The sequence below is a fragment of the Oncorhynchus gorbuscha genome, linkage group LG04, assembly GCF_021184085.1.
Source record: "Oncorhynchus gorbuscha isolate QuinsamMale2020 ecotype Even-year linkage group LG04, OgorEven_v1.0, whole genome shotgun sequence".
In the NCBI taxonomy this organism is placed as follows: domain Eukaryota; kingdom Metazoa; phylum Chordata; class Actinopteri; order Salmoniformes; family Salmonidae; genus Oncorhynchus; species Oncorhynchus gorbuscha.
In genome coordinates this window covers 5,465,240-5,537,328 of record NC_060176.1, presented here as the reverse complement: position 1 = coordinate 5,537,328, position 72,089 = coordinate 5,465,240, and the positions used below count along the sequence as shown (strand labels likewise).

At 44.2% G+C, this 72,089-nt stretch overlaps 1 protein-coding gene across 3 annotated transcripts; it reads left to right on the top strand.

The window, feature by feature from the left end:
- The first annotated feature begins 40,942 nt into the window (after window positions 1-40,942).
- Window positions 40,943-46,494, top strand: LOC124033084 (iroquois-class homeodomain protein IRX-6-like). 3 transcript variants are annotated; one of them, XM_046345019.1, is made up of 7 exons: window positions 40,943-41,601; window positions 42,517-42,730; window positions 43,033-43,142; window positions 43,428-43,723; window positions 44,002-44,736; window positions 44,939-45,041; window positions 45,519-46,494. In XM_046345019.1, exons 1-7 carry the CDS (start codon window positions 41,588-41,590, stop codon window positions 45,559-45,561), a joined length of 1,515 nt encoding a protein of 504 aa, XP_046200975.1. In that variant the 5' UTR covers window positions 40,943-41,587; the 3' UTR covers window positions 45,562-46,494. The 3 variants fall into 3 exon arrangements, with proteins under 3 accessions (XP_046200975.1, XP_046200972.1, XP_046200973.1); XM_046345016.1 differs by having other exon boundaries at window positions 42,467-42,730; XM_046345017.1 differs by having other exon boundaries at window positions 42,467-42,730; window positions 44,939-45,050.
- Window positions 46,495-72,089: the final 25,595 nt, after the last annotated feature.

Here is a 72,089-nt window from a genome sequence, read left to right as displayed (position 1 = left end):
GAAGGTAGTATTGGCGCAGTCAAGATTCTTAAAGATAGTGCTTTATTATAATTGATCAAAAAGCATCATCCCTTTGAACAGCCAGACCCTCTGGGATCCACTTCAAACAGTATCAATTATAAACATAGCCTCCGAGGACCAGAGAGTCAATTCTCTATCAATAAAGAATTCACCGTAGTATCACCCTGGAGATTAGTGGAGAGATGAGCAGAGCCGGAGTGCAAAACCCACTGGATTGTCTAAATCTACTACCTCGCTCCGCACCGGCAAACTACTGATGATCAAACACAAGGCATTCCAATCCAACGCTATGCATAGAGCTACTGTACTGGAACTCACACTGCTGGTAGTACAGTGTTCTGTGGTTAGGGAATTACTCACACTTCTGCTAATACGCTGTTCTGTCATTAGGGAATTAGCTAGATAAGCCTCCACTGACGCATTTGATGAAAACACAGCACTGAAAGTTCTGCCTTTATAGTCTTATAATAACATCTAAATGTATTGCTGTGGCACGGCTATGGTCCAATACCCCAAACAAGGATTTATCTTAGGGAGATGGCACACATAGCATAGGAGAGGGGAGACATGAGACTGTATGCATTGTGTTGTGAGCTGGCTCGACTGAGTGTGTGAGCTTACCAGATGAATAATGCACTTTCAGTGTACTTTCCCTCTCGATTTCTTTCTTTCTCTCTCTCGTTCTCTGTCTCTATTCTCCAGTCTTCTCTCTGTGGGTATTCTCTGATTACATACAACAGCAGGAGGAGGATACGAGGGTGTTGTAGACAGTTTCTTTCTTTCTCTCTCTCGTTCTCTGTCTCTATTCTCCAGTCTTCTCTCTGTGGGTATTCTCTGATTACATACAACAGCAGGAGGAGGATACGAGGGTGTTGTAGACAGTTTCTTTCTTTCTCTCTCTCGTTCTCTGTCTCTATTCTCCAGTCTTCTCTCTGTGGGTATTCTCTGATTACATACAACAGCAGGAGGAGGATACGAGGGTGTTGTAGTTTCTTTCTCTCTCTCTCGTATTCTCCAGTCTTCTCTCTGTGGGTATTCTCTGATTACATACAACAGCAGGAGGAGGATTTGTTGTAGACAGTTTCTTTCTCTCTCTCGTTCTCTGTCTCTATTCTCCAGTCTTCTCTCTGTGGGTATTCTCTGATTACATACAACAGCAGGAGGAGGATACGAGGGTGTTGTAGACAGTTTCTTTCTTTCTCTCTCTCGTTCTCTGTCTCTATTCTCCAGTCTTCTCTCTGTGGGTATTCTCTGATTACATACAACAGCAGGAGGAGGATACGAGGGTGTTGTAGACAGTTTCTTTCTCTTTACTCTCTCTGTTGTAGACAGTTCTCTGTCTCTATTCTCCAGTCTTCTCTCTCTGTGGGTATTCTCTGATTACATACAACAGCAGGAGGAGGATACGAGGGTGTTGTAGACAGTTTCTTTCTTTCTCTCTCTCCTCTGTCTCTAGTTCTCTGTCTCTATTCTCCAGTCTTCTCTCTGTGGGTATTCTCTGATTACATACAACAGCAGGAGGAGGATACGAGGGTGTTGTAGACAGTTTCTTTCTTTCTTTCTCTCTCTCCAGTTCTCTGTCTCTATTCTCCAGTCTTCTCTCTGTGGGTATTCTCTGATTACATACAACAGCAGGAGGAGGATACGAGGGTGTTGTAGACAGTTTCTTTCTTTCTCTCTCTCGTTCTCTGTCTCTATTCTCCAGTCTTCTCTCTGTGGGTATTCTCTGATTACATACAACAGCAGGAGGAGGATACGAGGGTGTTGTAGACAGTTTCTTTCTTTCTCTCTCTCGTTCTCTGTCTCTATTCTCCAGTCTTCTCTCTGTGGGTATTCTCTGATTACATACAACAGCAGGAGGAGGATACGAGGGTGTTGTAGACAGTTTCTTTCTCTCTCTCGTTCTCTGTCTCTATTCTCCAGTCTTCTCTCTGTGGGTATTCTCTGATTACATACAACAGCAGGAGGAGGATACGAGGGTGTTGTAGACAGTTTCTTTCTTTCTCTCTCTCGTTCTCTGTCTCTATTCTCCAGTCTTCTCTCTGTGGGTATTCTCTGATTACATACAACAGCAGGAGGAGGATACGAGGGTGTTGTAGACAGTTTCTTTCTCTCTCTCGTTCTCTGTCTCTATTCTCCAGTCTTCTCTCTGTGGGTATTCTCTGATTACATACAACAGCAGGAGGAGGATACGAGGGTGTTGTAGACAGTTTCTTTCTCTCTCTCGTTCTCTGTCTCTATTCTCCAGTCTTCTCTCTGTGGGTATTCTCTGATTACATACAACAGCAGGAGGAGGATACGAGGGTGTTGTAGACAGTTTCTTTCTTTCTCTCTCTCGTTCTCTGTCTCTATTCTCCAGTCTTCTCTCTGTGGGTATTCTCTGATTACATACAACAGCAGGAGGAGGATTTCTTTCTTTCTCTCTCTCGTTCTCTGTCTCTATTCTCCAGTCTTCTCTCTGTGGGTATTCTCTGATTACATACAACAGCAGGAGGAGGATACGAGGGTGTTGTAGACAGTTTCTTTCTCTCTCTCTCGTTCTCTGTCTCTATTCTCCAGTCTTCTCTCTGTGGGTATTCTCTGATTACATACAACAGCAGGAGTGTGTTGTAGACAGTTTCTTTCTTTCTCTCTCTCGTTCTCTGTCTCTACCGTTCTCTGTCTCTATTACATATTACAACAACAGCATTCTCCAGTCTTCTCTCTGTGGGTATTCTCTGATTACATACAACAGCAGGAGGAGGATACGAGGGTGTTGTAGTTTTTCTTTCTCTCTCTCGTTCTCTGTCTCTATTCAGTTTCTTTCTTTTACTCAACAGCAGGAGGAGGATACTGTTGTCGTTCTCTGTCTCTATTCTCCAGTCTTCTCTCTGTGGGTATTCTCTGATTACATACAACAGCAGGAGGAGGATACGAGGGTGTTGTAGACAGTTTCTTCCTACTGAAGTTTGATTATTCAGTCACTTCTCATTGAGTTTCCTTTTGAACAAGTTCCTTCATCTTGGAATGCTGAACAACAGAAGTGTAAAGTTAGGGAGGGGAAATGTACGGCAGTGTGAACGAGGAGTTAACCCTCTTCCAAATCCTACAGGACATTTCAGGGAAATGTTAATATTGTAACTATGTCATTGAAAATTATGTTTTATAGTTTATTAGTATATGTGTTTTATAGTTGTATAGTTTAATAGGACCCTATTTTCAAGACGGTTACAGTATGGCAAAAGCAGTCTTTTGGAGATATTACATTAAATACTGTGTGTGTTGACAGTTGTAAATGTTTTAAAAGAAATGCATATTCTGATATGAACACAATAGAGAATAGTGTTTTTCTTCAGGTTTGGCTTGCTCAACAACAGGGGAGAGATGTAGATAGATGAAATAGAAAGCATGTTAAACACACACACACACACACACACACACACACACACACACACACACACACACACACACACACACACACACACACACACACACACACACACACACACACACACACACACACACACACACACACACACACACACACACACACACACACACACACACACACACACACACACAAACACACACACACACGTACAGCAGCCTAAACAGTATGGTTGTTAAACTGAGCCAATCTGACAACACAGCCATGCCATATCAGTGACACGTTCAATCTTTACAGGGCCCTCTTCCCAGAAACCCTCTGTTGCGACACAATCATTACAAATTGATTGCAAAATAGCTAACAATCATGATTAAATCATTAAATTCTTGTCTACGCTTCAGAGAATGGAGAGAAAATTAACTTCCCACCAACCTCATTTTTTCCTGAACACGAAATAATGATTTTCTGCCAGTCTAATTACAAAGCCAACATCTGATCAAGCCAGCATCCAGAGGGGATTATCACATGGACCAGTATTAGACCTCATTACCAGCCTGAGTGCAGAATTATTACATCTTGTAATTGGATGGTGAGATTTATATACAGATCGGGCCGGTTTCTGTAAGATTGTAATTACAGGCTTGGTTGGTTAGCTACTTATCACTCAGCAGAAGAGAGAGAGCAGGAGGAAATAAGAGGGCATTTCATTAACCCTTCACCCTATCTGGGGAAAACACTGTTACCTTCCATGTCTGTGTTAGGAACAACATAACAGCTAAACTCGCAGATGAAACAATTTATTACCCCCTTCAGCTCCCCGCTAGCCCCCCCACCCTCCCCCCACCCTCCTGGGTCAAAGAGGGGCTTAGTTTTCTTTAACCCCTAATGAACACTTTGGGTGAATTTGTTTTAATAAACCATCCATTTTACTGTAGACTGGGTTCCATTTCCTAATTAACCTTAACCGTTAAGAATAAGTGTGTGGAATAAGCAGTCATCTGCTTAGAGAGAGCAGGTTTATGGAGTGCTACACTGCTCTCTGCTCACAGCTCTCAATGACTGAGGCTCTGGGCTGGGTGTGGGCTGGGTACACTCCCTCACTGACTGACTACACTGCAGAGCTGAAACACTGCAGCTGGGAATGGGGCTAGGTGTCTGTGTGGAATGGGTGCGGGGTGTGCATGTATGTGTATGTGTGCGTACGTGTGTTTGTGAATCTCCATCCTTCCATCCCTCTCTCTCTCTACATCCATCCAGACACACCACACTCACAGCATCCTTCTCTTCTCTCCACTCTCTCCCTGCATCCACTAAGACCAGAGATCATATCCACTCTCTCCCTCTATCCACTAAGACCATAGATCATCTCCACTCTCTCCCTCCATCTACTAAGACCAGAGATCATCTCCACTCTCTCCCTCCATCTACTAAGACCAGAGATCATCTCCACTCTCTCCCTCCATCTACTAAGACCAGAGATCATCTCCACTCTCTCCCTCCATCTACTAAGACCAGAGATCATATCCACTCTCTCCCTCCATCTACTAAGACCAGAGATCATCTCCACTCTCTCCCTCCATCTACTAAGACCAGAGATCATCTCCACTCTCTGGTCCAGGCTATTTCACCTGCCTTTATCTCATCTAAATTATTAACCACAGTTCTCCTCCTTCCATCTTGTTCCTGAGGAGACGCTAATGAATGAGGCAGGACGCCTGTTAAACACCTCTCTTTCCATGGCACAGATCTGCCAACAGTGATTAAAGTGAAGCCAGGCCAGCAGGCTACCATTCATCAGGAGAGAGAAGGAGAGAACCGGGCTACAGTACAGCCACCATCATCATCAACCATCATTTCTCATCATCTATCTAACCCACCCAGAGCAGAGCCGAGGCATGGTGGTGGCCTACTTTACAGGTAGGTACTGTAGTTCACTCACAGCACGGAGACAAACAGCATGCACACACACACACAATATCTGGACTGACAAATGTATCAGTGACAAATAAATTGGAAAATATCTGAGATACAACTCGGATTCAATTCCAGAATAAAGACTGTAAGGGAAAAAGGACCTGGGTTTGCTTGATTTTACTCTGAAGACATGCAATGTAACACAGGCCCACCCGATAGAAGATAACATCTAATTTGTTGTTCTTTCTGTGCAATTCAGCAAGAATGCCTTGATTCATATGTCACCCCGCATCACTGGAGGAAGAAAAGAAAAACATCAGCACCTCTCCAGAGTTAACACCGATACAACTTTCTCTCTTTCTGCATATAACCAAGCTCCCCTTACAATACAATCAATATGGGCTTACATTTTATGAGACAAGGAGTTAACTTGTTCAATTATGGCACAGACAGCTCTATTCTTTTGTAACAAGTAATCTGGCTGGTGAAATCGATACTGACAGGCTCACTGCACGCTGGCTAATTTCATATTACCTCTAGCCAATCAGAGAGCAGGCAGTAATGGAGCTGTAGTTCCACTTCATTATGGGCTGGGAGGAGGGATCAATACTGACACCAGCAAGAGGGAGGGAGGGAGGGAGAGCGAGAGTGGTTGGGCTACTCCTGTTACTGCAAGGGGGGTGGGGTAGTTAGGTGGGAGGGGGTCCGGGGGCATAACCCCCCTAAATAAATTACACTTACAATCACCACAAAACATATACCTTTCCTTTCGACCTGTCAAAGCAATCATGAGCGTAACATATCAGAGGTTCCCTTACCCCCCCCCTCTAATAACGTTTGACTTCGGACTGGAAGGTCATAATCTGACTCACAAGGTTCACAACAGGAAAACAGAGGGAGAAAAAATAAGAAAAGAAAGCAGGGATAACCTTCAAATGAAATCGTCTCGTCTAGCAGCCAGATCCACTCTTTGACCTCTTTGGCTAATTATGAATTACAGTCCATATCTGCCTTTGCATAAACCATCTCCCCTCTTTTTCCCATTATTGTTATCTTGGTGTAGGATTAGCAGGAAACTAAGGGGATGATGTTGTCAAAGCTGATGTCAACTGTACAATTATTCAACTCATCCCTCATCCCTTCTTCCAAGAAAAGAAGACATTGAAGATTAAGATAAGACATTCCTAAAGAATGAGGGAAAGAAATTCAAGCCTCTTGGAAGGAATAGACGTGACTCTAGCTCACAATGGAAAATATTGATGCTTTATTCATCTAATTCTAGTTAAAATCATGATGTTTCAGCCATCAATGGCCTTCAACAGAATGACAGTCTTGACATTAGATAATTACCCAAAATATCTAGTAGAGAACAGACAAGGACTAATCACACTAGGTAAACAAACTTAATACTCATTAGACTTCCTGCTATTTCGCCTTCATAACTTCCCCGTTGCATAATTTGGTTGCCTTAATATTGAGCTCATTAATAATCTTTACCAGGTTAAGTTACATTAAGTCCCTGACACAACATAATTTAGCTTGGCATAGAGAGGCACCAGGAGAATGGACACATCATGATAACTTCCACACACACACACACACACACACACACACACACACACACACACACACACACACACACACACACACACACACACACACACACACACACACACACACACACACACACACACACACACACACACACACACACACACACACACACACACACACACACACACACATGGATTGTACTGAGTGAGAACCCCATTAAATGCCTTTAATGGGAGTAATTCCAAATGTGGTTTATGGTTCTCTATTAATTTCCCTGCTAGCTTCTATTCCATATGGACTGACTCCCAGTTATCAGCTAAACTAGACAGACTGTATGGGCTCAATAGAGCAGTACAGGCCTCATCAGTCACTGGGTATTACTGTATTATCACAGCTATACAAGGCAGTGGTGGTAGTGCATTAGCAGTGGAACAAAGGTAGAGCTGATTACGGAAGACCTGTAACTAGCAACTAAATTTGGTGGGAACACATTTAAGCTACATCGGATTTGATGTGATATAAAAGGCAAATGTGATTTTACATAAAACTGCTGTATAGACATATTTACGTGTCACCTAGACCTTGTATATTTAGATCCTACTGAATGTGGACTAGTTTTTGTTTGGTGTTGTCCCGGGCCAGGGTTGCTAGGTTACTTTCTAAATGTAATCTGTTACAGTTGCTAGTTACTTGTCCAAAATGGTAATCATGACTCAGTAACATTATTTAATTACCTTCAGTTACTTTTGGATTCCTTTTCCTTTAAAAGAAGACAAAAAGGATCCATCAAACGCATTTGGTGTGTTATCACAGTGGTCTGTGACTTGCGGTTAGACTCTCACAAGTGGAACAGGTGGAAAAGGTGGACCTTAAACTTGCACCTTTTTTTCAATGCTGAATTGGAAAAACAGAAAGGTGTCAATGTATATTTTTTTTACAAACATTGTAATGTATCTGTAATGTGATTACAATATTTTTGCAAGTATCGTAACTGATTCAAGTTATAGATTTTTGTAATCAAATTACATTTAACTGATTACATGTAATCGGTTACTCCCCAACCCTGTCCCCTGCCCCCATTAGGATGCACTATATTGACAGTGATTGGGTGTTACTCAGCTTTGTGAAGGTGGTTGTTTGGTGTGAGCAGAAACTGTGGCTCCTCCTCTGTAGTCATACAATGGCCACCAGTGCCCACACATAGAAAAGTGACTGTGGGTGATCAAATAAATCACCCTGTAAAAGGGTGTGTGTACGTATGTGTGTGTTTATATGTGTGTGTGTATGTGTGCGCGCGCGTGTGTGTACTTGTAGTGTATGCACATGTGTGAGCACATTGCCTGCCTGCCTATGTGTGTGTGAGAGCAGGAGAGTCTTACAGAGACAGAGAGATGAGAGATTCCAGCTCACTCTTGCCCATTTTCACCTCCCATTATCTAATTAGCTTCTCATTTCCCCTCCATCAGTGCACTGACCTGGATTAGTGCTGTGTGTGGGCTGGCCAGGCAGGACAAGAGGGGCAGGGTCGGGCCCAGAGAGAGAAGGGCCAAACTGGGGAGGAAGAAAGGTAGGGAGGGAGGGGGAACCATAAATCAGCTAGAGCAGGAGGAGTGGAGAAAGAGGGGGATTTATAAAGATGTCACGCTCTGCTCGGGCCAGCCCACTTGTGGACAAAGTGATGTATTCACAAGTGCAATGCCAAGACACACATTCGCACGCGCGCGCACACACACACACACACACACACACACACACACACACACACACACACACACACACACACACACACACACACACACACACACACACACACACACACACACACACACACACACACACACACACACACACACACACAGGCTTCACTACCTCATTATGCCAGAGCCCAGTGGTCATTCATCTCCCAGGGCTGCCAGGCTGCATCCAGGGGGCTCTACTCGCCAGACCAGAGAATTTATTCAGGCCTGGAGGTACCCATTTCATTAGCTATTCAATCTGCTCTCTCTCTCTCTCTCTCTTTCTCCCTCTCTATACCTCTCTCTCTGTCTGTCTATCTCTCCCTCCCTATTTCTCTCTCATTTTATATGTACACCTCTCTCTCTCTCTCTCTCTCTCTTTACAGGAATGGATCACACACTCTTGCAAACACACATGCACAGGCTCTTGTATTTGCCCACACACACACTCACACACAGTCACACACACTCATGCAAACACACACACACAGTAGCCTTACAAGCCACATACCACCCTACCCTGACTTGTGTGTTTTCTCCATTACTCTGTGCTGTGGTGAAATGGACAATATCTCTATTGTGATCAGGGCTGAGGGCATGAAGAGACAGAGGATCTCCCAGAGGTAAACCTGACCAGGGGCCACCACCAGCCCCTCCAGTCCAGTAATGGTGTTATTAATGGGGCCAATAGCTCCTGGTCCTTCATCTTAGGGGGCTGCCACCCCAAGATGATTTATTCATGGTCAAGCTAACTCCCATTCCACACACACATAAAACAAATATGTTAGGACTGTTCCCACCGGTCTGTTACTGTGATACAGACAGGCACATGCAAGCACACACATTCGCAGACACACACACATCAGTATGAAGAGGGAATGTTTCTGTCCAATGTGTACTGATATCACAGGCAGCGGGTTACCATATCATCACAGCGATATGAAACCACTCTGAATCTCCATTCACGTCCCTCTCCCTACAGAATAATCCACGGAATATTTTCATCAGCTGTGCTTTATCCCAGTAGACTCCTCCGCTTTAAACACTTAACAACTAAATAAATAATGCTCCACTTTCTCTCTCTGTGTAACACACACACACAGGCAGCACCAGCCACTAGTCTTGGGTCCCACAGCAGCAGGAGTCCTTAATGCCAATAATGTGCTTCCTTCCGCTTGGGCCGCGCAGCAGCGCCTAGGCCGCTCACAGGCAGATTATGGGCCTTTAACTACCACCCAGGCCTGTAATGTGACTCTAAGGCTCAGGGGCTGTCAGCTAAGGTGGAGAGAGAATGACTCCAGAGAGAGAGGGAGGGAGGGAGGGATAGATAGAGAGGGATAGAGAGACGGAAAGGAGGACACATCATAGCCCTACAGTCCCACCCCTCCACTCCTCCACCTGTTGGACTGTTCATCCCCTCCTCCTCCAGCAGGTCTGACCCCCCACCTCTCTCTGTCACACTAGGCCTCTAAAATCACCTCATCTTCTCTCTCTCTTTGTCTCTCTCTCCCCATTCCTCTGTTCCCCTCGCCCCCCATCAGCAGGGTTTCTATACCTCTCTCTTCCTCATCCACTTCTTGATACTCCTAGAGAGAGCTGTGACAAACAACTATCTCTCTACTGATTGAATGGTAGATAAAGTATCTGAAGTGTGTGTGGGAAGCTCTCCCAGGTGTCGCCTTATTTCAGGAACATACAGTGATAACCCATTAAGATGGTAGTTTTTACAGGTGTCGCCTTGTGGCAGGAACTTACAGTGATAACACATTAAGATGGTTGTTTTTACAGGTGTTGCCTTGTATCGGGAATTTCCAGTGATAACACATTAAGACGGTTGTTTTTACAGGTGTTGACTTGTGTCTGGAATTTACAGTGATAACCCATTAAGATGGTAGTTTTTACCGGTGTCGCCTTGTGTCAGGAACTTACAGTGATAACCCATTAAGATGGTAGTTTTTACCGGTGTCGCCTTGTGTCAGGAACTTACAGTGATAACCCATTAAGATGGTAGTTTTTACAGGTGTCGCCTTGTGTCAGGAACTTACAGTGATAACCCATTAAGATGGTAGTTTTTACAGGTGTCGCCTTGTGTCAGGAACATACAGTGATAACCCATTAAGATGGTAGTTTTTACAGGTGTCGCCTTGTGTCAGGAACTTACAGTGATAACCCATTAAGATGGTAGTTTTTACAGGTGTCGCCTTGTGTCAGGAACATACAGTGATAACCCATTAAGATGGTAGTTTTTACAGGTGTCGCCTTGTGTCAGGAACTTACAGTGATAACCCATTAAGATGGTAGTTTTTACAGGTGTTGCCTTGTGTCAGGAACATACAGTGATAACCCATTAAGATGGTTGTTTTTACAGGTGTCGCCTTGTGTCAGGAACTTACAGTGATAACCCATTAAGATGGTAGTTTTTACAGGTGTTGCCTTGTGTCAGGAACATACAGTGATAACCCATTAAGATGGTTGTTTTTACAGGTGTTGCCTTGTGTCAGGAACTTACAGTGATAACCCATTAAGATGGTTGTTTTTACAGGTGTTGCCTTGTGTCAGGAACATACAGTGATAACCCATTAAGATGGTTGTTTTTACAGGTGTTGCCTTGTGTCTGGAATTTACAGTGATAACGCATTAAGATGGTTGTTTTTACAGGTGTTGCCTTGTGTCAGGAACTTACAGTGATAACCCATTAAGATGGTAGTTTTTACAGGTGTCGCCTTGTGTCAGGAACTTACAGTGATAACCCATTAAGATGGTTGTTTTTACAGGTGTTGCCTTGTATCGGGAATTTACAGTGATAACCCATTAAGACGGATGTTTTTACAGGTGTTGCCTTGTGTCAGGAACTTACAGTGATAACCCATTAAGATGGTTGTTTTTACAGGTGTTGCCTTGTATCGGGAATTTACAGTGATAACCCATTAAGACGGATGTTTTTACAGGTGTTGCCTTGTGTCAGGAACATACAGTGATAACCCATTAAGATGGTAGTTTTTACAGGTGTCGGTTGTGTCAGGAACATACAGTGATAACCCATTAAGATGGTAGTTTTTACAGGTGTCGCCTTGTGTCAGGAACTTACAGTGATAACCCATTAAGATGGTTTGTTTTTACAGGTATTGCCTTGTGTCAGGAACTTACAGTGATAACCCATTAAGATGGTAGTTTTTACAGGTGTTGCCTTGTGTCAGGAACTTACAGTGATAACCCATTAAGATGGTTTGTTTTTACAGGTATTGCCTTGTGTCAGGAACTTACAGTGATAACCCATTAAGATGGTCGTTTTTACAGGTGTCGCCTTGTGTCAGGAACATACAGTGATAACACATTAAGATGTTTTTTTACAGGTGTTGCCTTGTGTCAGGAACATACAGTGATAGCCCATTAAGGATTTTTTTTACAGGTGTCGCCTTGTGTCAGGAACTTACAGTGATAACTCATTAAGATGGTGGTTTTCACAGGTGTCGGCTTGTGTCAGGAACTTACAGTGATAACCCATTAAGAAGGTTGTTTTTAATTCAAATAACTTTTCTTTGACATGACAATCAATAGCATCTTCTCTCCAGCGCCACTGTTTCTCTAGTCACTCAGGTAAACAGTCTTTTTCAATCTAACCAGCGCAAAGCTTCACTAACCCTGGCTGAATACCCCGACACCATCAGTTGATCTATCACACCATCTCCTCAGAGCAGACAGAGGATGGAGGCTACGTCCCAAATGGCACCCTATTGTCTAAATAGTCCACTACTTTTGGCCAGAGCCCTAAAAACCTGGGCCAAAAGTAGTGCACTCTATAGAGAGTAGGGTGTCATTTGGGATCCAGCCAGGCATCAAATCCTCCAGAAATGACATGTGAACATCAATACCAGTCTCCTCCCCTCTCTCCTTAAGACGTGACAGTAAAAGCTCTATTGATTCTGGTCAGATTAAGGATACTGTTGGGAGCCATTTAAACATACAAGTTGAAGTGTCCTGGCTGATTGTGAGTGATGTGTATCAGGGTGTATAATCACCAGTGTTTGGGAAGAGAACATAGTCTGGAGGACCAGAGACATTTCCATGAAGAGGGAGTGGAGTGGGGGAGGAGGTCTGAGTGGAGGGATGTGTCAGTAAATTAGATATTAGACAGTTCAATAAGTGGGTACTGCTTTGCAGTATCAGAGAAATATCAAAAGCTACATGTCCATAAGGCATGCACGCATACCGTACACTACATGAACACATTGAGATATGCAAATGATTTCAAAAACATAAAGGGCAATGCACACAAACACTCACACTCTCCCGTCCAGTCCAGCAGCTATATATTTCCCCAAGCCATGTTCAGTGATGGCCCTGATGATGCTCCATATGGACCTCTGGGGTGTGAAGGTTAAAACAGAAGTCCTGTGGAGACATACTGCGGCTGGGCTGGCTGAGGGATGGCTGGGGTAATATATGGATCTGTTTAAAGGTGGGGGGCAGGGTCAGATAGGAGGACAGTTAAACCCACTCCATCCCCCTGACCTGACCACAGCCAGCCTGGGTCTGCATGAAGGAGGCACGCACAAACATACACGCATGTGTGCACACACACACAAACACCCCACACACAGACACACGCACACAGCTCTCACTGGAGAGGGATTGATGCATCTATCAGCAGGTTGAACCACATTCAGGGAGAGAGAGAGTGATGTTTCACCCTGCGCTCGCTGTAACTACCGAACATTATGCAAACTTAGAGAGGACCATAGGATGGAGCAGTCTGTGTGTGTGTCTGTTCTGGACAAGACTTAACATGTTAACAGATGTAATGAACACTTTTGTCTTGGCTCACTTCGTAAAGGGAGATTAAGATAAGCTGGGAAAATAATGCCATCTATATTATAGAAACACTGATCTAGAAAACAATATTTGATGTCGTCAAAAGCTATTCACCTGGGCATTTTCTTCTGATGGACAGGTAAGGTTTATGACTAAAGGTTTACAGTGTGAAATAAAGTAGAAATTAAAATATATGCAATGTGATAAAAATCTATTATGTGGCATAAATTGTAAAAATGACATGCCAATATTTTCTCCCGATAAGTTAAATGTCCATTTTCATTCAATAATTATTGCTTCATTACAGATTTAGTCACATACATACTACCCATATTTTCCATTATATATATTTTAAGGAAGGACCATTACAAATACTTCAACTTTATTTCAAATCAAAGGATGGTGACGCATTCCAAACATAAATTCAGAGTGGTCAATAAGCAGGGAATGTATGAATGAATATTTTACCAAGATGTCAATACTGTGTAATTAACATATCACTGCAATCATCCACAATATAGAATAATGTATTTTGCAAAAACTTGAATTACAACCAGTTAACAATTAAATCAATGAACTGTAGCTATGCTCTAAATACCAATTTCAAAATGTATATTACTATAAAATGTAAAGGTGTTAGTAAACAATAACAATAAATAATAACAAGCCCACATCTGATAATGGTAGCTTCTTTAATCAACCTATACAAGTTATACAATTATAACAACACACCTAATAATTGTAATAGTCAAAAGTTGTTGGTGCTGTCGAGGTTATCAGCACACAACCAAGCGTAAGTGTGTCAGTAGTAACACCAGGAGATGAGCTGACTGAGAGGGTTGGGTTGTTGTGAGTACGAACCACAATACTATATTACTACAGCCTCTCCTGTTGTTCACACCCAGCCTTCTCTACACGAGAACTACCCAGCCTCCCCTCTCTTCACTACAACTACCCAGACTCCTCTACACTATAACTATCCAGCCTCCTCTCTCTTCACTATAACTACCCAGCCTCCTCTACACTATAACTACCCAGCCTCCTCTACACGAGAACTACCCAGCCTCCCCTCTCTTCACTATAACTACCCAGCCTCCTCTACACTATAACTACCCAGCCTCCTCTACACTATAACTACCCAGCCTCCTCTACACGAGACCTACCCAGCCTCCCCTCTCTTCACTACAACTACCCAGCCTCCTCTACACTATAACTACCCAGCCTCCTCTACACTATAACTACCCAGCCTCCCCTCTCTTCACTACAACTACCCAGCCTTCTCTACACTATAACTACCCAGACTCCTCTATACTATAACTATCCAGCCACCTCTACACTATAACTACCCATCCTCCTCTACACTATAACTACCCATCCTCCTCTATACTATAACTACCCATCCTCCTCTACACTATAACTACCCATCCTCCTCTACACTATAACTACCCATCGTCCTCTACACTATAACTACCCATCCTCCTCTACACTATAACCTTCTGTAGCTCAGTTGGTAGAGCATGGCGCTTGTAACGCCAGGGTAGTGGGTTTGATTCCCGGGACCACCCATACGTAGAATCTATGCACACATGACTGTAAGTCGCTTTGGATAAAAGTGTCTGCTAAATGGCATATTATTATTATTATTATTATAACTACCCATCCTCCTCTACACAAGAACTACCCAGCCTCCTCTACGCTATAACTACCAAGCATCCACTACACTATAACTACCCAGCCTCCTCTACACTATAACTACCCATCCTCCTCTACACTATAACTACCCAGCCACCTCTACACTATAACCACCCATCCTCCTCTATACTATAACTACCCATCCTCCTCTACACTATAACTACCCATCCTCCTCTACACTATAACTACCCATCCTCCTCTACACTATAACTACCCATCCTCCTCTACACTACAACTACTCAGCCCCCTCTACACTATAACTACCCAGCCTCCTCTCTCTACACTACAACTACTCAGCCTCCTCTCTCTACACTATAACTACCCAGCCTCCTCTACACTATAACTACACAGCCTCCTCTCTCTACACGTCATTTCCGGTCACAACTTGTAGACTTGTTTACGTGCTGCTGTGCGTTTTGTTGCTAACCTTACTTTGCTACCTGACAAGTATACGGTTTTTACTTTTTAAATACATTTATATTTTTTGTTTTTCCCTCGCTCAACTTTTTTTCATTCAACTTTTTCACTCCGGACACTTTATCTGGACGTGGTTCATCAGGACCCCCACTAGCCGAAGCTAAGTAGTAACATTAACTTCACTAGGGTAGGGGGCACTATTTTCACTTCCGGATGAAAAGCGTGCCCAAAGTACACTGCCTGCTACTCAGGCCCAGAAGCTAGGTTATGCATATAATTGGTAGATTTGGATAGAAAACACTCTGAAGTTTTCAAAACGTTTAGAATAATGTCTGTATAACAGAACTGATTTGGCAGGCAAAAACCTGAAAGAAATTCCATCCAGGAAGTGGGATTTTTTTATGTTTGTAGTTTTCTATTGAATGCCATTAAAGTATCCATTGACTTAGGACTCAAATTGCACTTCCTATGGCTTCCACTAGATTTCAACAGTCTTTAGAAATTGTTTCAGTCTGAATGAGCAGTCTGTAAAAACTACCATCTTAATGGGTTATCACTGTAAGTTCCTGACACAAGGCAACACCTGTAAAAACTACCATCTTAATGGGTTATCACTGCAGTCTGAATGAGTGGACCCTACGGTGTCCCAGAGGTTTTTCATGCGCATGACCGAGAGCGCACCTTTCTTGTTTACCTTTTATATTGACTACGTTATTGTCCAGTTGAAATATGATCAATTATTTAGGCTAAAAGCAACCTGAGGGCCTTTCTTGTTTACCTTTTATATTGACTATTTTATTGTCCGGTTGAAATATTATCGATTACTTAGGCTAAAAACAACCTGAGGATTGTTTATAAACATCGTATGACATGTTTCTATGAACCTTACGGATACTATTTGGATTTTTCATCTGCCTGTTGTGACTGCGTTTGAGCCTGTGCATTACTGAACAAAACACGCAAACAAAACTGAGGTTTTTGGATATAAACACGGATATAAGATGGCTATAAGACTTTATCGAACAAAACAAACATTTATTGAGTAAATGGGAGTCTTGTGAGTGCAACCATATGAAGATCATCAAAGATAAGGGATTAATGTTATCGCTATTTCTGACTTGTGTAACTCTACTTGGCTGGTAACTGTTTGTAATGATTTGTCTGCTGGGCGCTGTTCTCAGATAATCACATGGTATGCTTTCGCCGTAAAGTCTTTTTGAAATCTGACACCGTGGTTCGATTAAAAATAAGTTAATCTTTAAACCGATGTATAACACTTGTATGTTATATGAATTTTTATAATGAGTATTTCTGTCTTTGAATTTGGCAATCTGCAATTTCGCTCTGCAATTTCACTGGATATTGGTCAGGTGGGACCCTAGTGAGGTTAACATGATGCCTTCTAATTGCAGTCGCTCTACTCGTAATATACAGAAGAACGATCGCCTTGCGGCGAGGATAGCTGTGCTGCAAACCCAGCTTCAGACGCAATCGTTAGGCAAGGGCAATTTCAGTGTAGGAAAGGATGAAACAGCGTCTGTGCCACCAGTAATTGCAGATAGTAGTATAAATGGCTTCTGGAGGGAAATGCTGTAGGAATGCTCAACCGGTGTCGCTCATTCAGCTGACAGAAACTTTCAACCGGTTCTCCCCATTAAGCCGCGAGTTGGAGTCAGAGGCCGAGCCTTCTCTGGTCTCTACACCTCCCGTTACGGGGTCTGAGATGCCGAAGCTTCCCACCATTAGCTCTGACAAATTGAAAACTCTAGTCATTGGTGACTCCATTACCCACAGTATTAGACTTAAAACGAATCATCCAGCAATCATACACTGTTTACCAGGGGGCAGGGCTACCGACGTTAAGGCTGATCTGAAGATGGTGCTGATTAAAGCTAAAACTGGCGCGTGTAGAGAGTGTAGGGATATTGTTATCCACATCGGCACCAACGATTCTAGGATGAAACAGTCAAATCAAATCAAATCAAATTGTATTTATATAGCCCTTCGTACATCAGCTGATATTTCAAAGTGCTGTACAGAAACCCAGCCTAAAACCCCAAACAGCAAGCAATGCAGGTGTAGAAGCACGGTGGCTAGGAAAAACTCCCTAGAAAGGCCAAAACCTAGGAAGAAACCTAGAGAGGAACCAGGCTATGTGGGGTGGCCAGTCCTCTTTTGGCTGTGCCGGGTGGAGATTATAACAGAACATGGCCAAGAGTCAGAGGTCACCAAGCGCAACATAGCTTCAGCGTGTAAATCAGCTAGAAAGATGTGTCGGCATCGGGTAATTGTCTCTGGTCCCCTCCCAGTTAGGGGGAGTGATGAGCTCTACAGCAGAGTCTCACAACTCAATCGCTGGTTGAAAACTATTTTCTGCCCCTCCCAAAAGATAGAATTTGTAGATAATTGGCCCTCTTTCTGGGACTCACCCACAAACAGGACCAAGCCTGGCCTGTTGAGGAGTGACAGACTCCATCCTAGCTGGAGGGGTGCTCTCATCTTATCTACAAACATAGACAGGGCAATAACTCCCGCAGCTCCACAGAGATAGGGTGCAGGCCAGACAGCCTGCCAGACAGCCTGCCAGCATAGTGCATTCAGTGTAGTCATCTCAGCTATCCCCACTGTGCCTTGACCTAGGTTGGGCAAAACTAAATATGGCAGTGTTCTCCTCAGCAATCTCACTGGAATAAATACTGTACCTCCTCCATTCTTGCTATTATTGAAAGAGATTATGATACCTCACATCTCAAAATAGGGCTAATTAATGTTAGATCCCTCACTTCCAAGGCAGTTATAGTCAATGAACTAATCACTGATCATAATCTTGATGTGATTGGCCTGACTGAAACATGGCTTAAGCCTGATGAATTTACTGTGCTAAATTAGGACTCACCTCCTGGCTACACTAGTGACCAAATCCCCGATGCGGAGGTGTTGCTAACATTTATGATAGCACATTTCAATTTGACGTTTTCGTCTTTTGAGCTTCTAGTCATGGAATCTATGCAGCCTACTTAATCACTTTTTATAGCTACTGTTTACAGGCCTCCTGGGCCATTATTCAGCGTTCCTCACTGAGTTCCCTGAATTCCTATCGAACATTGTAGTCATGGCAGATATTATTCACATTTTTGGTGACTTTAATATTCACATGGAAAAATCCACAGACCCAATCCAAAAGGCTTTCAGAGCCATCATCGACTCAGTGGGTTTTGTCCAACATGTCTCCGGACCTACTCACTGCCACAGTCATACTCTAGTTTTGTCCCATGGAATAAATGTTGTGGATCTTAATGTTTTTCCTCATAATCCTGGACTATCGGACCACCATTTTATTACGTTTGCAATCGCAACAAATAATCTGCTCAGACCCCATCCAAGGATAATCAAAAGTCATGCTATAAATTCTCGGACAACCCAAAGATTCCTCGATGCCCTTACAGACTACACATGGACGTCAGAGTACAAAAATCAGTTAACCACCTAACTGAGGAACTCAATTTAACCTTGCGCAATACCCTAGATGCAGTTGCACCCCTAAAAACTAAAAACATTTGTCATAAGCAACTAGCTCCCTGGTTGACAGAAAATACCCAAGCTCTGAAGCAAGCTTCCAGAAAATTGGAACGGCGCCACACCAAACGGGACGTCTTCTGACTGACTTGGAAAGACAGTACCGTGCAGTATCGAAGAGCCTTCACTGCTGCTCGATCACCCTATTTTTCCAACTTAATTGGGGAAAATAAGAACAATCCAAAATGTGTTTTTGGTACTGTCTCAAATCTAACTAAAAAGCAGCATTCCCCAAGAGAGGATGGCTTTCACTTCAGCAGTGATAAAGTCATGACCTTCTTTGAGGAAAAAATCATGATCATTAGAAAGCAAATTACGGACTCCTCTTTAAATCTGCGTACTCCTCCAAAGCTCAGTTGAGTCTGCACGACTCAAGTGTTTTGTACTATATCTCTTGACACAATGATGAAAATAATCATAGCCTCTAAATCATGGCCTCTAAACCAAGCTACATAATGGACCCTATTCCAACTAAACTACTGAAAGAGCTGCTCTCTGTTGTCATGACGTTGTATTAGTTATTATGATGACTGCTGCTTATCGAATGATTAAAGGTTTATAATTGCGTGATTAAATTAATCAGGCAATTATTAACTCATTAACTTCTTGGTGACAGGGGGCAGTAATTTTCATGTTCGCATGAAATGCATGCCCAAATTCAACTGCCTGCTACTCATCCCCAGAAGATAAGATATGCATAATATTAGCAGAACTGGATATGAAACACTCTGACGTTTTTAAAACTGTTTGAATCATGTCTGTGAATATAACAGAACTTATTTAGCAAGCAAAACGCCGGGGGACAAACCATTCAGATTTTTTGTTTTTGCAGTCACTCTCTTTTCAATGATTTTCATTGAGAATCCAGATTTCTAAGGGACCTTCTTGCAGTTCCTACCGCTTCCACTGGATGTCAACAGTCTTTAGAAATTGGTTGAGGTTTTTCCTTTGAGAAATTAAGAAGTAGCCCTGTTCAGAACGAGGGTAACTTGTAGTGTACTGTTTGTTAGAGGCGCGTGACCAGAAAGCTAGCTGCAGTCTGTATTGAACACAGATCACCCCGTCTTCAATTTTATCGATTATTTATGTTAAAAAATACCTAAAGTTGAATTACAAAAGTAGTTTGAAATGTTTTGGCATAGTTTACAGGTAACTTTGGAGATAATTTTTAGTCACATTGCGCAAGTTGGAACCGGTGTTTTTCTGGATTTTAATCACTGATGGACATTTTGGACATTTTGGATATATCGACGGAATTAATCAAACAAAGGGACCATTTGTGATGCTTATGGGACATATTGGAGTGCCAACAAAAGAAACTCGTCAAAGGTAAGGCATGAATTATATTTTTTATGTCTGTGTTTTGTGTCGTGCCTGCAGGGTTGAAATATACAGTGCCTTGCGAAAGTATTCGGCCCCCTTGAACTTTGCGACCTTTTGCCACATTTCAGGCTTCAAACATAAAAATATAAAACTGTATTTTTTGTGAAGAATCAGCAACAAGTCGGACACAATCATGAAGTGGAATGAATAAATTTGCACGCCCAATTTTTCAGTTTTTCGATTTGTTAAAAAAGTTTGAAATATCCAATAAATTCGATGGGGAGCAGAGGCCAGGTGGTCCAGCTTGAATTCACCCGCTTAGACGCAGCTACTCCTCCATAGCATGGATAGAAGGTTCCTTTGTCTTCAACCTTGTGTTGTGTTTTGGGTTCGTTGACTACTCAGACCTTTGTTGCAGCTCGGGTCACTTAGTCTGATATGTTAATTCTTACCACACAGATCTTATACCCTCAGGTCATAAGTGGGCATAACCGTCCAATTTTAGACAACTAACTTCACATTTCATCTTTACCAAAACATTCTTTTTGATTTGGACATTTTCCACACAACGTACAATGTATAAACATCAAGCATATACTAGGAAAACTCTTACAGTTACAATGTTTTCCTAATAACGTTGTCCTTTAACCTTTAATAACAAAACAAACATTACATTCATTTTCATATTCCAACTATCGTTATTACCACCATTGTGACTGATGGAAACCATTGTTCCAAAGTCCATTTATTGCATGTTTAATGTTCTGAGGCCGGTTCTCCATAGTGAGAGGAAGGAATTTTGTCTGTTGCCTAAGCTTTACAATGGCTGTGAGGGGTCATAAACCCCCCACATCTTCATACCCCTAGATCTCTCCTCTGTTGGAGTTGAGAGATAATCTGTAGGGTTGTGGTCTCCTGTAACCTGACCTGATCAGGACAGTCATGACACAGTGCTTGGCCCTCCTATGTTGAACATAATAAATGGCTCTCTATCCACCAGATGTGTACCAAACTCACTAAAAGTAGCAGTAATAAAGCCTCTCTTGAAAAAGCCAAACCTTGACCCAGAAAATATGAAAAATTATCGGCCTATATCGAATCTCCCATTCCCTTCAAAAATAATGAAAAGGCTGTTGCGCAGCAACTCACTTCCTTCCTGGAGACAAAACATTTATACGAAACGATTCAGTCTGGTTTTAGATCCCATCATAGCACTGAGACTGCACTTGTGAAGGTGGTAAATTACCTTTTAATGGCGTCAGACCGAGGCTCTGCATCTGTCCTCGTGTCCTTGTTACACGGACAAGTTCTGGCCTGGTTTAGATCTTATCTGTCAGAAAGATATTGTCTCTGTGGATGGTTAATCCTCTGACAGATCATCTGTACATTTTGGTGTTCCTCAAGGTTCCTTTTTAGGACCACTATTGTGTTCACTATAAGAGTAGAAGAGAAGGAAAGAGAGAGAGGCAGAGACAGAGACAGAGGCAAAAAAGTATTTTGACCAGGACCAAACAGCCTCACTATCAACCTGCAGCAGGTGAGTAACTACAGTAGATGATCAAGGAAGCGGCTAGACCCCAGCATGTTGTGCTCCACAGTGTCGTTGGTATGCTTGAACCTGAACCTGGCTAAATGTGTCTTCTCTAAACATGTAAGAGCTGGTGAAAAACAACCCATTAGAGGAAGTGCAGGTAAACTAAATAGGACTCCAGCGGGAACAAGCCTTGTTGAAGGGTTAGGCAGAAGGGGTTTACTTTGAAGTGGCTCGGCACGGCAGTATTCCCCATGGCACCACACAGATACTTTATTTGAATAATGTTGCAGATTCACCCCAGTAAACAGCGAGCACTGAGCTGTGTATTTTCACTTATACTGAGAGGAATTGAGAGAGAGGGGGAAAGGAGCCAAAGAGGGGTGTGAGAGAGAGAGAGAGAGAGAGAGAGAGAGAGAGAGAGAGAGAGAGAGAGAGAGAGAGAGAGAGAGAGAGAGAGAGAGAGAGAGAGAGAGAGGGGGGGGAGAGAGAGAGAGAGAGAGAGAGAGAGAGAGAGAGAGAGAGAGAGAGAGAGAGAGAGAGAGAGAGAGAGAGAGAGAGAGAGAGAGAGAGAGAGAGAGAGGGTGGGGGGGAGAGAGAGAGAGAGAGAGAGAGAGAGAGAGAGAGAGAGAGAGAGAGAGAGAGAGAGAGAGAGAGAGAGAGAGAGAGAGAGAGAGAGGGAGAGAGAGAGAGAGAGAGAGAGAGAGAGAGAGAGAGAGAGAGAGAGAGAGAGAGAGAGAGAGAGAGAGAGAGAGAGAGAGAGAGAGAGAGAGAGAGAGGAGAGAGAGAGGGAGCCAAAGAGGGGTGTGTGAGAGAGAGAGAGAGAAAGAGAGAGAGAGAGAGAGAGAGAGAGAGAGAGAGAGAGAGAGAGAGAGAGAGAGAGAGAGAGAGGGGGAGAGAGAGAGAGAGGGGGAAGGCCAAAGACGGGTGTGTGAGAGAGAGAGAGAGAGAGAGAGAGAGAGAGAGAGAGAGAGAGAGAGAGAGAGAGAGAGAGAGAAGAGAGAGAGAGAGAGAGAGAGAGAGAGAGAGAGAGAGAGAGAGAGAGAGAGAGAGAGAGAGAGAGAGAGAGAGAGAGAGAGAGAGAGAGAGAGAGAAAATGAGAAGAGAAATTGAGAAGCAAATTGTCTTTCCTTAAGAACATTTTGACACTTTAAACCCTGGACAGTTTCCACAGCAGTAAATAAAGAGACTAGGATCAATAGCAGTCAGCAATAAGAAGATAAAACAGATAAATATGAAATACAGCCGTACAAAATGGTATGGATTACCTATGAGGCCACGTGACACAAGCTGCTTTGAAATGCAAATAGCAACTTATGCACATTGTCCTTTTCAGGCGCAGGCACCTATTGATCGGCTAAAAACAAATTCTATTGATCATTGAATATTTAATGGGGATAATTAAATCCAGCGCCGAGGTACTTACACCCATTTCCAGGTTTCAGCGTGTCTCTCAGGAGACCTGGCGTTGACTTGCTAATACTTCAGGATCCTTCTCGGAGATATGGCACCATGGTTCATTACAGTAAAATTTGATATTGAGAGTTCATGTTCAGGATATTTCACAATGTCTTTCACCTCCATGACGTGAATGTTCTCTGTGCTCTGCGTGAACAAAGAAAAGGTTTATTTGTTTAATAATCAAACACAATTCATAACATGAAATTTTATGTGTATCTGTATATCCTTGTGGCCTATCAGTTAGGGCTGTTGCCTTCATAACACATGGCAACAACCAACAACACACAGGAAGCAGGAAGTCACTGTGGAACAGGAACAGGACGTTGTTTCAGACAGACATTTCTGTTCTGTGTGATACACCACACACAACCACAGCGTGCGTTGATCACTATCAGCTCTCAGGTCCATGTTCTCAACTATTTGAGGACCTCCATCTCCTCAAAATCCTCTCTGCATTCATTCAGGAAAATAAGAGGAAAGAGGAGGAAGAAAAATCTCCCTAATCGACTGGCATAATTTATGACATTAAGAAAGAAGGGAACAGGAAATTGTTGCTGTAGGAATAGCATTAGAGGGCAGGGCAAACCACACGGGCCAGTGTTAAACAAAGTGCCAATCAATAGTCCTTTTATTAGTGGTCACAATCAATACACTGGTGACGGAGCGGCCAATTAACACTATCGACCCACCGGCTGAGAGAGAAACGGAAGGAGGGAGGGGTTATGACAAAGAAGTGAGGAGGAGGAGGAGGAGGGGGGTAAAGGAGGATGAGGGGGAGGAAGAGGAGGAGGGGGAGGGGGAGGAAGGGGGGGAGGAAGAACACTCTTTCCCCTCAGACCTGGTTTTCATTCATCTCGACTGAGGAGAAAGCAGCAACGGGGGGAGAAAGAAAGCAGGAGGGTTGTGAGGAGAGAGAAAGAAAGCAGGAGGGTTGTGAGGAGAGAGAAAGAAAGCAGGAGGGTTGTGAGGAGAGAGAAAGAAAGCAGGAGGGTTGTGAGGAGAGAGAAAGAAAGCAGGAGGGTTGTGAGGAGAGAGAAAGAAAGCAGGAGGGTTGTGAGGAGAGAGAAAGAAAGAAAGTAAGAAAGAAAGAAAGAAGAAAGAAAGAAAGAAAGCAGGAGGGTTGTGAGGAGAGAGAAAGAAAGCAGGAGGGTTGTGAGGAGAGAGAAAGAAAGAAAGAAAGAAAGAAAGAAAGAAAGAAAGAAAGAAAGAAAGAAAGAAAGAAAGAAAGAAAGAAAGAAAGAAAGAAAGAAAGAAAGAAAGAAAAGAAAGAAAGAAAGAAAGAAAGAAAGAAAGAAAGAAAGAAAGAAAGAAAGAAAGAAAGAAAGGCAGGATTCCCACCGTGGCGGGCATCCCAGGGGTCTGGTGTGGAGGTCTGGAAGACACCCTGACAGTTACCAGATCTCCCTGGAGGAAGTGTGGGTCAGGGGAGGCCACTGGCCTCTGTCTCCCAACATCCACATCTCCTGACTGGCCTGACTGTGTGGAGAGCCTTTCCCGGTCCAGTGTGTGTGTGTGTTGAGGGTGACCTGTCTGTCCTGCATTGGGAAGGCGCTGTGCCTCCTCTTCTCACCATTGGGTCAGAATGACAATGAGATCACAGCACTAATGAGATCACAGCACTCCTGAGCCCTAGGACCGTGCCCCAGGACTACCTGACATGAGGACTCCTTGCTGTCCCCAGTCCACCTGACTGTGCTGCTGCTCCAGTTTCAACTGTTCTGCCTTATTATTATTTGACCATGCTGGTCATTTATGAACATTTGAACATCTTGGTCATGTTCTGTTATAATCTCTACCCGGCACAGCCAGAAGAGGACTGGCCACCCCACATAGCCCGGTTCCTCTCTAGGTTTCTTCCTAGGTTTTGGCCTTTCTAGGGAGTTTTTCCTAGCCACCGTGCTTTTACACCTGCATTGTTTGCTGTTTGGGGTTTTAGGCTGGGTTTCTGTACAGCACTTTGAGATATCAGCTGATGTACGAATGGCTATATAAATACATTTGATTTGATTTGATTTGATTTGATTTGATTTGATTAAGGTCCCCTCTATGTGGCCCTGTGCCCCAGGAGGCTGGCGTGTGAGGAGGGTTAGAAGTGGTGGCCATGCCTTCTCCAAAGACGTTCATTCTGATATTGTGGGTAATATGGCTGGGGGGAGAGGATGGGTAAATGTTTTCAAATACCTTGTTAGGGTTAAGAGTGTCAAATGTTTCAAAAACACCACTGTCATTGGCAAAGTCCCAAAAACAGACTAGCAGTTCAAAATGCCTGCCTCACTACATCTTCCAGTCATTTACCTCAGCTCATATACTGTATGAGCTGACATCCCATCACACCTTCCCAGGGACCGTCCAATGTTGACAGTTAGCCCCCCCCCCGCCCCGTCTTTCCTGTTCCCTTTCCCCGTTCCCAAGGAGATAGGGTCAGAATGACATCTGGTCCATGTCAGCTGGCGGGGCAGAACTCAGTAGAGGTTATCATACACGGCAGAGGTTATCACAGCCCTGCTATCTGACCACAGTTGGAACACAGACCCTGCATCCTGCGTGGAGGGAGCACCCCCAAACACACACACCAAACCAGCGTGCAGACAGCACAATGAGGAAGGAGCGTGACGGGGGGATGAGAAGGAGGGTGGGGGGGTTCAGGAAGCGACAGTCAGAGCTAGCAGCGTGTGAAGTGATAAGCCTGGGGCAAGGACCCCCACACCCTAAGGGGGACCAGGGGCTATGAGGCTACTGTCTCAGCCTCAGACCCAGCTCTGTCCCCAATGACTATCCACCAATGGTCTGAAACACATACGGAAGCACACGCAGGCATACATACATGCTTGCAAGGACATATGCACACGCACACACACACACACACGCGCACACACACACACGCACACACACACACGCGCACACACACACACACACACACACACACACACACACACACACACACACACACACACACACACACACACACACACACACACACACACACACACACACACACACACACACAGGACACAAAATGTGGCTATTTGGCACTTCAACATTAACCATCTCATCATTAGTCCTGTCTACTGTGCACCAAGTGCTTGGTTTCAGGTTACCTTCGATTCAGGTTCAAAGGAAGACACACTTCCTCAGTAACATCTCCTGCTATCTGACAGCTAAAAGAGAGGAAGAAACAGGGATCCACAGGCTTAGAGGCCTTTAATACACTATTTCCATAGACTTCTAAACACGACTGATAAACTCACTGAGACAAGTTGATATTTATTTATATTAACATGTCAGATTGAGTAAGTGATTGAGGCTCTTGCATGATTAGTGAAATGAGTGAGAGACATGTAGTTGGTTTCCACAATCCTCTGGGCTGTGAGTCTGATATACCTGTCAGTAAAACATCTGAGGAACGGCTGTCTATATCTCAGTTAACACAACGATAACTACAGGAACATGGACCGTAGGATATTAGGGATAACCCCAAAAATTACCACAAGAGTCATCGACCATCACTATCTACCATCCTGACCATTCGTGTTCGAGTGATGATGTTCAAAACATCATGAATTTCTGACCAGAACAGCTAATATGAGAGTTTTCAAAAATGTGCCTCTATTTGTCAGTCTGTCTGCCTGTCTGTCTGTCTGCCTTTCTAACCATCTATCTGTCTACACATCTCTCCTTATTCACCCTCCATCAAAGTTTAACCAGCCCTTTCATGTAAAGGCCTGCTTTGATGAATTAAAGACTGTTGGAGTACACAAGGTGGGTAGGTTTCTCTCGGTCCACTGGTGGAAAATATTCACAGGCTGGGATGGGATCTCTTTCCTAGTTATTCTGTAAGGCTTCATCTGTCCTCTCCTCTGCCCCGTCAGCCTAACAAAGAGCTGCTCTGTAATCTCAGACTGGAGTGCCAGTCCTCTAAAGAAAAATCTTTACATCTTAGAATTGCGCTGCCCTTTACTTATTGATCATGTGGAGGCCTTTTCTGCGATGAGGGAGGGTGGATGGGAGGAGGAAGTAATTCCCCAGCAGCAGAGAACAAACTAGACATGCAACACACTGCTGACCAGACCAGACAGAAATAATGGGATTTTCAGATTGATTCTCCCCATGTGATGAAACCACAGAGTAACACACTCGTCAGTACTCCTACACTGGGGTAAAACTCAGATTCAAGTCTGTTGCTCATTTCACAGATTGAAGTTCCAGCCATATTACAACCCATAAAATACAATCCAAAAATGTTATACTGTGGCTAGTGTTCATAAAACTATACATACATACAGTATGTGTGACTCAATCAAATGAACATGTGGATCTCTGTTAGACTCATGAACAAAATACAGAACCAAGAGTGGACTGATTCACAGTGAATAGAGGCCAGACCAGGCTAAAAACACACAGAGACAGTCTAGTCTTGCTGAACACACACAGAGGCCAGGCCAGGCTAAACACACACACAGACAGTCTAATCTGGCTGAACCCACACAGAGGCCAGGCTAAACACACACACAGAAAATCGAGTCTTGCTGAACGCACACGAAGGCCAGGCTAAACACACACAGAGACCTTCTAGCCTAGCTCCACCCTCACAGATGCCAGGCAAGGCTAAACTAAACATACACAGAAACAGTCTAGTCTGGCTGAACCCACACAGATGCCAGGCAAGGCTAAACTAAAAACACCCAGAGACAGTCTAGTCTGGCTGAACCCACACAGAGGCCAGGCAAGGCTAAACTAAACATACACAGAGACAGTCTAGTCTGGTTGAACCCACACAGAGGCCAGACAAGGCTAAACTAAACATACACAGAGACAGTCTAGTCTGGTTGAACCCACACAGAGGCCAGGCAAGGCTAAACTAAACATACACAGAGACAGTCTAGTCTGGTTGAACCCACACAGAGGCCAGACAAGGCTAAACTAAACATACACAGAGACAGTCTAGTCTGGTTGAACCCACACAGAGGCCAGACAAGGCTAAACTAAACATACACAGAGACAGTCTAGTCTGGCTGAACCCACACAGAGGCCAGGCCAGTATAAAGGCACACAGAGTACAGTCTCTAGGCTGAGTGGGGTCAGTGCCAGGAGTGTGTGATGAGGGAGCTTGAGATGTAGTGAAGCACAGCAAGCTCCAAAGCCCGGGCTAAGTGAACAGATTAGAGGACCGCACAGCATAGTGGTGCAGCTCTCCTCTCCTCTCCCTCTGCTTCTGCACTCACATTGACAGAGGTCAAACACAGTCACACATACACACATGTACCATGCACAGAGAGACACACACACACACACTGTACCACAGTCAGCATACCATGAACACTCCAGACATACTGAACAGCATCCCACCAAGGAGAGACATAGACAGACTGTAGTCAGCATAGAACATACATCTCAGTCAAGTAAAAAGTCCATGGTAAGATCCAACACAGACACAGGGGGACCATGTGCAGAACACAGCAGAACACAGGACATAGTGTTACCAGCTAGCTCCTGCCTCCACTTTCTGCTAGAACCCCAAATAGCACCCTATGCCCTATATAATGCACCACAGGGCCCACAGGGCTCTGGTCAAAAGGGATGTTCTATATAGGGGATCGTGAGCTATTTGCAACACAGCTCTGGTGATACACTCTTTTGTTGCTGAGGATTTTCCTGCACAGCAGGAAATGCACATTTGTAGCATATTTCAGTTTAAAAAGAGTCATTTCCATTTTGAAATTTCAGACCTGGTTTGCCCTAACAAACAATGTATCAACCCCTTCACAAATGTCCATTAATTATAATCAACATAATAATTGACATTTTCTGTTGCAGTACGATTCTTTTAGAAAATGTCCGTCTATCAGTGTGATGCGTGTTATGGTGAAACATGTCTACATCATGGGTGTGTGTTGTGTTCCCCCTACCAAGTAGCCCCAAGGTAACTCTATCTGTTTACTCTCAACACCTCTGGGTGACAGTGGTGTTTGACACTTGGAATTTAAGCAGGGTACCAAAGAGGTGTTCTACAACCTCACTAACTCAGACTGTGTCTGCTTGTTTTCCCATGAGCTAGGTAAACATGACACTTGTTGAAGGAACTTGATTCACCATATATTTCAGAGGAATGCTAGGTACTCTCCCTTGCACCTCTCTCCATTCATCTTTTCTTCTCTCTCCCTACCTCTATCTCTTCCTCATCTCTCCTTCGCTCTCTCTCTCCTCCCTCTCTGCTTCTCTCTCCTCTCTCTCCTCTCTCCCTCCTTCTCTCTCCCTCCCTAATTCTCTCTCTCCCTCCTTTTCTCTCTCTCTCCCTCCTTCTATTTCTCTCTCCTCCCTCCTTCTATTTCTCTCTCTCTCTCTCTCTCTCTCTCTCTCTCTCTCTCTCTCTCTCTCTCTCTCTCTCTCGCTCTCTCTCTCTCTCTCTCTCTCCTTCTCTATCTCTGTCCACCCAAGATTTGTCCACTAATATGCTCCTATCCTAGAGATAAATGGACAGAAATGTCTACAATCTAGATCTCTTAACTTCAGAAGAGGAAAATATCTTGAACAGAATAACATGTTAAAAGCAGTGGTATTGCATTTCAAGGAGACCCCTCTTATTTGGGTACAGCCATTGCAAATAGAGGCGGGGGACTTGAGATCTGATCCAACCCCTGCTCTCTCCAAAGTAAGCTTGACAATCTGCAAATCAGAAATTAGCACTAACAACCAAAAGCTGAAGCTGGTTTTGAAATCTGATGATGTTTTCGCTGTGAGGACAAGGTCAGGGTTCAGGCTAGAAACCGATGTTCAGAAACTACTTTACAATAACCAGCATCTCCGGCATCAAAGGTATATGATTTCACCTTTCTTACATTTAGACCTTTTGATGTTGCAGCTACATAACATCTGCTTCTAAGTTGGATGGATTTAAAGGAGCCCTCCATTTTTAGGCAGATCCAGATTTGACAAACAGTGGAGGGAGGGAAATAACTTTGGTCAGGCCTTGTTGTAGATAGCGCATGTGATTTGAATGGAAAAATGTAACTGAAATGAAATAACCATGTCCAAGTGGCAATCTGACTGAGCTGTAGCAGAGACTGGGGAAGGGAAATGCATAACATTGTTCTGAGACAAAGGAATGACAGTCCTGCTGGATTTCATTAGCATAGAATCATGCCAGTATTCTGTTCAGAATTGGCCTATTCTCTCTGCTAACCTCCAGCTAGACACATTGGGCATGTGGAGTGATATGCAAACTGGTGTCATTTTATGGCAAGAAGTTCTCACTTTTGTCTGAACATTTTAAAGCATGAGGTTTAGAGTGACTCATTTAGTAACAATAAAACTGTACTGGTAGATGTAAAATCCTCAGAAATTCAGGCTTTGTTTCCAAGTCATGCAAGTTGAGCAGAGCACATGTGATTAGCTCATCCCAGATGTCAGCCATGATATAAATCACAGACTACTATAGGCAGCAGATCAGGTTGTCTTGGAGAGGAATGGAGATCATGTCAGACACAAGTGGGTAAAGATCCTAAAGACCAGACCCATTAGCTTATGGGGGGGACAAGAGCAGGAAGTCAGAACTTTGTCAAAAAACATGGAAATAAAGTATCATTAAGTTCTGTGGGTGGACATGACGTGGGGGAGACAAGCAGGAGACGAAGAGGAACAAATGTGTGGAGGAAAAGAGGAGGAAATATTTTTAGCACCATCTGGATTGAGTTTGAAGTCAACCATGGAGGAACCTCCTGTGCCTGTGTGCAGCAAACCAGGACCAGAGGTCTGGCCGATTCAACTGTCATTGGTGGAAATGCTGTGGCTGGGGTATAGAGCTGGAGTATAGCACTGGGGTTGAGGACAGGGCTGGGGTATAGGGCTTGAGTATAGCACTGGGGCTGAGGACAGGGCTTGGGTATAGGCTGGGGCTGAGTGTGGGGCTGGGGCTAAGTATAGGGCTAGGACTGAGTATAGTGCTGGAGTTGGGGTATAGGTCTGGGGCTGAGTATAGGGCTGGAGGTGAGGACAGGGCTGTGGCTGAGTATAGTGCTGGGGCTGAGTATAGTGTTGGGGCTGAGTATAGGGCCGCAGCTGAGTATAGGGCCGGAACTGAGTGTAGGGCTGGAGGTGAGGACAGGAATGGGGCTGAGTATAGTGTTGGGGCTGGGGTATAGGTCTGGGGCAGATTATAGGGCTAGGGCTGAGTATATTGCTGGGGATGAGTATAGTGCTGGGCCTGAGTATAGGGCTGGGCTGAGTATAGTGCTGGGCCTGAATATAGGGCTGGGCTGAGTATAGTGCTGGGACTGAATATTGGGCTGGGGCTGAGTATAGGGCTGGGGCTGAGTATAGGGCCGGAGCTGAGTATAGGGCTGGAGGTGAGGACAGGGCTGGGGCTGGGGTATAGGTCTGGGGCTGAGTATAGGGCTGGGGCTGAGTATAGGGCTGGAGGTGAGGACAGGGCTGGGGCTGGGGTATAGATCTGGGGCTGAGTGTAGGGCTAGGGCTGAGTATAGTGCTGAGGCTTTGTATAGGTTTGGGCTGAGTATAGGGCTGGACTGAGTATAGTGCTGGGGCTGAGTATAGGGCTGGACTTTGTATAGGGCTGGAGGTGAGGACAGGGCTGGGGATGAGTATAGCACTGGAGGTGAGGACAGGGCTGGGGCTGGTGTTTAGGCACAGGTCTGTGGCTGAGTATAGGGCTAGGTCTGAGTATAGTGCTGGGTATAGGTCTGGGCTGAGTATAGGGCTTGGGCTGAGTATTGTGCTGGAGTATAGGTCTGGGGATGATTATAGGGCTAGGGCTGAGTAGAGTGCTGGGGCTGAGTATCGGGCTGGGCTGAGTATAGGCCTGAACTGTGTTTAGGGCTGGAGGTGAGGTCAGGGCTGGGACTGAGGACATGGCTGAGGTATAGTGCTGGGGTTGGTGTTTGGGCCTGGGCCTGGGGCTGAGAACAGTGCTTGGGTAGAGGGCTGGGTCTGGGGTTTAAGGCTGATGCTGGGGGTGGAGCTTGGCTGTCTACATGGGGCCTACACAGGACTCTGTTGGTCTGGTAGCAGTTAGCCCTGAGCCAGCACACTTACCTGCACATGAAAGCAGTCAGGTCAGTTTTCTCAGACCTGTAAAATAACCACAGCAAAGTGATGATGACTACCAATTGGGTGTCTTGTACTTCTTTCAAAACCACAACGAAAAATCTAAACAAAAATGTGTGTCGTGATAATGGAAGGTAAATCTCTGCCTACATGTTTCTCCTATGTAACTCAAGCCTAATTCACATCACTACATAACTATGCCTACATGCTTCTCCTGTGTAACATAAGCCTAATTCACATCACTACATAACTCTGTGTTTTCCTTCCTTTGGTGTGTCTTTAAACTCAAACTCAAAATCAAAGAGAAAAGAAGGGACCTGAACTCTCTTAGGAAAATATTATTTTTCTTTGATTGCCCTAACCTTTTTTATGGAAGTTTCTTGCATGTGTTAGAGTACCTTTACAGGATCGGTGTCCCCCCACGGGACTGTTGAGCTGACATAGGCAAATGGAATTAGCATGAGGTTGTAAGTAACAAAATAAAATCCCAGAACATAGACATATCTGATATGGCTAGAAAGCTTAAATTCTTGTTAATTTAACTGCACCGTCCAATTTGCAGTAGCTATTACAGTGAAAGAATACCATGCTATTGTTTGAGGAGAGTGCACAATTATAAACTTGAAAATGTATTGATAACCCAATTAGGGATATTTGGGCAGTCTTGATACAACATTTTGAACAGATGTGCAATGGTTCATTGGATCAGTCTAAAACTTAGTGTCTAGTGTCTAAAATCTAAATTGTGCCTGGGCTGGAATAATGCATTATGGCCTTTCTCTTGCATTTCAAAAATGATGGTAAAAATTATAAAAAATAAATATATTTTACCAGATCTAATGTGTTATATTATCCTACGTTAATTTCACATTTCCACAAACTTCAAAGTGTTTCCTTTCAAATGGTATCAAGAAATGATATCAGTCTCCCCTCAGGAGACTGAAAAGATTTGGCATGGGTCCCCAAATCCTCAAAAAGTTCAACAGCTGCACCATTGAGAGCATCCTGACCGGTTGCATCACCGCCTGGTATCAAATCAAATCAAATCAAATTTATTTATATAGCCCTTCGTACATCAGCTGATATCTCAAAGTGCTGTACAGAAACCCAGCCTAAAACCCCAAACAGCAAACAATGCAGGTGTAAAAGCACGGTGGCTAGGAAAAACTCCCTAGAAAGGCCAAAACCTAGGAAGAAACCTAGAGAGGAACCGGGCTATGTGGGGTGGCCAGTCCTCTTCTGGCTGTGCCGGGTAGAGATTATAACAGAACATGACCAAGATGTTCAAATGTTCATAAATGACCAGCATGGTCAAATAATAATAAGGCAGAACAGTTGAAACTGGAGCAGCAGCACAGTCAGGTGGACTGGGGACAGCAAGGAGCCATCATGTCAGGTAGTCCTGGGGCACGGTCCTAGGGCTCAGGTCCTCCGAGAGAGAGAAAGAAAGAGAGAATTAGAGAGAGCATATGTGGGGTGGCCAGTCCTCTTCTGGCTGTGCCGGGTGGAGATTATAACAGAACGTGGCCAAGATGTTCAAATGTTCATAAATGACCAGCATGGTTGAATAATAGTAAGGCAGAACAGTTGAAACTGGAGCAGGAGCATGGCCAGGTGGACTGGGGACAGCAAGGAGTCCTCATGTCAGGTAGTCCTGGGACATGGTCCTAGGGCCCAGGCCAGTTGAAACTGGAGCAGCAGCATGGCCAGGTGGACTGGGGACAGCAAGGAGTCATCATGTCAGGCAGTCCTGGGGCATGGTCCTAGGGCTCAGGTCCTCCGAGAGAGAGAAAGAAAGAGAGAAGGAGAGAATTAGAGAACGCACACTTAGATTCACACAGGACACCTGAATAGGACAGGAGAAGTACTCCAGATAAACAAACTGACCCTAGCCCCCCGACACATAAACTACTGCAGCATAAATACTGGAGGCTGAGACAGGAGGGGTCAGGAGACACTGTGGCCCCATCCGAGGACACCCCCGGACAGGGCCAAACAGGAAGGATATAACCCCACCCACTTTGCCAAAGCACAGCCCCCACACCACTAGAGGGAAATCTTCAACCACCAACTTACCATCCTGAGACAAGGCCGAGTATAGCCCACAAAGATCTCTGACACGGTACAACCCAAGGGGGGGGGGGGGGTTCCCAGACAGGCCGACCACAACAGTGAATCAACCCACCCAGGTGACGCACCCCCCCCCAGGGACGGCACGAGAGAGCCCCAGCAAGCCAGTGACTCAGCCCCCGTATCAGGGTTAGAGGCAAAGAATCCCAGTGAAAAGAGGGGAACCGGCCAGGCAGAGACAGCAAGGGCGGTTCGTTGCTCCAGAGCCTTTCCGTTCACCTTCCCACTCCTGGGCCAGACTACACTCAATCATATGACCCACTGAAGAGATGAGTCTTCAGTAAAGACTTAAAGGTTGAGACCGAGTTTGCGTCTCTGACATGGGTAGGCAGACCGTTCCATAAAAATGGAGCTCTATAGGAGAAAGCCCTGCCTCCAGCTGTTTGCTTAGAAATTCTAGGGACAATTAGGAGGCCTGCGTCTTGTGACCGTAGCGTACGTGTAGGTATGTACGGCAGGACCAAATCAGAGAGGTAGGTAGGAGCAAGCCCATGTAATGCTTTGTAGGTTAGCAGTAAAACCTTGAAATCAGCCCTTGCTTTGACAGGAAGCCAGTGTAGAGAGGCTAGCACTGGAGTAATATGATCAAATTTTTTGGTTCTAGTCAGGATTCTAGCAGCCGTATTTAGCACTAACTGAAGTTTATTTAGTGCTTTATCCGGGTAGCCGGAAAATAGAGCATTGCAGTAGTCTCGGCATCTGACCGCAAGGCGCTACAGAGGGTTCCTGCAATCCAGGACCTATGTAATAGGCGGTGTCAGAGGAAGGCCCATAACATTTGTACACTGCTGCTAATCTCTGTTTATTATCTATGCATAGTCACTTCACCCCTTATGTTTTACTTTAGTCTACTTGGTAAATACTTTCTTAACTCTTCTTGAACTGCACTATTGGTTAAGGGCTTGTAAGTAAGCATTTCACGGTAAGGTCTACTACACTTGTTGTACTTGGTGCATGTGACAAATAAAGTTTACTGATTTTTTATTTGAATATGCATATCCTTGCTTCAGGTCCTGGTCCTTTTAAAGTACATCAGTGATGTTATTGAAGCAAACACTGCCTCACTGCATAAGAAGAGAACGAGCCGATCAGTGTCTATTGTCACGTCCCACATTCTAAACACACACAGCCTCTTCTGAAGAGTTCACGGTCCATCTCTTCCTGGAACCAGACGAATGAAGAAACCAAAAACAATATTTCTGAAAAAAGAAGAGTCTCAAATCTAACTGTCAGCTCAAGCGAGAATTATTTCCCCTCAGGCGGCTCGCCACTTTTCTTTGGTAATCTGCCCCAAAACTCCTAGTGAAGCCTTTCAAAACTATTTATGCAAACAAACATCATGCACAGCTATTTATATTGGCACCACTTCTCACTTAACCACTCTCAACCAGGACCAGATGGGGCCCCACTCTCTCTCAGTGGAGCAGAGGCAGCTGCAGAGGAGTAGGGAGTTTAGTTCAGTAGGCACAGCAAACCAACGAGACCCAGGCCCGGCCAGACTCCACTGACCTACCTCCACTCATCCCAACTCATCATACTCCTGATGGAAGTACTGGACAGAGGACAGAGGTAAACAGCTCACCCCATGAGCTTCACCTTCAAAGAAGGATAGAATAGAATTCACGTCTTGGAGGAGGAAAATTACCATTTAATATGTCTGTTGTACCTAAATGTAGATACAGCAACTGATTCCATCAATATACTCCTTTAATTTATCACGTTCCGTGAATTCTCTGATATATTGACATTCAAAATGTTAAAGATAGCAACAACTTTAATATGTACCATGCCTCCTATAGTGTTATCAGCCGTGGCTGTAGTGTGAAGTGTAATTGGAGTGACAGCAATGAGAAGCGTCTCCCTGCCTTCCTCAGTGGGCCAGAGAGCTGGACCATGATGCACTTCTCCTTCCTGGCTGCTGCTGGCCCTCTGCCGCGGGGGAAAGTTCATTCCAGAGCCAGCGGCCATCTTAGGAGAGACCACACCAGAGGAGGCTGGTGGGAGGAGATATAGGAGGACAGGCTCATTCTAATGTCTAGAATGGAATAAATTGAACGTTATCAAACAGCTCAGTCATATGCAAACCACGTTTCATCTGTTCTATTGATTCCATTCCAGCCATCACAATGAGCCTGTCCTCCTATAGCGCCTTCCACCAGCCTCCTCTGGACCACACATACACAACCACATGAATAGCAACAGAGATGCAGCTACACTTGGCCAATAAGGACATGCACTGCACACGATGTGTGGACAAAAAATAGATTGAAAATATGCGGCATGCCCAAACATGAACGTTAGGAAATTTACGGAGCTACACACACACAACACCGCAGAAGCACTGGCACACCCAGTATAGACATGTACTGTATACACCCTCTGAAAACAAACACACAAAGACAGCCAGAGGCCCTAAGAAGTAAAGAAGCTATATGACGTATACCAACTTCCAGTCAACACACACACACAACAACAACCTTACGTAGACACAGCCAGATATCACAAGGACAAAGTAAACACACACTACACTGAGCAAGGCTCTCCATAAGCAGTTCTTTCCCATAGTCACAGGAAGCTCTCTCAGTGACAAGCTACAAATCCCTGACACCACCACTGATGATAGCTTTACAGCACAGCCTCCAGAGGCCTCTGCCAGGCCCAGGCAGCCTACACACATACACACACTCACACACACACTCTCACACACACACTCACACACACACACACACACACACACACACACACACACACACACACACACTCACACACACACACACACACACACTCACACACACACACACACACACACACACACACACACACACACACACACACACACACACACACACACACACACACACACACACACACACACACACACACACACACACACACACACACACACACACAGTCCCAGGAACACCAGAGTAGTGACTTGAGTCATTGGGATGTGCAGTTTATAGTACTGCTATACTAGTGACTGTAAAGACATGGATCCCCATCCAAAAGAATGTTCTTGCAGAGGTTATATGGTGTTTTGTAGAGGGACAGAGGGAGTGTCTGTAGCATCTGGGCAGCCCTAACTGGGCCTATTCCTACAATCACACAGACAACAACCGTGTGTGTCTCTTCTCTACCTTGGTATATCTTCTATGTTGCTTATTGAAATATTTATGCAAATATGTTCTTCTCCCCACCTCCCTGGGTTAATAAAGATTGAATGATCCCCACTGTGTGCAGGACAATCTGTTCACTCGGCCCTCTAGATGTTTGTTTTACATTTAACTGGGCACTGGTATGTATGGCCACATCCCTGATCATCTGACCACTTCTCATTAGAATATTTAGGACTTTTCTTTCCATTTTGGATAATTTAGCAGCAGTAATAACACACCCCGGATGAGGTGTGTGTAATAATTCAGGATAGGATCACTAGTGAGTGAGGTGTGGATTCATGGGGATATATCAATCCACCTTAATGAGATTGCTCACCTCTACGATTGTGCTCTCATCCCTTCCCCAGGTTCTCCCTCTCTCCATCTGTCTGGCCTTATTACCATTTCATATAAAACCTGAAATATCTTATGAAAACCCAGCAAAGCTTTGTGAGCTTCATTAAATCAGCATAAGAAATGTATTAAGTGGGAAGAGACATCTTGGAGGCATGGCGTATAGCCCCCTGTGTTGACTTAACCTTTATCTTAGTGTTCTGTCTGATCCTGATGGGAAGAGGACCTGGAACTCAAACAGTCTGCTTACCACAGGAACCAGGCTGAAATAACCAGAGCATCTTCTGAATAGCCTGCAGTACATCCTTGGATATCTACTTTGTCCCTTAAGGGCTACTGTAGACATGTACCATGGAAGAGGGAAATGAATGTAGTCTGTACACTAAATATTCTGAAGGTGTAAATGCAGGGACCATTCTACTGTACATCCCTAAGAGATTCAATCAACCAAAACAATCCTACTGAGAGGAAATGGAGTGGACGGGTTTGTGTTAACAGCTCATTTGAACTCTGATTAAATTTCAAGGTGCTTCTCCAGACTGGAGGCTGAAATCGGACAAGACATGGTAGACTGATGTCTATACAGCAAAGTAATGTTGCTGTGTCAGCACCTGAGTTAATGCTCTTGTCCTGTAAAATTGAACATGTCATCACAGGTAAAATAGTCAAAGATTGAAACATAACACACATTCACCTGACAAGCAATGTGAACAAAACAGTCAGATGTGGGATTCAAGTTGTTTACAATCCCCTGACAAAGATACAAAATTCCTATTGGAATTTGCAAAGGAAATAGGTTAATAGATACTCAGTTCAAAACATGTCTAAATGAACCTGAAGATGGGGCATTTTAAAGAGCAGTTGCAAACTGGCCAGTTAGGTTTGCCATTACAATTAGTGTTGATTTGGGACTGATGCAGTGAGATCCACAGTGACTGTTCCATACATTATGTATGAGGCTGTCCATATGCACTTGGGCCATCATGCATGCCCTTGTGAGAAGCACAGACCACAGCAAAGCAATCTACATGTTCTGACCCACTTATGTACACACATTCCTCTGTAACTGAGGAGGAATAATAACCTCCCATCTCCACAAGATTTTACTTCTTAAAGATAATAATTCAGCTATAGCACACTAAATTGAGTATGAAACACAAATGTGATTTTTATTCAAATTCTATTCGTAATTGTGTATTACTATTAACAACAGTAGGCCTAGTAAAGCCAATGGAGAAAGTAGGTCTACAGTTACAGTTCTATTTTAAAGGACTATTGGTCCTTCTCTTATCAAGGAAAGCATCTTTATCCACCTCATCTACATAATGTTGTCATGACCACTGCTTCTCCAGTCAACGCTCAATACTCATACAGCGTGTCAACGTGCAGCCAGATACAATGGACCATTCCCACTACCTGTGTAACATCTGTAAAGGTATCCAAGGGCAATTCGACCACTGTGTCCGCTGCCAACCTACTTTATCTCCTTGGAGAATCTCTGAAGGGATCAAAATCCATCTTTACTCGCGGCTCTCTGGCGCCACTCGAAGAGAAAGCCCGTAATCGCAGACGCATCTCCGGGGACTAAACACGCAATTACATTTGAGTGGAGAGGCATTGAAATATCACTCTCATATCAACCATGACAACAACGATTATATCCAAGATAGAAGGGAATAAAGCATTTGGTTGGTGACAGCGGGAATCGTCACTCTTGTTATTGTCAATAGGAAATAGTTTGAACTTAAATCAATAAATAATTATATATTTAGCTATTCGGTGTGTGTGTGTGTGTAAATGCTTGCGAAAATTACATTTAATTGCAAATTGCGCGTGTGAGGAGAGAGAAAGAGAGAGAAATTCATGAACTTCCTTATTCTAATAAACCTTACAATTATTTATCATTTTATTCTCAGCGAGGGAGCTATATTTCTTCCACAACTTTCAACTGACCATCATTCAATTAAAATGCAATCTCGTTGCCCCCTTTCCACTGGTATTTAATTAGAGTTGAGAGCGCAGGGGTTTCCACGTCGTTTTTTCCACACAGCTCTCGGGTTTTACCTCAAAGGCATAGTTTCCCTGTGTTTGCGTCTCACCCTGTTCTCTATATAGTGCACTACTTTTGACCAGAGTCCTATTGGCCCTGTTCAAAAGTAGTGCACTATATAGGGCATATGGTGCCATTTCAGACTCAGAAACTGTGTAACTTGCTGGTTTAACAAGGGCATGTATCCATTTGTTAATTGATGCAATTACGCATTACGCGTAATGGTCACGTAGGTCTCCAGGCACGCATCAATCACTCGTCTATTGACCTGCCAAAGCCTTTCCATCCGCTCCTACTGGGACCGATCCTCTCCTCCTGATTCACTCCCCCTCCTCTCTCCTCCTCTCTCTCTAATAGAGAAAGATGGGAACATCATCGTCATTAAGTCGGTCTTACACCTCTGACCGGACATATAGAGGCGCACAGAGGTCGTAAAAACGCGTTAAATCCACGACCATCCACTGGTGTTCACTTTTTTCACTTTCAAATATTCATCATCCGCAAATCCCAATGTAACAAAGACACAGTGAGTGAGTGAGGTATAGTGTCTTCAAATGAAGATTTTTTTTGTATGGATAAATATGTATTATTATTATTGTTCAAGTGAGCACATGAGACTAACTAACTAAAATTATTATTTTATGATGAAGATGCTGATAAGAAGTAGCAAATAATCAGATATCCCATGAAAGAAAACATAACTGAAAGCTTTCAGTTCAAATATTGTCCAAATAAATATGTATTATTCTATGCATAATAATAACAAAATATGCTCGGTGGTCATTTCAGTTGGTATTATTTTATAATTGGACATGATACGCATCAAGAGCCTTGATCTATCTGACAGTTCCACAACTGTACCAGAACAACCCCTTTCCTTTATACTCTTATCAGTGAAGCAAGTGAAGAAGACCACTGCACAAAGCCGAGGCGACACGGGGAGCACAGAACACCTTAAGAAAACGCGATGTTAGATGTGATTGGCAAAGACATTATTCTATCCTTGCTGTCCTGTCGTTCCGGGATTACAATGACGTCACACTGATACCCTTGCATGGGTGAATGCTAAAGAACTATAGAGGCACAAATAATAGCACAAGCAGAGTCCATATCTTGCAAGTCTTACGTTATCCTTTAAACCTTCTTCAGCTAATACAACAACCATTTTTGTACTTAATGACGCGTAATTTCATTTTCTTATCATTTCCTTCGGGGGATTATTCATATATAAAACTATCTGCAGCTGTTGGAACCAGCCTCAACTCTCCCTCCTAAGTGCAATCATCTATTATTGAGCGAGAGGCCGTGCGTGGAAATGTGTGTAAGAAGGTGGATTTGAAGTAGAATTGGTTACAATCGATCAAGGGTGAAGAATATTCCTGATGTTAACAAAAGAAGCAGCTATGTCTTTCTCTCAGTTTGGATATCCTTATAATGCAACTTCACAGGTAAGACAATATCGACATGCTTTTTTCTCTCTCAATTTCAAAGTGACAAATATGTAAACAAACTAGCATCATTTTAATTTGAACAGCTCACTCTATAATCTAGATGCAGCACTGAATGGTTGCTTTCAGAATATTGACAGCTATTTTCAGGTGACGCTTTTGTTTAATCAACATATCGACAGACATAAACACAGGTCCAATTTAATTGAATTATGAATGTACTCACGTGTTGTTTTGATATGACAAAAGACCTCTGTTTATTACTACGCTATAGCTCCGTTGTGTAGCCTAATTGCGCTCTGAAGTTAACAATGAACCTTCCCAACTTTCTCTTTCATTCAGAGATCTCTGAAATGTTGTATTGACAATAACTATTATTTAGAAAACGTGAAGTCGCCGTACGGATTTATGGTTTAAATATATTTGTTTGGAGACAACTGGACAAATGTATACAATAAAAGTTCTCAGAACTTTCATTCAACTAGAAATAAGTTATTTTCCTATAAGATTATTAAAAGTTTTAGATCCTTTGTTTTCATTAAATGTCAGTAGCCTACAATAGCTTAGTCGGGCAGTGTATGAATACTTTCCTTTTATATAAAATAAAAAAGCTAAATTAACTGAAACACATTATTTCCAAAATGGTACCTTATGATTTCACCTGGATATTATGTCAAATGCGATTCTAAAACTTTTAATCGAATTAGGCATACACACACAGCACGCGTTTAAATCTAGTCTCCATCTTACCTGAATTGTCCTGTATCTCAAAACCATATCAAAATATATTCTAGATATGAAGATAACAGAGCTCATACACGAAACACGATTGACATGTCTATAATCCACAATTCTCTTCATGCAGTTTTTCGTGTCGGCAAACCCCAGTACGACTTGCTGCGATTCGATTTCCAGGTCGGTCTCTGACGGGACGAGCGGTACCCAGACTCCTGCAACCTTCTGCTGCCCTTCCTACGAGAACCGGCTCCTGGCCAGCACACGGACGGAGCTCAACGCGGCACTAGGGATGTATAGCTCGCCCTACGCTGCCGCGGCCGCCGCCAGCCAGAACTATGCCAGCTACTTCCCCTACAGTGCCGAGCCCTCCGCTGCTATCTACTCATCTCTGGTACATCCCGTTTAATCTAATAGTGGATGGGGGTGGCTGGGATGCGATCGATCAAGATGGATGCTGATCAAAATTACTCTCCAAGTATTTCGTTATTGAAATGACTTTGAGTAGCCTGCCTGCCTGATGGCTCGAATAGACTTTGTCGTTTTAAAAACACTCATATTTAGGCTACCAGTAGGCTATTATGTTTCAATTTGGAAGGGAGTAAAGTAGCATAAAATGTACATCAACTTTGTTTCCAATATTTAGAAAGAAATAAAGTTCCCTAAGTGCTTCATAAAGTTGTTTTCTTATTTCAGAATCCACAGTATGAAATGAAGGATGGCACAGGCACTCTGCATTCTGGCATAACTCAACCTGCCACCTACTATCCTTATGACCACTCACTGGGCCAGTACCAATATGACAGGTACGGAACCCCACACATTGCTTATAGGTAGTGCATCAGCTCAGCTATTCCTTGTTAGTGTGATAAAGCCCTGTCATTCACGAGTAATAACTTACATTCACGGAATCTCACACCTCCAGAGCAAAAGGTCACAATCTATGCAGCCCTATACTGCTAGATAGAGCAGAGCTGTATAGTCTATACTTCAGACAACACTCCAGGAGTGCCATGGGTCTGGGTGAATAGTTTATGAGTTTATATGCTAATGTTGCTAATGGCTAATGTGTTGTCTGCTATTACTACCAGATATGGGACTATGGACTTTAATGGGTCAGCCAGGAGGAAGAATGCCACACGTGAGACCACCAGTACCCTGAAGACATGGCTGTACGAGCACAGGAAAAACCCCTACCCCACCAAGGGCGAGAAGATTATGCTGGCCATCATCACCAAAATGACCCTCACTCAAGTTTCCACCTGGTTCGCCAACGCCAGGAGGAGGCTAAAGAAGGAGAACAAGATGACCTGGTCACCAAAGAATAAGGCTGGGGACGACAGGAAGGACGACCAGGATAAAAGTGACCAAGACTGTGTCACCAAAGGTACACATCCTCTCTTCCCTCTTCCGTCTAGCAAAGCATTTTTAAAAAACATATTTTTTCACAACTATTTACAATAGCTTGCTTCCTCTTAAACTAATCCACATCACCTACAATAACAAAAAAATGTGAATTGATCAAAATGACAGCTTCTGCTCCTGAATATAACTACTATTCCACATATCATGTTGTGTGTATTTGACCATTCAGATTCCAGTGAAAATTATACTGCTTCTACTCCTAATATCACCAGTAATATTCCTGTATATTTCATCATTCAGATTCCAGTGAGTGTAAAGATGAGAAAGACCTTCATCTGAGTGACCTGGAGGACATGGAGGATGAGGACTGTGACAAGCTGGACATTGACTGTGAGAAGATGGCACCCAGGGGCCCTGAGGAACACCAGGACCTCCACAGGGCCATGTCCGGTGGTGGTGTTGGCTCTGGAGGCCTTCCAAAGAGAGACTGCAGCTCAGAGCTCTCCCTCTCCTTGCCCCACAGCTTCCACCACTCATTCCCATGTGGTATCAAGAGCCTACCCTCCCTGCCCTCTCTACCCACCATGCCCTCGGACTTCCTTGATCCACTGGTGACGTCCAAGCCCCCCTCCACCACCACCACCATCCCCACGGGCACTCACACTGTGTCCCTGTCACACTTTGAGGTGTCGGACCGGGACAAACCGAGGATCTGGTCTCTGGCACGTACAGCGGCCACGGGGGTCATCCTGGGCTCTGCTCCCCACGGGGCCCCAGAGCTCCGGACAGGGAGCATGCTGGGAGACTGCCATCTACAGGGGACCAGGCTACCAGTGACTGGTACCAGACAGTGTGGGCCCCTCAGGGGCCTCCAGGATTCTACTAACATATCCAATGCTGAGAACCCTTTCCAGGAGGGCCCCTTGTTGCAATCTAAGGTCTATAGTGCAGGCAGCTACAACCACAAGGCCCTCCAACTGCACTGTTCCTCCTATCCTGCGCTTTCAGACTCATGCCAGTACTCCACTATCGAAGGTATGTACGTGTTGTGACACTTGTGTTCAATTCTGAACGACTGTAATTGTGAAATTACCCGTGTCAAGTTATACAATATTGAAATGTGTTTCAGAAATGCACATTTGTTTCACTGCTATCAAAAATAATATTGACAAATAAACACTATACAATGACCTGGCTGCAGCGAGTTTCTTACAGTGTGGTTTCTGTTGTTGTCTAGGATTCTCCAGTGGGAAGGCAGAGACAGAGCCCTCGGAACTCAGTGACACATGTGTGACCCTGCAGGATGACAAGGTCACTGCCTTCAGACCTGTTATGAAGAGGTGAGGAAGGTGAGCCTTCACACACACACACACACACACACACACACACACACACACACACACACACACACACACACACACACACACACACACACACACACACACACACACACACACACACACACACACACACACACACACACACACACACACACACACACACACACACACACACACATTCAACATGTACATCATTCAACCTAACCATCATCTGCTAATCCAATCATTTTGATCACACCAGTTGTACTGTAACTTTTCTATACTAACACAGGTTGATGGTATTACATATGTGATCTTGTCTATAAAGTGAATATATTATTGGATTACCTGAAGACATATGTCTGTCTATAGTTAAGCACATACTTCTACATTTGACTAATGGTTTTATATTAGAAGGTATGTTCCTTTAGGAGGCTTGATATTCTAATGGATATCAATAAATAACGAGCTTTTCTTTTTCCTCTCTCTTCCCCTTAGGTTGATGGACACGCAGTCGTTACACAGTGGGACTTTTATTTAGCCGGTCTTAGGCTATGCACTATAAAGACTTGGGATGACGACGAGCACCGGACATCCTTCCTACCTTACACCTGGGAACTGCGGCGCTCCGCAGTCAAAGCTCGATGAGCCCTGTACAAACTGTGGAAGCTGCCATCATTTTGCACAACGTTGTTTTTATGGTGTTGACGATGACTTTATGCAAGACTTTGAAATGCAACGGTATGGGAACTGACGGTCAATTCATGATGTATGCAAAGGGCAATCGTAGTGTAGCAATGTTATTTATTTATTTGTGTATTTATTATTTGATTCTCATCTGTTCATGTATTTATTTCGTATGTGTCATTTAAATATTTTGTTACATGTATGTATTGTTTCAACTGTGGTTGTGTGCTATTTTTACCTGATTTAAGGGAGGGTCTTTCTGTTCGCTAAAAGAGTGGGATTTATCGAGTTGTAATCGGAATTGTCTATTGCGTGTGTCGACCTGGAGAAATTGTTGATTGTGTTGTGTTCCTCTCAAAGATAATTGTGAGCTTATTCTGTTCTTGCCATTCATGAAATATTTTATAAGAATTATTTTTTTCAGGAACACCTCGTTTTTGTGTAAATATTATTTCCAGAACATTAACATTGGTTTAATCGGCCAATTAAAACCTTTGAGACTGTTGCACTATATCAAAGTTTATCTTCTTAAGGTGGAGAATAATACTGGAACGTTGTTGGAAGGTCATAATTCAATAGAGAACGTGAATGAACGTTACAAGGCCAGGAAGAAAGGGGACATCATCTCTCCATTGTAATTATCTAATCAGTTCTGGCATCAAACACTTTGTTACTGTTCAGACAAGCAACGAGGCAGGAATACGGGATGAATGCTGCTTTGTCCGCTGTGTAGGGAGCCGCTGCAATAATTTACTTGTGTTAATTAAAAGGTCATTTGTAGTATCAAACCCATAAGGGAACATTCACATGGTTTGTGTGGGTTAGACTTTGGTTCTACTGTTTTTGCCTGAACTGTTTCATTTATAACTGGTTGATACAACACATGAGTATTAGCACAAGTGTTCGGCCTGTGAGTAAAACTAAGCGATTTGTCATCATGCGTAAAACTACTAACACGAAAGCATTGGTTTCTTATTCCTGTCAACTTGAACTTTGGAGTCAGTTATTTTCAGAAAATTATAAGTAAGTTAATAGATTATATTTTACATGATTATGGGCATGCATGACATGTAATATCGCATAGCATATTGCTCACTCCACAGTAGAAAACTCGAAAAACCTTTTAACAAAATGTTGTTGAAAACACTCAAATGCAATGCAGAAATGTGGGCCTAGCCTGAGATGGATATTGTGCAGACTTTATTATCAGAGGACCAAAAGAAATGCTACTTCATAAACCAAAATAACGGTGTGACCTGCTGCGAATGACCCACAGTTTAGAGGCATGCAAATTAAGCCACCAAAAGATCAACGTTATTGCAGGTCGGATTTGGAGGATTAGAGCTTGTAATAAGAGTATTAGGTATCGTATTAGGTCTATTGAAAGGAGCTGTGGTCAACGTTGTAGGCCCGGCCTATGGATGGGGATGGGGATGGGGGACCCCTCAGTAATGAATGCAATGGTGTGACTTCAATGTAACAGGGTTCGGCGTAATTCCCTAGGAAATATCGTGATGAGGAAGTATGATGACAATTATAACATAATATTTAGAGCTCTTTAATTCCTATCGTCTCATCTCAGTCTCTTATGAATTAAGATGGTATGGTCTTAACAGTGGACTTTGCATTTAGTAAGCAAATGATAAACATACAGGTATGCCTAGACCTATTGCGTTATCCACACACACACAATATACCTACATAGAGGCCTGCGTAATAACAATGTTGTTACGTTTCTTTATGTTTTATCGAATATGACTGAGAATTTGAAATAACATAAAACCTCCTCTGTAACTTATAGATAAGCAGAAGACACACATTTTGATCAACTCTTAAAAAACACTTTTAGAAAATCTAATATGTGTCATCAAATGGGCCTACTTTGCCACACTTTTCAGGACAATTAATATATTTCCATCTCTTCATATAGACAACCTTCCCTTCAAAAGAAATTAAAGGGAATATTTGCCCACGAGGCCATATAGAATGAAGGTGCGTGATGAACATCTGCTGACAGTTCAGATACGTGGTTTTCTTTTATTAAAGGTCAACCGACCGTGATTTCAGATTATCCATCCAGATCACCAACTCAATGCAATCTGTCCATACAGACAGGCGAGATATGTTCCGCAAATCTCTCTAAATATAATCTTGGGGAATCATATTTCGAATACTCTTTTGATTAAACAAATCTGAGCCTGGGCAAGATGAGCGAATAACATGGACACAAATTTAAAGATCCCGGTATTAATGTTTAATGAAAAAAAAATGAGTTTTGCAAATTCATTGTGCTGCCAAGATAATATTGCGTCATGTTTTGTGAGCGTCATGGATGACAGCTCTCTGCTAGGACTATTGGGCTATTATGTGTGATTTTTCTCCGTTATAGATTCATACAGACCTCAAGTCGTTAAACAAAAACAAGATGCGTCCATTAGGCTATATGATCGAGGACATTGAAACAATATTATCTCCCTAGCCTCGTTTAATAATACGTCTATTATTTACCACATAGACACTTGTCTCACCGATGGATCCCTATGCATTAAGATGTGGGCTATAGCTGTGTAGTAAATATTTTGCGGAAAGTTAATTAAAACGGGGTTGTAAAGAAAAGCTGCCAAACGTTATTGAAGGTAATGATGCATGGGCAATGGGATTACCACTATACCGGTATACTTGGGGGAAAGCAAAGCATGGGCACTGGGATTACCACTATACCGGTATACCTGGGGGAAAGCAAAGCATGGGCACTGAGATTACCACTATACCTGTATACCTGGGGGAAAGCAAAGCATGGGCACTGGGATTACCACTATACCGGTATACCTGGGGGAAAGCAAAGCATGGGCACTGGGATTACCGCTATACCGGTATACCTGGGGGAAAGCAAAGCATGGGCACTGGGATTACCACTATACCTGTATACCTGGGCGAAAGTATTGCATGGGCACTGGGATTACCACTATACCGGTATACCTGGGGGAAAGCAAAGCATGGACACTGGGATTACCACTATACTGGTATACCTGGGGGAAAGCAAAGCATGGGCACTGGGATTACCACTATACCGGTATACCTGGGGGAAAGCAAAGCATGGGCACTGGGATTACCACTATACCGGTATACCTGGGGGAAAGCAAAGCATGGGCACTGGGATTACCACTATACCGGTATACCTGGGGGAAAGCAAAGCATGGGCACTGGGATTACCACTATACCGGTATACCTGGGGGAAAGCAAAGCATGGGCACTGGGATTACCACTATACCTGTATACCTGGGGGAAAGCAAAGCATGGGCACTGGGATTACCACTATACCGGTATACCTGGGGGAAAGCAAAGCATGGGCACTGGGATTACCGCTATACCGGTATACCTGGGGGAAAGCAAAGCATGGGCACTGTGATTACCACTATACCTGTATACCTGGGGGCAAATTACCACTATACCGTATTGCAAAGGGCACTGGGATTACCACTATACCGGTATACCTGGGGGAAAGCAAAGCATGGACACTGGGATTACCACTATACCGGTATACCTGGGGGAAAGCAAAGCATGGGCACTGGGATTACCACTATACCGGTATACCTGGGGGAAAGCAAAGCATGGGCACTGGGATTACCACTATACCGGTATACCTGGGGGAAACCACTATACCGGTATACTGGGGGAAAGCAAAGCATGGGCACTGGGATTACCACTATACCGGTATACCTGGGGGAAAGCAAAGCATGGGCACTGGGATTACCACTATACCGGTATACCTGGGGAAAGCAAAGCATGGGCACTGGGATTACCACTATACCGGTATACCTGGGGAAAGCAAAGCATGGGCACTGGGATTACCACTATACCGGTATACCTGGGGGAAAGCAAAGCATGGGCACTGGGATTACCACTATACCGGTATACCTGGGGGAAAGCAAAGCATGGGCACTGGGATTACCACTATACCGGTATACCTGGGGGAAAGCAAAGCATGGGCACTGGGATTACCACTATACCGGTATACCTGGGGGAAAGCAAAGCATGGGCACTGGGATTACCACTATACCGGTATACCTGGGGGAAAGCAAAGCATGGGCACTGGGATTACCACTATACCGGTATACCTGGGGGAAAGCAAAGCATGGGCACTGGGATTACCACTATACCGGTATACCTGGGGGAAAGCAAAGCATGGATAATGGCGTGGACTCAACTCATCCAGCGTCTGTCTTCTCTTCGGCAACTAATAGATCAATAAATCAGTTTTACACACTGTTTACACGCTGCTAACCCAGAACGACTAGAGGAGGCCTCACTGTTGCCTAAATGAGGCTGGTTGAGGTTTCAGGTTGGATTCTGACATAATAAAAGAACACAAAGTGCATGTTTTTCACAAATACATACAGATCTATATTGAGGGGGAGCAATGTGTGTGAAGCTATAGGCCAATGTAAAACAATTTCCCCAAATAGCTCAAGCAAAATATTATTTGATTTCGGATGTGAGTATTAGGTGAATATGAGAGGGATGTTTGTACAACATCTTTAATCTTTGAGTAGACATATTTATTCAAATGAAATATATGTCCTCGTAAACAATGTTGTATGTAAAAACAATAAGTTCCTTAGGTAGCCTATATGCACTTCTAAATCGCCTTAATACATCTCATAATACACTTGTTCCTCCCACCCTCCGGATTACTTTTTCATTTGGGGAGGGGTTAGTTGTAGCCGAGGCCTCTTCCATAATCCAAAACAGATTTTGGGTCGCCTGATCTCTAATGATAAAGGGAAAAAAATGAAAAACAAGATTCAGAGTAAACAAGAATACTTAAATAGGTTTGACAAAATGGGCGTCTTATCTCCGGCTCTGAGATATGAGAAATCATTACTTAATGCCGCAAGCATCTCTTATTAGAACAGCGTTTCCCAAACTCGGTCCTGGGGACCACAAAGGGTGCAGCTTTTGTTTTTTTCCCTGGCACTACACTGCTGGTTCAAGTCATCAAAGCTGGATGAGGAGTTGATTATTTGAATCATCTGTGTAGTGCTGGGAAAATAACAAAGTGTGCACACCTTGGGGTCACCAGGACCCACCAGGTTTGGGAAACGCTGTATGAGTGAGAGACATCCTGCAGTGTCAAGAGAGATGCAGGGCAGGCTATACGTGGTGCATGTAGAGCGCAGGCCTCACTTGGTGACCAGATTAGATAAAACACTTGATTTATCCACAAGTGTGCAGTCAGTCTAACCTCCTGCTGTCAAGCTTTCTCCTACTGAAGGCCTTTTCTAGGCCAATGGCCTTTTGGACATTGGTTTCAATATTTTCAAGTCTTAGCTGGCCAATGGAAAAGAACAAATATGAATGCAAAGGACAATAGAATTTAAATTTATTATAGCTCTTTTTTTATTTTCAATATAGCCTTTTAAAATGTGATTACAGGGGAGAGTGGACTAAGTTGAGCCATCTTCTACATTCAGCATCACTCTCTCAAGAGAAATATAGTATAATTTCTAACCAATATATTTACATATATTGCAGGATGTTGTGTATCCCTGGAAATAATCAGAATTCATGTAAAAAATTACAGTTTTGAAAACATATCTTGTTTCATAAAAGTGGCCTCTTGGCACAATTTACACCGGGTATGTGGTAAGTTGAGCCACAGGACAGGGTATGTCAAAGCCACCTACACATGTCTGTATATGCAGTGCATTTGGAAGGTATTCAGACCCCTTGACTTTTTCCACATTTTGTTACGTTACAGCTCTATTAAAAAAAAACATTAAAAATAAAATACTCAGCAATCTGCACACAATACCCCATAATAACAAAGTGAAAACAGGATGTTCAAAATGTTGGCAAATTTATGCAAAACATAAGACAGTTAATACCTTTTTCACATAAGTATTCAGACCCTTTGCTATGAGACTCAAAATTGAGCTCAGGTAAATCCGGTTTCCATTTATCATCCTTGAGATGTTTCTACAACATGATTGGAGTCCACCTGTGGTAAATTCAATTGACTGGACATGATTTGGAAAGGCACACACCTGTCTATATAAGGTCCCATGGTTGACAGTGCATGTCAGAGCAAAAACCAAGCCATGCGGTCAAAGGAATTGTCCGTAGAGCTCCAAGACAGGATTGGGTCGAGGAACAGATCTGGGGAAAGGTACCAAACTATTTCTGCAGCATTGCAAATCCTCAGGAACACAGTGGCCTCCATCATTCTTAATGATGAGCTGGCCGCCTGGCCAAATGGAGCAAGAAAACAGGGAAGCAACCTTGGTCAGGGAAGTGACTAAGAAACCGATGGTCACTCTGACAGAGCTCCAGCGATGGGAAAACTTTCCAGAAGGACAACCATCTCTGCAGCACTCCACCAATCAGGCTTTCATGATAGAGTGGCCAGACGGAAGACCTCAGTAAAAGGCACATGACAGCCCGCTTGGAGTTTGCCAAAAGGCATCTAAAGGACTCGCAGACCATGAGAAACAAGATTCTCTGGTCTGATGAAACAAAGATTAAACACTTTGGCCTGAATGCCAAGCCCTACGTGTTTATCTGAAACCTGGCACTTACTGTGAAGCATGATGGTGGCAGCATCATGCTGTGGGGATGATTTTTGGTGGCAGTGACTGGGAGACTAATAATAATAATAATAGTCAGATTCACCTTCCAACAGGACTACGACCCTAAGCACAGAGCCAAAACAACGCAGAAGTGGCTTTGGGAAAAGTCTCTGGATGTCCTTGAGTGGCCCAGCCAGAGCCCGGACTTGAACCCGATCGAACATCTCTGGAGAGACCTGAAAATAGCTGTGAAGCGACGCTCCCCATCCAATCTGACAGAGCTTGAGAGGATCTTCTGAGAAGAATGGGAGAATCTCCCCAAATTTAGGTGTGCCAAGCTTGTATCATCATACCCATGAAGACTCGAGGATGTAATCGCTGCCAAAGGTACTTCAACAAAGTACTGAGTAACGGGTCTGAATACTTATGTAAATGGTATATATCTGTTTTTTTAATACATTTGCAAAAATGTCTAAAAACCTGTTTTTGCTTTGTCATTATGGAGTAGTATGTGTAGATTGATGAGGGAGAAACAATATTTAATCAATTTTAGAACAAAGCTTTAAGGTAACAAAATTTGGAAAATCTCAAGGGGTCTGAATACTTTCTGAATGCACTGTATATATAATTTCTGAAATATTACCACTACCTTTTAAAAACATGTCTATATTTGTTTCCCTAACACAATTCAACACAATCACAATAGCTTTTTTGTCTTTTAATCATTGGAATAATCTTTTAACGTAGGTTTAACACCTAACAAAGACTGTACTTTTAAAAACAATTTTAACATAGGCCAGGCCCTGTTGTTACCTCATATCCCCGCAATAATGCCTTGCATTATACATGGGAAGAAAACAGTTCGATTTGCTCAACTTCCCATTGGCTCAAAAATTGGCTCAATTTACCCCATGTATATTGGCTCAACTTACCCCAAGGCAAACATTTGGACTATGTTACCCCCACACAGCTACAAGGATGCACTTTCATGCTAGGTTTAGGACCTCATATTGAAGCTTATAGATACCCCAACTGATGTACAATCTTAAAATGATCTATTTTGGTATATTTTTTATTTTTATTTTTATTTCACCTTTATTTAACCAGGTAGGCTAGTTGAGAACAAGTTCTCATTTGCAACTGCGACCTGGCCAAGATAAAAGCATAGCAGTGTGAACAGACAACACAGAGTTACACATGGAATAAACAATTAACAAGTCAATAACACAGTAGAAAAAAAATGGGCAGTCTATATACAATGTGTGCAAAAGGCATGAGGAGGTAGGCGAATAATACAGTTTTGCAGATTAACACTGGAGTGATAAATGATCAGGTCATGTACAGGTAGAGATATTGGTGTGCAAAAGAGCAGAAAAATAAATAAATAAAAACAGTATAAAAAACAGTATGGGAATGAGGTAGGTGAAAATGGGTGGGCTATTTTCCTATAGACTATGTACAGCTGCAGCGATCGGTTAGCTGCTCGGATAGCTGATGTTTGAAGTTGGTGAGGGAGATAAAAGTCTCCAACTTCAGCGATTTTTGCAATTCGTTCCAGTCACAGGCAGCAGAGTACTGGAACGAAAGGCGGCCAAATGATGTGTTGGCTTTAGGGATGATCAGTGAGATACACCTGCTGGAGCGCGTGCTACGGATGGGTGTTGCCATCGTGACCAGTGAACTGAGATAAGGCGGAGCTTTACCTAGCATGGACTTGTAGATGACCTGGAGCCAGTGGGTCTGGCGACGAATATGTAGTGAGGGCCAGCCGACTAGAGCATACAAGTCGCAGTGGTGGGTGGTATAAGGTGCTTACTTACCCCTACTCACAAGGCAGGCAATACGCTCGACCTCATCTTTACTAGATGCTGTTCTTCCACTAACCTCATTGCAACTCCCCTCCAAGTCTCCGACCACTGCCTTGTATCCTTTTCCCTCTCGCTCTCATCCAACACCTCCCACACTGCCCCTACTCGGATGGTATCGCGCCGTCCCAACCTTCGCTCTCTCTCCCCCGCTACTCTCTCCTCTTCCATCCTATCATCTCTTCCCTCCGCTCAAACCTTCTCCCACCTATCACCTGATTCTGCCTCCTCAACCCTCCTCTCCTCCCTCTCTGCATCCCTTGACTCTCTATGTCCCCTATCCTCCAGGCCGGCTCGGTCCTCCCCTCCCGCTCCGTGGCTCGATGACTCATTGCGAGCTCACAGAACAGGGCTCCGGGCAGCCGAGCGGAAATGGAGGAAAACTCGCCTCCCTGCGGACCTGGCATCCTTTCACTCCCTCCTCTCTACATTTTCCTCCTCTGTCTCTGCTGCTAAAGCCACTTTCTACCACGCTAAATTCCAAGCATCTGCCTCTAACCCTAGGAAGCTCTCTGCCACCTTCTCCTCCCTCCTGAATCCTCCCCCCCCCCCTCCTCCATCTCTGCAGATGACTTCGTCAACCATTTTGAAAAGAAGGTCGACGACATCCGATCCTCGTTTGCTAAGTCAAACGACACCGCTGGTTCTGCTCACACTGCCCTACCCTGTGCTCTGACCTCTTTCTCCCCTCTCTCTCCAGATGAAATCTCGCGTCTTGTGACGGCCGGCCGCCCAACAACCTGCCCGCTTGACCCTATCCCCTCCTCTCTTCTCCAGACCATTTCCGGAGACCTTCTCCCTTACCTCACCTCGCTCATCAACTCATCCCTGACCGCTGGCCACGTCCCTTCCGTCTTCAAGAGAGCGAGAGTTGCACCCCTTCTGAAAAAACCTACACTCGATCCCTCCGATGTCAACAATTACAGACCAGTATCCCTTCTTTCTTTTCTCTCCAAAACTCTTGAACGTGCCGTCCTTGGCCAGCTCTCCCGCTATCTCTCTCTGAATGACCTTCTTGATCCAAATCAGTCAGGTTTCAAGACTAGTCATTCAACTGAGACTGCTCTCCTCTGTATCACGGAGGCGCTCCGCACTGCTAAAGCTAACTCTCTCTCCTCTGCTCTCATCCTTCTAGATCTATCGGCTGCCTTCGATACTGTGAACCATCAGATCCTCCTCTCCACCCTCTCCGAGTTGGGCATCTCCGGCGCGGCCCACGCTTGGATTGCGTCCTACCTGACAGGTCGCTCCTACTACCAGGTGGCGTGGCGAGAATCTGTCTCCTCACCACGCGCTCTCACCACTGGTGTCCCCCAGGGCTCTGTTCTTGGCCCTCTCCTATTCTCGCTATACACCAAGTCACTTGGCTCTGTCATAACCTCACATGGTCTCTCTTATCATTGCTATGCAGACGACACACAATTAATCTTCTCCTTTCCCCCTTCTGATGACCAGGTGGCGAATCGCATCTCTGCATGTCTGGCAGACATATCAGTGTGGATGACGGATCACCACCTCAAGCTGAACCTCGGCAAGACGGAGCTGCTCTTCCTCCCGGGGAAGGACTGCCCGTTCCATGATCTCGCCATCACGGTTGACAACTCCATTGTGTCCTCCTCCCAGAGCGCCAAGAACCTTGGCGTGATCCTGGACAACACCCTGTCGTTCTCAACACCCTCTCGTTCCTGTAGGTTCATGCTCTACAACATCCGCAGAGTACGACCCTGCCTCACACAGGAAGCGGCGCAGGTCCTAATCCAGGCACTTGTCATCTCCCGTCTGGATTACTGCAACTCGCTGTTGGCTGGGCTCCCTGCCTGTGCCATTAAACCCCTTCAACTCATCCAGAACGCCGCAGCCCGTCTGGTGTTCAACCTTCCCAAGTTCTCTCACGTCACCCCGCTCCTCCGTTCTCTCCACTGGCTTCCAGTTGAAGCTCGCATCCGCTACAAGACCATGGTGCTTGCCTACGGAGCTGTGAGGGGAACAGCACCTCAGTACCTCCAGGCTCTGATCAGGCCCTACACCCAAACAAGGGCACTGCGTTCATCCACCTCTGGCCTGCTCGCCTCCCTACCACTGAGGAAGTACAGCTCCCGCTCAGCCCAGTCAAAACTGTTCGCTGCCCTGGCCCCCCAATGGTGGAACAAACTCCCTCACGACGCCAGGACAGCGGAGTCAATCACCACCTTCCGGAGACACCTGAAACCCCACCTCTTTAAGGAATACCTAGGATAGGATAAGTAATCCCTCTCACCCCCTTAAGTTTTAGATGCACTATTGTAAAGTGACTGTTCCACTGGATGTCATAAGGTGAATGCACCAATTTGTAAGTCGCTCTGGATAAGAGTGTCTGCTAAATGACTTAAATGTAAATGTAGAGTAGAGAGGACTGTAGAGTAGGGGGGACTGTAGAGTAGGGCTCGTGACCGGCTCGGAAACCAGATTGCACAGCGGAGAAGGTACGGTGGGATTCGAGATGGTCAGTGACCTGTTTGTTGACTTGGCTTTCGAAGACCTTAGATAGGCAGGGCAGGATGGATATAGGTCTGTAACAGTTTGGGTCCAGGGTGTCTCCCCCTTTGAAGAGGGGGATGACTGCAGAAGCTTTCCAATCCTTGGGGATCTCAGACGATATGAAAGAGAGGTTGAACAGGCTGGTAATAGGGGTTGCGACAATGGCGGCAGATAGTTTCAGAAATAGCGGGTCCAGATTGTCAAGCCCAGCTGATTTGTACGGGTCCAGGTTTTGCAGCTCTTTCAGAACATCTGCTATCTGGATTTGGGTAAAGGAGAACCTGGAGAGGTATAGATACAAACCAAATTCATCCTTTAACACAATACATTAATTTGACTTGGTGAAAATCTGTTTTTTGGACCTAACTTGCTTACCACTTTTTCCATGTGATTTCTTCCTTCACATAATCCATGAAATGACTACCTCTTCCTAAATAGTTTGTCAAATTCTACATTTTGTATATGGTTTCCTAGAAACAAGGATGGCTCAAGTTACCCCTTTTGCTCAACTTACCTACCACTATAACTTTCAAGAATGCATCTTACATTGTAGGGCTATACTCGGGCTTGTCTCAGGATGGTAAGTTGGTGGTTGAAGATATCCCTCTCGTGGTGTGGGGGCTGTGCTTTGGCAATGTGGGTGGGGTTATATCCTGCCTGTTTGGCCATGTCCCGGGGTATCATCAGATGGGGCCACAGTGTCTCCTGACCCCTCCTGTCTCAGCCTCCAGTATTTATGCTGAAGTAGTTTATGTACCGGGGGGCTAGGGTCAGTCTGTTATATCTGGAGTATTTCTCCTGTCTTATCCGGTGTCCTGTGTGAATTTAAGTATGCTCTCTTTAATTCTCTCTTTCTCTCTTTCTTTCTGTCTTTCGGAGGACCTGAGCCCTAGGACCATGCCTCAGGACTACCTGGCATGATGACTCCTTGCTGTCCTCAGTCCACCTGGCCGTGCTGCTGCTCCAGTTTCACTGTTCTGCCTGAGGCTATGGAACCCTGACCTGTTCACCGGACGTGCTACCTGTCCCAGACCTGCTGTTTTCAACTCTCTAGAGACAGCAGGAGCGGTAGAGATACTCTTAATGATCAGCTATGAAAAGCCAACTGACATTTACTCCTGAGATGCTGACTTGTTGCACCCTCGACAACTACCGTGATTATTATTAATAGTAGTTAATAGTAATTATTAGTAGTTATTCCTAGCCACCGTACTTCTACACCTGCATTGCTTGCTGTTTGGGGTTTTAGGCTGGGTTTCTGTACAGCACTTTGAGATATCAGCTGATGTAAGAAGGGCTTTATAAATACATTTGATTTGATTTGATTTAGATACATATCTTGGAAAGAGAAGGCTCTGGTAAATGATCTATTTTTTTGGACTGAGAGGAGGAAGGGATGTGTTAGGCTAGTTTTAGCACTTCATTCATAGGGGTTCAAGGACAAGTCCTTTGGGTTATCTACATGGGTACACATTTTCTATTTCCCTGGAAGTAACAGTCTATTTCTGTCTACATTACGTTGCAGATAGCATATAAATACTAAATTGACTCTAATGCTTTCTCATTCAGTAGGGGCGGCAGGGTAGCCTAGTGGTTAGAGCGTTGGACTAGTAATGTTGCAAGTTCAAGTCCCAGAGCTGACAAGGTACAAATCTGTCATTCTGCCCCTGAACAGGCAGTTAACCCACTGTTCCTAGGTTGTCAATGAAAATAAAAAGTTGTTCTTAACTGACTTGCCTGGTTAAATAAAATAAGCAAGCTGTGTAAATATTCTACCTGAGTTTTATCATTTATTTTCCTGTCACAACTCAGTCCACCTAATAATTATAACAGGGACAAACCTCTCTAGCAATGCCTGTCATTCTAGTATGTTATGCTGGCTATGATGCCAAAGGTCAGCGCAGGGTTAACTTGCATAGGAGGTGGGCTATCAGGCTTTTCCATCCATCCCATCCATCCATCAGCACATCACATGAGCGTCCCCTCAATGAGCTATGTGTCTCTCTGTATTGGGAGGAAGGATGGTTTCAGATGGGGTGGCATGTAGCCCAGTGGTTAGAGCATTGGGCCTGTAATTGAAAGGTTACTGGATCATATCTCTGAGCTGACCTGAACAAGGCAGTTAACCCATAGATCCCAATTAGGCTGTCATTGTAAATAAGAATTTGTTCTTAACTGACTTGCCTGGTAAAATAAAGATTTGTATCCCAAACCAGTTCTTAGAAAAGCATGATGAAAGTGACCATTTTAGGACCCCTTTTAAGACCTATACATATCTCCTGTAAGACCATATGATATGTGAACTGTACATGATACAGACAACATCTTGGTGTCATTATACTTCTTATAGTGTTATCTCAAATATGGAGTATGTCTAGATTCTGAAATACAAATGTTCACATTCATTTAGTCAATATTAAAAGTACTAATATAAATATCTCAAAAGTACCCTTTTTGATACATTTCTTAGACATATCGTTTTAAACAATATACTCTACAAATACATCAAATGTACACAGTGGGTGCTCTGCTACTACTGAAGTTGCGATACATTTTATGAGCACCACCAACACAGTGAGTTGGAACATGGGAATGCGCTGTGCTGGTGATTTGCTGAATTGAGTATTTATTTGGATTAACTTTCATTTATTTGAGTAGACTAATAGAGACCATGGTCTCATCCCCAATGGTGCCCTGAGTAAAAACGTTTTCTCACAACAGGAAGAACAATATACATTACAATTAAAACAAGAAGAATACAAATAGGCATAACTTCAACACCACAATTTCAACAAAGAAAACGCTACAATCAATCGAAACCACTGCAACCCTCAACGGATCCATTCAACACTGCCCTTAGCGGCACCAGGGAATCAAGATGCAAAGAACTTTGTAGGTTATTCCAACAATCGGGGGCACTAAAACTAAAGGAGGATTTACCAGAGGGACCTCAAGAGGTAACCAACACTGCGAGCGGGTTTGGTAGCTCATTCTTTTATACGTTAGCAATGAAGTCGGGTAAATTAGAAGCTCGTGTTGCAGAGCTTTGTAAACAAACAGGGAGTAATGAATTGATCTACAGGACTTTAATGAGGGCCAGACAACCTTTTGATACAGGATGCAGTGGCGAGTATTAAAACTGTCCCCTGTGATAAAACAAATGGTGCTGTGGTAGACGGCATCCAAAGGCTTTAGAGTGGTGGCTGCTGAAATCTGGTGAATGGTGTCACCATCAATAAGAAGTGTTAGGAATGTGATTGGTTAATTACCTACAATGTCAATTTCTATGTATAAATTGGGTCACATCTTCAAAAGTAGCAGAGAGCCCACTATGTAAAGTTTATGTTGTTCCAAACAATATGTCTAAATATAAGCTAAATCAAAAAGGGTACATTTGAGGTATTTATATTAATAATTTTAATGTTGACTAAATGAATGTTGACTAAATGAAAAGGGTTCCTAAAATGGTCACTTTCATCATGATTTTTTAAAAACTGTTTAAAAATAAAATACAAGTCTATAAGGCGTATCAAACATCCTTCCTCCCAAATAAGTTCCTTTGAGAATTGCCAGAACAATCTGAGAAACCAAAAATATTTTCGGGTCTTCCTGGCTTGGAATCACCCTATGGAAGATGAATCAAACTGACATGACAGCAACGGCCAATTTATACTAATAAGACCCATAATAACAATAACATCCAGAACAACAATTTGTCCCTGGGCCTGACAAAAGAGCCAAAGTGGAGGTGCCATTTGATGTGTCCCACGCTGGGCTCGGAGGGCTCATAAACAAAGTCTTTGTGCTGATGGCTCAGGGTTCAAATGTTGATGAGGGGGACAATATACACACTTCATTACATTTTGTCAAAGGGCGCCATGAAATGTGTGTGGGACATTGTTTCGGTGCATGTCCTCCCTCCATGAAATTCCTGGTCGCCGATGTCGCTACAAGGTCTCTGCTAATGAGTTTTGTCAAAGATAATTATGGGGCTCTGCGGAGTGGCCAAAGCCAGGGATGAAAAGCTGGCATTGTGCGGCTCAGGAATAAATGTTGCATCGCGACCCCTGCTGCATCCTATGCCCCCTGGGTGACCTGCACCTCTCCTGGCCCACATCCACTCACTACCCACTGCTCCATGCCGGTCTAAAACTCAGGCAACAGAGACCTCTGATCCTCTCCTCTGATCCTCTCCAATGATCCACTCCACCCTCGTCAGACCCAGGGCTGTCCTTTGGGTACACTGGCCTACTAGGACACCCCTCTGCCCCCTTCTTCAGTGTCCTTGTTCTGATCCTAATTTAACCAAATGGAACTTGGCAAAAGGTTATGCCAATACAGTAGGTTCCCAGGGACAGGCTCTGTGTCCCAAATGGCACTCTATTCCCTATATAGTGAGCTACTTTTAACCAGGGCCAATAGGGTATAGAGTGTTATATGGAACTTACCCAGGGTCCTCAGGTCTGGTGGCCTTCCGCTTGGCCTCCCCTCTGAGACTGGGAACAGGGGTTTGAAGAGTCCAATGACCTGACACATAGTGTAACTCTATAGGAATATCGGCCTCCTCTGTGGCTGGGTACAATATGTTCGCTCCTCTCATCGCTCATCTCTCAGCTCAGTTCAGCTAGCCAGCTTCTGGGTCATTGTGAATGGGAGAACAGTGATACTATGTGGAGGGTCACCCTGTAACTGGGCCTAATAACGGTGCTTTCATAACTCTGAATGCCTGTGTTGCATACGGACGCAATGACAGGGCCCAGCTGGGCTACAAAGAATGGCCTAGATGTCAACTGGGAATTGGGATCTTTATGCACAAGAGAAACATTGTTTTATAGTGGTATTAACCTACAGCACCTAAAGGGTCTGTTTTAAACACGTTCTTAGATCATCCTCACACTCTAGATGGTTCTATATGGCCACGTCTGCAAGGTTCTCAAATGTCACATTGTAATGTGTTGAAAGGCTGCACTCGTGATGGACTACATACGATAATAGAAACAGTCAAGAAGTCCCAATCACAAGATATGAGAAGAACACAAAGGGGGAACATTGGAAAAGAGAACCCTTTCTGTTTGTCTCCTTCCTGTTGTCTTGTTGTTCTTTTTTGTTTGTCTCCTTCCTGTTGTCTTGTTGTTCTTTTCTGTTAGTCTCCTTCCTGTTATGTTCTTTTTTTTTGTCTCTTCCTGTTGTCTTGTTGTTCTTTTTTGTTTGTCTCCTTCCTGTTGTCTTTATGTTCTTTTTTGTTTGTCTCCTTCCTGTTGTCTTGTTGTTCTTTTCTGTTTGTCTCCTTCCTGTTGTCTTGATGTTCTTTTTTTTGTCTCCTTCCTGTTGTCTTGTTGTTCTTTTTTGTTTGTCTCCTTCCTGTTGTCTTGTTGTTCTTTTCTGTTTGTCTCCTTCCTGTTGTCTTGCTTGTCTCCTTCCTGTTGTCTTGATGTTCTTTTTTGTTTGTCTCCTTCCTGTTGTCTTGTTGTTCTTTTCTGTTTGTCTCCTTCCTGTTGTCTTGTTGTTCTTTTCTGTTTGTCTCCTTCCTGTTGTCTTGTTGTTCTTTTCTGTTTGTCTCCTTCCTGTTTGCTTGTTGTTCTTTTCTGTTAGTCTCCTTCCTGTTGTCTTGATGTTCTTTTCTGTTTGTCTGCTGAAGTGGCAATTCTCAGCCAGTTGGTGACCTTGAGCAGACTGTCTCTAGCTGGCTGCTGCCTGCCGATGTCGGAATAATCTTCTGTGTCATTTTAATGCCTTTCAATAATCCCCCCATCTCTTATTTAATCTCCCCCTCTACTTCTGTTTTCTTCTCCTGTATGTAAGTCATCTGTTGGGCTTGAAGGCCTGCTGTTGAGTCTCCATTTGACTAGCACGCAGGGTGTATCATGTCACAGCTCTCAGCACAATCCCAGTACTATGTCTCTGTGCTCCTACGACTCCGGAGAAAGCCCCCTCGTTGTCTCATATCTAGTAAACCATGGTAAAGCCTGCCAGGAACAGATACAAAACAATGTACAGAGGAGATGAGACAATCCAGGTTATACAGGGGTACACTAACAAGGTATTAACAGGATAATGTATTGAAGAGGGCATTAGGCCGGGGGTAGAGCTACATAATGTTGCTTTTATTAACCTGATTTATGAACAATCATACATTTGTTTGGCATGTTATATTCAAGGTAGAAATATATAGGCAAAATATGTTATTCTCAATTTGACTATCACTTTCCTAGGAATCATTTATTGTGTAAATCTAATGATGAGCTCTGTAATCGTTAAGATACTATAGGGCTTATGTTTCTGATGTTATTGCACCTTTAGAAACATCATCTCTGAGGACATTGTAGCAAACCGTATATAAAGTGTGCTGCTGATTTAAACGTCAGTCAGGTGAAGATCTCTCTATTAGAAGGAACAATCATTTGACTTGCACCCCAGTGTCTAATCCTGGAGGGCTTCACACAGAGAGGCAGGTCCCAAGGCGAGACAGTTGAAGACATACTGTAACACGGCCCTGCTGTGACCGTCAGTCAACCTCCTTATTCCCCCCACCTTCCTAGATCCCAAACAAAACTAATGGAGTGGAAATACACTCTGCTCAGGTGGGGATTTCTTGTGTATTCTAGCAATGCTACTGTTTTTTTTTCTTAAATTTTTACCATTTACATTTACATTTAAGTCATTTAGCAGACGCTCTTATCCAGAGCGACTTACAAATTGGTGCATTCATCTTATGACATCCAGTGGAACAGTCACTTTACAATAGTGCATCTAAATCTTAAAGGGGGGGGGGGTGAGAAGGATTACTTATCCTATCCTAGGTATTCCTTAAAGAGGTGGGGTTTCAGGGGTCTCCGGAAGGTGGTGATTGACTCCGCTGTCCTGGCGTCGTGAGGGAGTTTGTTCCACCATTGGGGGGGCCAGAGCAGCGAACAGTTTAGACTGGGCTGAGCGGGAACTGTACTTCCTCAGTGGTAGGGAGGCGAGCAGGCCAGAGGTGGATGAACGCAGTGCCCTTGTTTGGGTGTAGGGCCTGATCAGAGCCTGGAGGTACTGAGGTGCCGTTCCCCTCACAGCTCCATAGGCAAGCACCATGGTCTTGTAGCGGATGCGAGCTTCAACTGGAAGCCAGTGGAGAGAGCGGAGGAGCGGGGTGACGTGAGAGAACTTGGGAAGGTTGAACACCAGACGGGCTGCAGCGTTCTGGATGAGTTGTAGGGGTTTAATGGCACAGGCAGGGAGGCCAGCCAACAGCGAGTTGCAGTAATCCAGACGGGAGATGACAAGTGCCTGGATTAGGACCTGCGCCGCTTCCTGTGTGAGGCAGGGTCGTACTCTGCGGATGTTGTAGAGCATGAACCTACAGGAACGGGCCACCGCCTTGATGTTAGTTGAAAACGACAGGGTGTTGTCCAGGATCACGCCAAGGTTCTTAGCGCTCTGGGAGGAGGACACAATGGAGTTGTCAACCGTGATGGCGAGATCATGGAACGGGCAGTCCTTCTCCGGGAGGAAGAGCAGCTCCGTCTTGCCGAGGTTCAGCTTGAGGTGGTGATCCGTCATCCACACTGATATGTCTGCCAGACATGCAGAGATGCGATTCGCCACCTGGTCATCAGAAGGGGGAAAGGAGAAGATTAATTGTGTGTCGTCTGCATAGCAATGATAGGAGAGACCATGTGAGGTTATGACAGAGCCAAGTGACTTGGTGTATAGTGAGAATAGGAGGGGGCCTAGAACAGAGCCCTGGGGGACACCAGTGGTGAGAGCGCGTGGTGAGGAGACAGATTCTCGCCACGCCACCTGGTAGGAGCGACCTGTCAGGTAGGACGCAATCCAAGCGTGGGCCGCGCCGGAGATGCCCAACTCGGAGAGGGTGGAGAGGAGGATCTGATGGTTCACAGTATCCAAGGCAGCCGATAGGTCTAGAAGGATGAGAGCATGAGAGGATGAGAGAGCTTTAGCGGTGCGGAGCGCCTCCGTGATACAGAGAAGAGCAGTCTCAGTTGAATGACTAGTCTTGAAACCTGACTGATTTGGATCAAGAAGGTCATTCTGAGAGAGATAGCGGGAGAGCTGGCCAAGGACGGCACGTTCAAGAGTTTTGGAGAGAAAAGAAAGAAGGGATACTGGTCTGTAGTTGTTGACATCGGAGGGATCGAGTGTAGGTTTTTTCAGAAGGGGTGCAACTCTTATCCCCTTTACTATCTTGTCTCATCGCTACAACTCACGTACGGGCTCGGGAGAGACGAAGGAAGCCAGCCGCACCAATGTGTTGGAGGAAACACTGTGCACCTGGCCAGTGCGCACTCCGCCCGGCCCGCCACAGGAGTCGCTAGTGCGCGATGGGACAAGGACATCCCTACCGGCCAAACCTTCCCTAACCCAGATAACGCTAGGCCAATTTTGCGTTGCCCCATGGACCTCTCCGCTGCGACAGAGCCTGGGCGCGAACCCAGAGTCTCTGGTGGCAATGCAGTGCCCCAGACCACTGCGCCACCTGCGCCACCCAGGCAATGCTACTGTGGGACGCTTGATTAGTCCACATATCAGATAGCTGAGAGATTCTACAATTATTGGCACATTAGGTTTGGTATTGGCTGGAAAGGAGGAAACTGTGGTAGTAATCTTCAAGCTTATTATGTTAAATATGTAGGTGCTTTTGACTGACTTCTAAAATTATCATCAGGCCATCAGCACTGAAAAACATCACTGCTTGCAGCACCACACAAAAACCAGGGTTCTCACAGAGCAGGAAATAGTCAACAATCTCACAACAACAACAACCACGGTGGAAGAAAAATAATCAGGCGTTGTCATGGAAGCACGCCTGTAGTCATGACGCAGTGTTGGAACCATCCACTCCTCCAGCCCTGAGAGGCATCTAAGATAGGTAGTCACGACACGCTGCACATTCTAAAGGAGCAAGGTAAACAGCTAGTTCCTCACACACTGCTGGGGCCTAGGGGGGAGAAGAGGGGGAGAAGAGAGGGAGGAGGAGGGAGGGAGGTGACATACAGACAGACCACACATTGTCAGAGTTCGCTCTTAAACACAGCCTCAGCTCCTCATAAAAATCAGGTCCCATAATTCGCGGGTGGGATTTTCTCTCTCTCTCTCTCTCTCTCTCTCTCTCTCTCTCTCTCTCTCTCTCTCTCTCTCTCTCTCTCTCTCTCTCTCTCTCTCTCTCTCTCTCTCTCTCTCTCTCTCTCTCTCTCTCTTTCTCTCTCTCTCTCTCTCTCTCTCTCAGCACACACAGCTCAACCGGCCCAAAAGGACCCCGGGGCTGCGTCCAATGACGGAGCAGCATAATTACGCCTCCTTTTTTATTGGCCGTCTTATTCTTATTCCAGCTATGACTGATGCGGCTCCCAACCTCTAAGCGTTTCCATTTGCACCTTCATGTGGTAAGTGAGCAGAGAAGAAAAAGCCACGGCTCGCCTGCCTTTCAAAGGTGGCTGACAAATATTTACGGCCTGACGTAAAGTCACTTTTAATCAGCGCTCATGACCTGTTCCTGGGGAATCTGTTCCTGGAAGGAACAGTAACACATCATTATCTCCTCCATTATCAATGAGCCTTCAAAGACCCACTGTGCCTCTTCATGTGGTTGTCTAAGAATATTAAGGGACACATTTATTTGGAATTATTCATAATCAAGAAAAGACTAGGCTATCAGAAGGCACAAGGCAAATGATGCTGCCTTTCTGTGTTTAAAAAAAGGCAGAAATAAATCAATGATCTCCCTCTACTGGTCAGCGTGAGAACTACACTACAAATGACCTGCTCTCTCCCTCAGAAGTACTAGCAAAGGATAAAACACACAGAGGAACGTTTTGAAGAATATGTGGATAGCAGAGTTGACCAAGGCAAACATATTTGTTTATGATGAAATTTGAGACAGGGATTTCTTAACATGTATTCTCTGTCAGTCAGAACATGCTAGAATATGTATTTCCAAATAAACAAAACTTTAGCATGCATATAAAAACATACAGGGGCTGAGGATGAAGGATAAATGTTTGAGTTTGACCACCTCAAAAGTTTTTGGTAACAGATCTACCACTGATAAAATCCAAAGTCAAACATCATCGAACATTCTGTACAAACATATGAATCATTAAATACATTCATCCAATTCTCACTCTGAACTCCAAAGACAACTCATGCATATATCAGATATATTTTATAAACAGAAGAGGATATGATTGATGATTTGGGCAATTGTACACAGAACAAAAAGGAAACAAGAGATCTGAAAATAAAGCAGTATTATTAAAATAAATTACTTAAACAGTATTAAACCAAACTTATTGCCTTAATATCAAAGCTAGAGTATCTAATCCCTCTGTTTCATTTCTCTCATCCACAGTTGGTCCTTCGGTAATCTCGCTGTGTGTTTAAAGATGTCTAGTTTGAAAAGTAGATTTATTGCACCAATATGTTTTTTTCCATGCTTTAACAGCCTATAAGGCGTTATGGGAGGGCTGCGTTACTGAAAACACACATTTCCCCTGTATTAGGAGTTATGGTGCATAGTGATCCTTAAAATGAAAGCCATAAATCATATTTCCCAGCTATTATGTCATTAACAGGAGCATGGTTCTGTCATTTAGGTCATTCTAATAGTTCGGGGTATCTGAGGTTGTGGTCGTGCCGTTGGGATAAGGGGGATAGGGGGAGAGGAAAACGAGCTTGGAGAATGAATTGGGGACGTGTTCACTTCTTCACTTCCAAGTAAGGAAGGAGCATATTGTGTGATCTGAGGCTCAGACAGCTTGTATTGTGTTAGTGGTCCTGGGTTAGCTATAGTCCCACTGACCCCCCCCCCTTCTCTCTCTATCTCTCTCTTTGTATGTCATCTGCTCTGCATTTCACTGCTCTTTTTTCCTGTCTTTCAATTGACTTTCTAAACTCTGCTTCAGTCCTTGTGGTCTTCCAAAGAGACCCCACGACAATCTATCGGCACATTTTTGCACAGTGCCGAGGCCCCTCCGATGCCAGCGCAGAACATATTAAATTTGTTACTAATTTTAATCCTGGCATGGCGGTCCGTGTATCCTCCACTAGCTTACTGGAGGCAGGCGGGTTCTGGGTTCAACCCCAACGCAACCACAACCACAACACAAACAAAGCATGAGGAACAGCAGCTCCCAGTGTTCTCCTGACAGTAAATGTTTAGAAAATTGACTTTTAAAAATAACTCCATCGTAATAGAATTAGTGGGAAACTGGAGAAGCCCTGGTTGGCTGCAGGATCTGCTGGATTCATGTTCTCCTTTTTTAAACTACTGTACCAGATTCAAATAGAGTTTTGAAAAAACACGACAAAATTGAGGGATGGGTGGATGGATGGATGAGACTACTTTTGTATTTTAAAGATCTTTCATTTACCTCTTGTCAACTGTCAATGGGTGTATAATTTTAAAGAAATATTGTACCGAAAAAAAGTCCATGAAAGTGCTGTGAAATTTGAATATAGATACCGGCCAATGGTAAGAGTGTTACAATAAAAAGCCAGCTGACTTCCTCTTCCAATGTGCCTCTTAACATGAGCTTCATGAACACACACCACTGATCCTGAAGCAGTGAGACTGGTTACACATTCCCTTCCAACCTCACCCTTCTCTCATTGAGAACTGAGCTGGAGCCAGGTGCATTCTAGGTGTGTAAAAACCTCCACCGTTCAACCCAAGCAGCACTAGTTCATTTAGATTCTACTGATCTCAGGAGCAGCTTCTCCCCTGAATCTGGTGACAAGGTCAGAGGGTGGGGGAGTGTGATCTGCGTGGCTGGCCAGTGGCCACCACTTGACAGTGTTTTGTGGAAACACATTGGCTCTCTTTTTTCTCTCTCCTCTTTTCCCCTCATCCCTCTCTATTGTCTAAGTGGCCGTGTTAGAGTGTGTGTGTGTGCGGTGTGCTGGCTGTGGCGGCCCCAGCTGTGTCTGTCACCCATGGAACTCCAGTGACCTCTAGAGACCGCTCCCTCCACGTACAATATGGAGGTTCAGTGACAGGTTTGGCACAGGGCAGGAGGGATGACAGCAGTGTGATTACAGCCAGGTTGAGACTGTTCTGCTGCTGGAGGCCAGAGACTGGATAGTGGATATGCCATCACACACACAGACACTGCATGCACACACACAACACACACACGCACAAACACATGCAGACACTTACAGAGAAACGCATGTACATATACACATACAGACGCGCGCGCACACACACACACATTGTGGAGAGCATGGGCCACCCGGGTGCGTCGCTGCACTGTAGATCACCCTGAGCAGAGCAGAGTGAGAGAGCTGAGGTTTGATCTAATGTCTTTAGCAAACAGTCATTTATTCTGCCTGTTCCGTAACACCACCCAGCCTGTGTTTATGAGCCTGGTTCCGCTCAGTTCATCTGCAGTTCATCTCAGCTCAAGCTTTTGATACACACACAGAAATACACACACATGCATGCATGCCCACACGCAGTGAAACACACACACACACACACACACACACGCAGAAACACACACATTTTTGTAGAATGAATTTAAAACTTGATGTTTGAATGTTTGGTGTTGCTGTCCATAAGGGTGAACTGAGACAATTCTCCTCAATATTAAATTAGAACTGCAGCCATTTTAGCATTTTAGCATGACTCTGAAATCCAAGCCAAAAGGCTATTGGAGCCACATGAATCAAATAGGAAAAGGTTGATTTTAAATCATATTTTCATACTAAATATTACCGTCTAGGGATGCCAGTTAAAACCTGTGACATTCTGTTGCACTAGGAGAGAGGCCAAATTATAATTTCTCTTTTCCCTTTCTGCAAATATGAAACGTTTTGATAAGCAAGCAGATAGATATACACACATTTCCTGCTAATTTAAATGCGAGAGAGAGAGAGAGAGAGAGAGAGAGAGAGAGAGAGAGAGAGAGAGAGAGAGAGAGAGAGAGAGAGAGAGAGAGAGAGAGAGAGAGAGAGAGAGAGAGAGAGAGATTTACTAAACCATTATAGAACACTACCCTGTATATACTGTACAGGACCTACATCATGTACCATGTAATGGAACTACAGCAACATCCCAACATATAAAACACCCTGAACAGGCTATATTTGACCAAAATCCCTGTATTAGATATATACGTTTCATTCCAGAGAATACTGTAAAACTCTGCTCTTGCCCTTTGTCTGTAGAGAAACATTCAGCGTCTCATTCAGGCCCACATGTTGTAAAGGTATTTTATATGGTAGTTATTATTGTTATCATCATTATCATTCCATATGTGCTATAAAAGACGGATGATGGAGGATGTTTGAAGGAGCACAGACATAAATAAGGGTTGTGGCTGCAGCCCTAAACCTGTCTCACTCCTCTGTGGGAGACTAAATAAAAATGAGCACCTCACCTTTCAGATAACATTTACACCAGCATCAAGTCGGACTTCTCCTCCTGGTCGTATGCAGTCAGACAGAGGAGGAGAACAGGTCTGACTTCTCCTCCTGGTCGTATGCAGTCAGACAGAGGAGAAGTACAGGTCTGACTTCTCCTCCTGGTCGTATGCAGTCAGACAGAGGAGGAGTACAGGTCTGACTTCTCCTCCTGGTCGTATGCAGTCAGACAGAGGAGGAGAACAGGTCTGACTTCTCCTCCTGGTCGTATGCAGTCAGACAGAGGAGAAGTACAGGTCTGACTTCTCCTCCTGGTCGTATGCAGTCAGACAGAGGAGGAGTACAGGTCTGATTTCTCCTCCTGGTCGTATGCAGTCAGACAGAGGAGGAGAACAGGTCTGACTTCTCCTCCTGGTCGTATGCAGTTAGACAGAGGAGGAGTACAGGTCTGACTTCTCCTCCTGGTCGTATGCAGTCAGACAGAGGAGGAGTACAGGTCTGATTTCTCCTCCTGGTCGTATGCAGTCAGACAGAGGAAGAGTACAGGTCTGACTTCTCCTGGTCGTATGCAGTCAAACAGAGGAGGAGTACAGGTCTGACTTCTCCTGGTCGTATGCAGTCAAACAGAGGAGGAGTACAGGTCTGACTTCTCCTCCTGGTCGTATGCAGTCAAACAGAGGAGGAGTACAGGTCTGACTTCTCCTCCTGGTCGTATGCAGTCAAACAGAGGAGGAGTACAGGTCTGACTTCTCCTCCTGGTCGTATGCAGTCAGACAGAGGAGGAGTACAGGTCTGACTTCTCCTCCTGGTCGTATGCAGTCAGACAGAGGAGGAGTACAGGTCTGACTTCTCCTCCTGGTTGTATGCAGTCAGACAGAGGAGGAGTACAGGTCTGACTTCTCCTCCTGGTCGTATGCAGTCAGACAGAGGAGGAGTACAGGTCTGACTTCTCCTCCTGGTCGTATGCAGTCAGACAGAGGAGGAGTACAGGTCTGACTTCTCCTCCTGGTCGTATGCAGTCAGACAGAGGAGGAGTACAGGTCTGACTTCTCCTCCTGGTCGTATGCAGTCAGACAGAGGAGGAGTACAGGTCTGACTTCTCCTCCTGGTCGTATGCAGTCAGACAGAGGAGAAGTACAGGTTTGACTTCTCCTGGTCGTATGCAGTCAGACAGAGGAGGAGTACAGGTCTGACTTCTCCTCCTGGTCGTCAGACAGAGGAGAAGTACAGGTTTGACTTCTCCTGGTCGTATGCAGTCAGACAGAGGAGGAGTACAGGTCTGACTTCTCCTCCTGGTCGTATGCAGTCAGACAGAGCAGATGTACAGGTCTGACTTCTCCTCCTGGTCGTATGCAGTCAGACAGAGGAGGAGTACAGGTCTGACTTCTTCTCCTGGTCGTATGCAGTCAGACAGAGGAGGAGTACAGGTCTGGTGTGTTTAAGAAAGTAGAATGTGAATAATATGTTTCCCTAACCATAATGAAATGCCCTCAACACAAGGTAAAGGAACTTTTTAACAACTATATGGAAACTGAATAAGATTAATAAACGCACACACGGGGGCATGCATATGCACGCACAGACACACAAAGACATTACATTGCCCACACACACACACACAAGTCCCCAATTGTCCCACCCTGGCAAACTGTTTTGACTCTGTTCCGTCAGGTCCATTATTGACACCCTTGATAAAGATGAGCAAAAAAACTGTAAAAAATAAATGTAACAAAAACGGACATATATAAAAATGTGAAATGACATAATGTTACACTAATACTGTTGCTTAATATTTAACAAGTAATAATCAAATGTAAATACTCCAGCACCCTCCCCATGTGAGGATAACGTCACTGAGCCTAATTCTAAAAGGTTTTATGAGATTGGAGAGCACGTTGGGAATGATCTTAGATCATTCCTCCATACAGAATCTTTCCAGATCCTTGATATCCTTCGTCTGCTCTTATTGACGGCCCTCTTCAATTCAAACCACAGGTTTTCAATGAGGTTCAAGTGCGGAGACTTATTGTCTTGCTGGAAGATCCTTTGTGGCCAAGTGTCAACCT

Coding starts and splice junctions, on each gene's coding strand:
- LOC124033084 (XM_046345016.1), top strand. CDS start 41,536: ATGTTAACAAAAGAAGCAGCTATGTCTTTCTCTCAGTTTGGATATCCT. Junction 42,731..43,032: donor CTGCTATCTACTCATCTCTG/GTACATCCCGTT, acceptor TTCTTATTTCAG/AATCCACAGTATGAAATGAA. Junction 44,737..44,938: donor CCAGTACTCCACTATCGAAG/GTATGTACGTGT, acceptor GTTGTTGTCTAG/GATTCTCCAGTGGGAAGGCA.